We start from the raw sequence: 71,885 nt of genomic DNA, 5'->3' as shown, positions 1-71,885 counted from the left end.
TTCCTCCTCATCAATATCTCTCCTCTTTTTCTGTCCATTTCCATGAAAAAGTCCTAATTATTGATGCCAATACTGTGAGCAGCCACAAGTTATTTCCAGCTTTTCAAAAGCCAGATGCTTTTTTTTTAACCTCAAAATACATTCATGCACCCCCCCCAAATATTGACTATTGTTATCATGATCCAGGAATCCTGTCCAGTGGCTTGGATAGAATAGTAGTTAACATAGATAACTCCCTTTCAAAAGCAAGTCCCGGGCATGTTCAAGTGACAAAACAACAAAATCACTGTCTCTAGCATGTAGGAAGAACTTTAAATTTTAAGACTAGCCCAGATTTCCTGCTGTCAAAGCGTGCATTCCTGTGGCACTGGCACATAGTCATCTGTCACTTGGAGGATGTGCCTGGACAAATGGGCAGTCTTCTCTGAGATCCAAGCTCTGTCAAAACTAATCACTGAATAGTTTGGGTTGGACCGTCAAACATCAACCTTGGGGTATATGAAGAGCCTGGTGGCAGGATGCTGTTTAGACACCACGCGCCTAGAAAAGCCGGTGCTGAGGAACAGAAGTTAGGCTCTTAACTTCCTGATGGGCTGTGTGGATGAGGACCTGTGCTCCCCAGTATGTGCGTCGAGGCTCTGTCCAGTGTGCTTCAGTCAACTGGAGAGCATCTAATAGATCGAGGAGAATAAAAGAAATGAAAAAAACGGCTTCCAATTAGAAGAATAAAACCTTCCCCTCTGTTTCAACTCTGCCATCTCCTTACCACAGTCAAACTGGTAGAGAATTGCCAGGGAATGATAATGTGGCCACATTTAAAACACCGCCCCCCCCCCCCCATGAAACTGTCTCCAGAAGGAGGAAGAGAAGGGAGAGAAGCAGAGGGAGAGGCGAACTAACCAATGAACTTCAACGCCAAATGATGGAAAAACTGATCCATTAGGAAACAGAAGCCTGGCCGTGCAGAGCATCACATATCCCTAGTACTCAGAGGGTAGGGCAGGAAGGCCAGGTTTGAGTCCAACCTGAGCTACAGATACATAGCAAGTTTAAGGCTAGCCTGAAATACATTGCTAGATTCTGTCTCAAAAATATAAATGAAGGGGGAGGGGAGGCGCTAGAGAAATGACTCAGCAGCTAAGAGCACTTCCTGCTCTTGCAGAGGTCCCAGGTTTGATTCCCAACACCCACTCAGGCACCCACAACTGTCTGAAACTCCAGTAGCAGGGGATCTGATAGGCCCTTCAAAGGCAAAACTATTTGTGTGTGTTTGTCTGTGTATTTGTATGTGTGTGTGCTGTATATATGTGTGTGTACGTATGTATATGTATGTCTGCATATCTGTATGTAATGTGTGTGCATATGTATGTATGTGTGTGTCTCTATGTGTATGTCTGTGTTTCTGTATGTATGTCAGCAAGTATCTGTGTGTGTCTGTGTGTGCATGTGTGTGTCTATGTGTATCTGTGTATGTCTGTGTGTAAGAATGTATGTGGATATCTGTGTATATGTACATGTGTGTTTCTTTTATCAAATACAGGAGCAATTTTACTATAATTCCATCAGGTGATCTACTTACAGCATTTGAGCAGATAGAGGAGGGACAAGAAATGATAGTGTGACCACATTTAAAAGAGATGCCTTTCAGGGCCTGAGCACAGGTCTTTGCACATGCTTGACGTCTGCTTTACCAGCCCACACGGGAGGCAGTCCCTTGTTTATTGTGACGTGCAGGAGAGCGTTTTCTATCGGCTCATCTGTCATTTCCGACTGAAATGAAGCACAGGATCAAGTTCGGCTTTATAAATATCTGTGAGATAGTCAAGGAAACCATCTCTGCCTCTTCTGTTATCGTTGCTACGGTGCTCTCACAGAGGGAAAGGTAGGCAAAAAAAAAGAAGAGTATAATTATTGCCCGTATCCACTGAACAAAAGGAGGCGATTATAGAGCAGAGGTATGAGGGATCTGACAAGATGACTCACACATGCAGTCACTGAAATAGCTCAGCTTTCAGACACCGTGTGATGGAGCTGCAAAAAAAACAAGGAAATAGGATCACTAGTAACTTGTCACTGGGGTTATTCGAAAGAGTCCCTGAAGGTACCCCTACACCCCCAGTGTCAGAAAATGCCAACTTGAGTCAAACATGGCTCTCAGCACATGAGGGTCAAGACAAGCAAATTACACACTGACAGACTGCAACATGCAACACCAGTTGCTCTCACATTCACTGGGTGGGGGAAGGGGCTCCTTCTCTGTGGCCACTTACCTGCCCACAGTCTCTGGGGGCCATACCTCTGGCCGAGGCTGAACAGGCCTCTCTGGTTCCCCTTCCTTCTCCTGTGTTTGCTGGCAGTTTAGGGACCTTCCCTCTTTCAGGTACCATATCTCAGTTGCAGGTTATTTTTGGCTTCACATCTCAGCTCTAAAGTGGAAGTACGAGTTCAGCCCAGTCTTTGCTCCACCCTCACAGAAGTCCTTGTCCTTTTAGCTCCAAGGCTCTGCTGCAGAAGGCCTCAGGGTTGCAAACAAGGAGAGAACTGTCGTGTCACGGAGCCTTGGAGCTCAAGGAAGCTAACCAAGTTCCCTTCTCTGGGACCCCACCAGGGTACCCACTTCCCAGGAATGTCCACTTCCTTATATGTGGAGTGGAGAACAGGACACTTGACCTAGCAAGATGGGCTTCTTCCTTAATGAAGCCTCCGGGCTCCCAGACCTGCATCCCAGTGGAGACTGAGTGCCTGTCATCAGATTCCACCCTGCACCATTTTTTCTGTGAAGTAGAGTTTCCTTTTTTGAGGGCATCTAGACAGGTGTCTCCTTTCTCTCTCTGTATTCCTTACTCCACTGAGAAATTATTTCTCTCCAGATCCTGAGTGAAGACGCCAGACTTCCTGCCCCTCTGCTGATGCTCCCTATTACCTGTGTGACCTCCAGCACACACATGAACCTCAGCGCCAGTTTGCTCATCTACAGGGTTATCACAAAGTTTCAAAAAGAGTCGACTGAGCAGAGACTAGTACATGGTAAGAACTGACACAAAAGCTAGCAAGGTGGCTCAAAGGGTACAAGAGTGTGCCATGCACAGCTGCCAACTTGAGTTCAATTCTCAGAACCCACAATGGAAGGAGAAAACAGACTCTGAGATTTATACTCTGACCACCATTTGTCTTATGTGGCATGTCATGGAGCAACCCCAGGACCAGACATAGACAGGCGCTCTCTCTCTCTTGCTCTCTCTCTCTCGCTCTCTCTCTCTCTCCCTCTCCCTCCTCCTCCTCCCTCCTCCCTCTCTTACTCTCCCTCCTCCCTCCTCCCTCTCTTACTCTCCCTCCTCCCTCCTCCCTCTCCCTCTCTCGCTCTCTCCCTCTCCTGTCCCCCTCCCCCTCCTTCTTTCCTGTTTCTTGGTTTTTCACACATGTGCATATACCCTCTGTCATGTGCATGTACACACACACACACACACACACACTCCAGCAGCCTTTAAACCCTCAATGTCTGGTCCAGCCAGGGGCCTCGTGGACTTTGCTCCATCGCTTTAGCAACTGTCCATTTGAGTTGTTGACAGCTATGCCACCTGACTGACTGCCAGACAGCTTTCGTCTTAATGCTCTTTGTGCTACCTGCGCTGAATGCAAAGCACACAGCTGAATACGCACTAATGGATCACCAAAGCACAGGAGAAAAGAGACAGGAACCACGGCCAACATATCAGAGGGATAAGAGAGAACCTGGCCAGGGGATGTTTGTGGCATGGTCAGCAAACAGGGTCTTGGTGGCTCTTGTATAATAAAGGAACAAGGAAGGCAATTCAGCTAGTAACTTTAGCTGCCACAACAGTGACTGAAAGTCACATAGCTTGACATCCACAGCCTTCTCTCTCAATTCTGGAGCTGGGAAGCCTCCATAATCCTCCCTGCCTCTTCTGCTGCTGGAGGCTCCAGAGTTCCTAGGCTTGTGACATCATCACTCCAGTCTCTGTCACAGGTATTTCCTTAGTGAACTCATCATCTGCTAAGCTCATAGGACACCTGTCCCTGGAGATGCCCAGAATCCTGGGTGATCTCACTTTGAGATCTGTAACGTCATTGCATCTGCAAAGAACTTTCTCCAAATAAGATCATGCTCACAGCATCTGGGGCTTGAGGTCTGAGCACATCTCTCTATGTGCTCAGGTCACTATGGAGCCCACTAAAACATTTCCAAAAGCAGGTGCCTTTGTCTCTGAAGGCACCTAATAGATACTATGGTTCATATATGTCTAACTAATGTTGGATAATTCTATCACCCTGAAGTTTACAACATGGACCGCGGGATTTCTCAGACATGTTCTTCAGCATCCTTCTCCTGCTCAGAATATAATCTTTACTTCCTTGTACTTCCTGTTTCTACAAGCTACTGGCATCCCTAGCTCATGATCCTGTATCACCCCAGTCTCTTTTCCCATTATTCCTCTCTCTTCCCCCATGAATACCTCCATGACCACACTAACCCAGCTAGATAACCCAGGACCATCTCCCTACCCAGACTCTTTAACCAAATCTTAGCTGCAGAACCACCTTTACCATAACTTAACTGGAGGTGCAGGGAATGAGATGGAGATGCCTTTGGAGGGTAATTACGCTGTGAACCATAGTAGAGAACATGGGTTTTGCTCTAAGAGGAATCAATGGGGGGTGGGGGGGGGCAGTGAAATCAACAGCGTCCAGTTGACCAAAGCTGCAGTCACACTAGACAGCAGAGGAAAAGCCTACGTCGTGGCTGTAGGATTACACAGATGCTACACAGAGGCATCCTGCACAGCATTGTTAGATGTATGGGTACAGAAGATAACTGAATAACGTGGTTCTCCTTTTGTATTCTGACTTCATCTTCTTCAGTTTATCCCTTGAGGTTTATATTAAGGCCTCCCTTTGGTTACTGTTGTTAGGTGAACAGCTGGACAAGATAGTCTGCTGATTATTTTGGTCAGGATTGCAGTGACTGCGGTGAACAGGCCAGGTGTCACTTCTGACTTGTGTACTGCTACACAGGGCATGTTTCCACAACACCTACCACAGCATAGCCTAGCAGAGAAAAAAAAAAACAAGGACCAATCAGAGCAAGAAAGGGATAAACAGCGATGCACAAGATCAAGCCAGTCCACATTCCAGGTCCAAGTAGTGGGAGGAGCTCAGCAGCCCCCACTCTTAGCTGAAGAGCTCTTGACAGTTGATGTTTGCTGCCAGAAAGAGATTTGTTTTGCTGTAAAGGTGTGGCTCCTGGTAGGTCATCCCAGCTCCAGAGGATGGCCCCATACCCATGCATATACGGGCAGCACAAATCGATAGGGTGTGTGTGTGTGTGTGTGTGTGTGTGTGTGTGTGTGAGAGAGAGAGAGAGAGAGAGAGAGAGAGAGAGAGAGAGAGAGAGAACACATCTGGGCACTGTGGCTCATGCTCTTAATTCCAGTATTCAGAAGGCTGAGACAGTTCAAGGCCAGTCAAATTTACATAGAAAGTGTCAGACCAGCCAGGACTACAATTCGGGACCTGTCTCAGAAAAAAAATAAAAGTTGTGAAGTTGGGAGGGGGGTTTGATGGTTGAAGGTGGACCTAGAAGAAGTTAGGCAAAAGAGTGGGGGAGGGGGCATATATGCATGTATGAAGTTCAAAAAATAAAATATTATATAAAACATTATAAATCCAAGGATGGACTGTGTTGGTTCTGGGAGAAGTTTTATTAGCATGAGTGTATAAAATTGTTCACACAGAACACAGACATATAAAGAATGAATTAATTAACAAAGCTTTGGAGAGTTGTCACCAATGTTGGTGAAGGTCATTCATTCTAGTATCTCTGACCTTGCTCAAAATTGCTCAGAACTACCCAGCATCCCCTTCAGCCAATGCTCCAGGCTTGCCTCTTCCTGCCCCAGTCTTCACTGGTTTTCTAATCCCACTCCTTCCTGCTTCTGCTCTCTTCCTACCTCAACGATAATTGCTCAGGTGACCTATGGTAATAACAGTCCTGACTTTGCTGCCTGCTCTGACTTGGCTGTAGCTCTGTGCTCATATCTGTGGAACCTCAGCCTTCCTGTCCTTGTCTGTCTGCTTAGTCAAGCAAGGCTAGGCCACAGGTTTCACTTCCAAGTACAGCACCAGAGAGATATCTGGTGAGACATTAGATTGCTGATATTAAATAACTTTAAAATGACAATGACTTAGACATGGTAGCTTGTGTATGTAATCCCAGCATTTGGTAGGTTAAAGCAGAAGGATGGCTGAGACTAGACCAGGCTACATAGTGAGGTTAGGCCAGCCTGTGTTACACAGTAAAAAAAAAAAACATAGATAGATAGATAGATAGATAGATAGATAGATAGATAGATATAGACTTAACAGAGGGAGAAAGGAGAGGAGGAAGAGGAAATTGAAGAAGAAAAAAATAGCTGGGAGTGTGCCTCCCCCCATAATTCCAATAATATGGAGGCTGAGGCAGGAGGGTGGTTGAGGTCAGACCAGATTATATAAAAAGGGTGTGGGCTACAGGCATGAAAAACTCTCTCAAGAAAGAGAGGAGCCTGGCATGGTAGCACATGCCTTTACTCCCAGCATGCACTTGGGAGGCAGAGGCAAGAGGATCTATGTGAGTTTGAGGTCAGCCAGGGCTCTGTTATACAGAGAAACCCTGCCTTAAAAAAGGAAAGGAAGAAAGAAAGAAGCCTAGGAGGGAGGGGGAGAGGGAGGGAGGGAGGGAGGGGGGAGGGAGAAAGAAAGAAGCCTAGGAGGGAGAGAGGGAGGGAGAGAGGAAGGGAAGGAGGGAGGGAGGGAGGGAGAGAGGAAGGGAGGGGGGAGGGAGAAAGAAAGAAGCCTAGGAAGGAGAGAGGGAGGGAGGGAGAGAGGGAGGGGGGAGGGAGGGAGAGAGAAAGAAGCCTAGGAGGGAGGGAGAGAGGGAGGGAGGGAGGGAGGGAGGGAGGGAGGGAGGGAGGGAAAGAAGAAGGAAGGAAGGAGGGAAGGAAGGAAGGAAGGAAGGAAGGAAGGAAGGAAGGAAGGGAAATGCTGGATGGTGGTGGCTCACAGCTTTAATCTCAGCATTCCTGTGGATCTCTGAGTCCAAGGCCAGCCTGGTCTACAGAGCAAGTTCCAGGACAGCCAAGATGACACAGAGAAACTCTGTCTCGAAAAACAAAAACACAACAAAAAGCTAGTGGAGGAAGGAATTGGTGTATACTGCAGAATAGAAGACCCAAACGCTGAAACACAACTTCAAATTATCTGGAGGTAGAGAAAAATAATCCATAAAAAGAACCAGAAGGTTGGGGTACACAACCCAATGCTTGCCTAGCAAGAGCCTGTGTGGGTTCTACCCCAGCACCAAACAGAAAAATCGTGGAAGCAAAAGGCCCCATAAAGGCAAAGAAACACACTAGAAATCCCAGTCTTCCCGCCTTCTAGGCAACTTTCCTTTCCTGATTCTATTATTTAGAACCTCATTCTCTCAAAATTTCAGATTGGCCCAGACCACCTTCCCAGGAGGCCTTGGTGTAGACATGTATTTTTCACAACCTACTTTGATAAGGGTTCAACCTCCTCTCTAGCCCACCACCGACCAGAGGTAGTGGAAAAGAAAGTCTATTACGATACAGGGCGAAGAACCTGTTTAGAAATAGTTCTTTGGAGGTGACTCTAATCTCCGTTGTTCTCAGTCCAGTCCACTAGCAAATCACACCAAACACGAACCAGCAGCTGCAGTCCAACCCACTCAGTAGACACCATACACAACTTCACAAGGGCAGTCCAATTCAATAGAAATTACAAGGTTCGCCAATCAGCCAGAGTCCACAGAAGCAGCAAGCGGCCACAGGAATCTAATGAATCCTTTGGTGAGTTTTTCTCTGTGACGTCACCACAAGTGACGTTCAGCAACGCAGTGCATGCCGGTCAGGAACAAAGACTAGCAAGCAAATCAAGGAGCAAAGCGAACCGATGTTCCAGCTTCCACTGTCTGTGGGATCATATTTATATTTTTTTCTAAACATCATGCACCCTCTCACCCGTGTCTGCTCAGGAAAACAGTCTTTCACCTGTCTGCCCCAGCAAAACATTATAACCTGAGTCCAAAGAAACCAGAAGTTTCCACTTGGCCTTTGAGTGTTCTGACTATCTGTTGTCTCTCTACCTACATTTTCTTCCCCAACAACGCCCGCTGCTTGTCAGCCATCCCTCATTCTTGTGGTATTTGGAACTTTCTCTGTGTGATTGTTTACGTGGGGCTGGGTCACTCCAACTTCCAGTAGTGGGATACCCCCGGCCAGGCCTGTTGGAACAACAAAGCCACCTGCACAGCAGGATTGGCTCAGAGACAAACACATGACATATGTTTAATATATCGGAGTCGATGAAATGTAATCTGGAACAATCCAATCCTATATTGGGAGGGCACAATGCTTTCTTCCCAGAGTTGCTGAAAGAAAAGTTCCAGGTCTGGAGCTTGGACCTTCGCGGTGTAAAGGGCGTGTGCAGCTGGAGCTTGGGCCTTCCAGGTATAAAGGATGAGTGCAGGACACGCAGGGAGACGAGTAGGTCTGTCTGTGGTTGATGTACAGTGTCCGCTACAGATCCACCCTTGATCGCTTGCTCGGCAAACCTTTAGCTGGGTCTTTACATATTTCTCCTCTGCAGCTGTCATGATGTGGAACTCTGACAGCAGAGGGCACTGGGGAGACATTGCCGAAGAAAAGGTTCTGCTTTCTGGTTCTGGTATGTTCCAAGCCAGCGTAGCTTCTTAAGTGCCCAGATCTTGCAACACCCACGGCTCTTCTGGATCCTGGCTCTTTCTGTTTCATCAGATTAACGGACACCTCTCCCCTACCCCCCTCCCCGCCCCGTACCTACAGAAAGACACTTCTCCATGAAAAACTTGGGAATGCCAGGGACTGTACCAACAACTTCTGTCAGTCATAAAACATAGCTGTGCTCTATACAACACTATCAAGATTTCAATCCAGGTTGGGGGACTGAAGTGGCAGATTCTTTTCTTCCTCCTGTACTCTGTCTCAGCCCTAAGTGTCTCAGCCTCCACACACACCAGGCACACACGTGATGCACAGGCACACACACAAAACACTCAAGCACATAAAATAAAATTTTAAAAAAATGTAAGGATGAGAGTGGTGGCACATGCCTTTAATCCCAGCCCTTGGGAAGTTAAAGCAGGTATGAGTTCAAGGCCAGCCTGGTCCTACTTGGAGAGTTCCAGGCCAGCCAATGCTACACAGTGAGACACACACACCCCATCTCATAACACAAACAAAAAATGCAAAATGTACATGTACATATCTCTTGGTTAATAATTTTGTGCATTCAGCTTTATAACTGTGGTTGATGAGCAATTTGCATCTTTTGTAAGATAAATAAAGCTTAGTGGGGAGCAAGGATATTGCTCAGAATTAGGTAGAACACATGCCCAGCATATGGGCAGTGTTCAGTTCAATCCCCAGCACTACAAGAAAGCACACACACATACACGATGGGTCAGATCACAAACACACTGTTTATGCAGTTAAAGAGCCAAACTCTTGAGAAACAGTATCTTTCCCAAATGGAGATATACAAAAGATAATCTTTTTGTCTAAAAAAAAATTTTTTTTTAACATTTGTTTGTTTGTTTTGTTTTTTTTATTTTTATTTTATTTTTTTGGTTTTTCGAGACAGGGTTTCTCTGTGTAGCCTTGGCTGTCCTGGAATTCACTCAGTAGACCAGGCTGGCCTCGAACTCAGAAATCCGCCTGCCTCTGCCTCCCAAGTGCTGTTTGTTTTATTTTTGAGGCAGGGTTTCTCTGTTAGCTCTGCCTGTCCTGAAACTTACCCTGAATTGCAGGCTGGCCTGGAACTTAGAGATCTGTCTGTCTCTACCTCTGGAGTGTTGGAGACTAAAGGCATGAGCCACCACACCCCTGCTGAGATTTTAAGATATTTACCACATCAAATCAACTATAACAATGTTTCTTCACAGAACTGGTTTTGCAAAACAAATGCATCCAGAGGCTAGACTTGTTGGTAAATATCTTTAATCCCAGCCGAGGCAGGTGGATCTCTGTGGGTTTAAGGCCAGCCTGGTCTACATATTGAATTCCAGGACAGCCAAGGCGACATAGAGAGATCATGTCTAATTCACCCCTGAAACCCCCAACGCCCACCACACACAAAATAAACAACAGAAAAAAGCATCTAATAACTGAGAAGACCTGAAGCGGAAATATGTAACTTGGTGAGCTGTGAAAAATAAAATTGAAGGTTTAAGGGAAGAAACTAAACCAAGAAATAAAGCTTAAACATATTAACATATTAGAAACTGTGTTGTGGGGATGGGTTGTAGACAATCACCTGGAGGGAAATCTGTAGCAGTGGGCAGCTATCATTACATTTTTATAAAAGTCTTGCATCCAGATGAATATCTGCTTCTTCTTTTTCTTTTCTTTCTTTTTTGGGGGCAGGGGGCTTGGCTCTCAGGAGGAAAAAAAAATCATCAGTCATTTTCTAGAAGGTATTAATTGGTTTTCCCACACACACTTATTTTGATACGTATTGAATGTTTGCCTACATGTATGCACATGACTCAGAGGCCAAAAGGAGTCATTGAATCGCCCTGGGACTGGAGAACAGATGATTGTGACCTACCGTATGGGTGCTGGGAACCAAAATACCAAATCCTCGGCAAGAGCAGCCAGCGCTGTCACTGCTGAGCCATCCCCCAGCCCCAAACTGCTTGTTTTCTTTTTTCCTATGATTTGATATTCACTGACATAGCATTCCCTCCCATTTTCTCCATCTCCTATGTCACACGTGTGCATTGTTTTGAATATACAAAAGTCCATTCTGCGTGTATACTCGTACACACGTGACATTAAAATGGCTGCTGACTAAGCAGCAGCGGGTGTACATCTGTCACCCCTCACGTCATTATTTTGGAACCAGTTAACTTTTCTGGCTTCTTCACACAAACGCAAGGTAAGTGCATTAAAAACTTGAAGGGATGTCAATGCAGGTAATAAACACACTGAAGTTTCATCCCTGCCGTTTGCTAACCCCTCCAACACCCGACCACACCCTCACCTCCAATCCCGCCCCCGACCGGAGGCTGGATTTACTGCCCGTTTTATGTAGCAGTTTCCTGTTATGGGGATTTCTGGTTGGGCTCTTGATTGAGGTTTTAGGATTTCAGCGCTCAGGATTTGAATTTCTCAGGACTGTGACTTCCTGGAGTTCGGGCTTCAGGGATGGTCTGGGAGGATTTCAATATTCAGGATTACAGCATTTGAGGTTGGATTATTGGGGAATTTCCATCATCACTTGGTAATCCTTTATTCTAATCACCCATGGAAGTAAAGAATTTTTTTTAATAAAGTTTTTGTTTTGTTTTGTTTTGTTTTGTTTGTTTGTTCGTTGGTTGGTTGGTTGGTTTTTCAAGATAGGGTTTCTCTGTGTAGTCCTGGCTGTCCTGAAACTCATTCTGTAGACCAGGCTGGCCACGAATTCAGAAATCCACCTGCCTCTACCTCACAGGTGCTGGGTTTAAAGGCGTTGGCCACCACTGCCCGGCATAAAGAAGTTTTTTAGGCTTTTATTTTTCTGATCAAATGATCATATAGCTTTTCTGTCCCACTGGAAGTAAGACCAGGCCATGACTGGAATGTCTGAGTTTGGATCAAAAGCTACCTCTAGCCAGAACTGGAGGTTCTTACTATGATCTCTGCACTGGGGAGACTGAGGCAGGAGAATTAAGAGTTTGAATCTACATAACAAGGTTCTATCTCAAGGGTTCTGTTGAACATTTTTAATTTGACTTATTTGTGTGTGTGTGTGTGTGTGTATGTCAACATGTGTGACATGTGGAGTCAGAGGAGGACTTTCAGGATGGTTTTCTTCTATCATGTGGCAGGACTTGGGGATGAACTCAGAACATCAGGCTTAGTATCAGGTACCTTCCCTACTGAGCCATCTCTCCCAATGTCAAAAAATTAAAACTCTCTCTCACACACAAGGTCTTGCAATTACACAATCTTTTTTCTTTGCTTGACTAATTTTAGTTGCATTTTTCTATCTCTGGCAAATTGTGGCACTAGTACAAGCCACAAAAGAGAAACAACCAAGGAAACAGAAAATGCTTACCGAATGCCTGGTTAGGAGGCAATATGAAACCACACATATTCATCACAGCAAAGAGTTCAACTTAATGGCCAACTCAAATTATTTGACTTCAGTCTCACCCGGCAATATGTTAGGGCCCAAATAACAAAAGTTACAGGGAGACAAAAATCTTAGTTCATCGTGGCAGCCTGAAGAACTATGCAGCAATTCAGTGTTCAAATGGTGGTGCATGTCTTTCATCTCTGTGCTTGAGTTCTAGGTCAGCCTGGTCTACACAGCAAGTTCCAGACCCAGCCAGAGCTACATAATGAGAGCCTGTCTCAAAAGAAAGAAAGAAAGAAAGAAAGAAAGAAAGAAAGAAAGAAAGAAAGAAAGAAAGAATCGAAGAAACAAAGAAAGGAAGACAGAAAGACAGATAATGGACTTAACTCCCTTTTCAGTTGTGAGTACCTTGTCATAGAGATGTTGGGAACAAGGAGTGACAGTCACTGCCCAGAATACTATGGAAGAGATTATTGAATAATTGCACTGGGTGTGAATTAAAACTAAAAGACCCCATAAAGTTCCTCCGAAATCTAAGATACTAGAAAGCCCCAGCTAAAAAGAAAACCAGACAGAGGCAATGCTGTGCATTGTGTCACCAGGAACTCTGGGTACTGCCAGATGTCATTAGATGCAAAGAACATGGACCAAGTCACCAGATGGTGAAGTTTAAATACACACTTCTTTCTCCATTGAGAACACAATGTATTTTGTGAAAGCAGCAAAGCAATTACTGTAAATAAAATTATTCCGAAAAGAAGCCTATCAGATGCTTGGCTTTCATTCCACTAAAGCACATTTACCTGACTCAGAATGACATCGCTTAAACAAGTCAGCAAAGGAAAAGCGCTCTAAGACGTCACTTACCCAAAGGATGGAGCTTAGAGCTGGGAGGCAGCCAACCCCGATTCTAATCCTGTTTTTATGGTAACCTTGAGGCAGTCGAGGAGGGTGGAGGGGAGAAGAAAGCAAAAGAACTTGATTTTGCTGAGCCCTGGTTTGTCCAGCTACAAGGATAAACAAAGCCACGGTCACACCTCCTTTCCTTCAGCGTGTGAAAGTTCAGCAGGAAATGCCCAGGGAAATAGGAAACAATGCACTAGCTGATGGAGGGCAGATACTCCCAGTCAGAAGCTTCTCATGGAGAAGTTCCCGAGCAAGGCTCACGCTGAGAACCGGATCATTAGCCAACATTTTCCAGCACCCTCTGAGGTGTTTCTAAGGATGTCCGATCACCAACTAATAGTTCTAGCATTATTGTAAAGCGGTGGGTTTGATGGCCTGGTATCCATGTAGTCAGGGGCCATGTAAAGTGGAAAACCTCTAGACCAAACAGTTCATCAAATCTGATCATTCCACCTTTGCTAGCGATGACAGTCTAGCTATAGAGGCCTCGAACGTTTGTGCTGTGCGGCCATCCTCGGAGTTTAATTACTTGCTTTGTCATTCTGTGTGCTGTTGTCCTATTTACTTCCTGCATGCAGACCACATCCTGAGGAGGAGAACATTTTGAAACGTGACTCTTACAGGTGTCTCCATCTCAGGATCATTTAGTGCTGGCCTGTTTATTCCTCAAAGGGTGAGTGAACAAAGACAGGAGTTGGTTAGTTGACGGGTGTGTGTGTGTGTGTGTGTGTGTGTGTGTGTGTGTGTGTGTGTGTGTGAGAGAGAGAGAGAGAGAGAGAGAGAGAGAGAGAGAGAGAGAGAGAGAGAGATGGGCCTTCAGAGTTTACCTCCCTAAATCAATTTCCATCAGTTTTTAACTTCCAGCTCAGATAGACTTAGCCATGTCTCACCCCAAACCTTATGCTTGGAAATGAGGATAATTATCTGTATCCCATAGCCAAGCAAAAGAGCCTGGACTTGTTCACAGATGCTCTGTCAGACCTGGGGCAATAGAAAGGTCGCCAGAGACATTTAAAGGTTGTTCCTCCTAACGGAGGATTAATTATTTTACAGGCAGTTACAAATGCCCTACAATAGGAAACACTTCAGAGATGAGACAGTGGAGGGGCGCTGTCAGTCATAAGGACATCTGAAGGCATAGACTCTGTATGGAGCGTGAAGAGAACTTTCAAAGTACAGGTCTCCAGACTGCAGAGAGAGAGAGAGAGAGAGAGAGAGAGAGAGAGAGAGAGAGAGAGAGAGAGAGAGACTATCTGTACATATATATGCATATATGCCTATGTATGTCTATGTGTGTGTGTGTGTATACATGTGTCTGTGTATATCTGTGTGTGTGTATACATGTGTCTGTGTATATCTGTGTGTGTGTGTGTGCGCGCGTTGGGAGTTCGGGGCAGAGGTTATATCAATAAAGTGCCCTACCATTAGCCCTTTACTGCAACAGGAAACAGATCAGTCCAAGGTCTCACTATGAGCTCAGGCTGACCTAGAACATGTCATGACTGGCTTCCAGCCCTTGGTTGTCCTGCCTCTGCCTCCAGAGGGCTGGGCTTGCAGGCAGGCATCATGTAAGTTATGTTTTAATTGTCTCAAGTTCTAGTCTTGTAAAATGAAAAGCACTCAGGTAGTAGTGTCTGTACTATTGTGAATGTCTGTATTGTTCTTCCCCATACACTTAAAGTGGCTAATACAGTCCATTTTCTGATGCAAATATTTAATCATAAGTGTCAGAAATTATACATTCAACTTAAAAACAATTGAAAAACATACACAGCAAAATGTCAAGAGTTGTTGTTTCAGGATAGTGGGAAAACAGAGTTAATTTTCTTTGTGCACCACCCCCCCACCACCAAGTTTTCTACACTAGATTATTTATGTATTTATGTATTTATTTATACATAGATTTATTGTATAGCTCAAACTAGCCCTGAACTCCAGGCAGATCTCATAGCTCAGCCTTTTAAGTGCAGGGGTTATAGGCATGTGTCAGCATGTTTGGTTTAACAATACACATTTTTTAAATTAAAAATTAACTTTAAACATTTCCCTCCAAATTCCAGTTTCCTTAGATTTCTCTCATCATGTGCCTACTTGCTACTTCCTCAGGGTTTTCCAGGATTACTCAGCTAATCTCTAGAGGACTCTTTTTCATGGGACAACATATCTGTCTAATTTTCCAGTAAAATTTCAGAGTTAGGAAACCACAGTGCCGAGGACTCCAATGGAGTCTAGTCTCAGGATCCTTCTTGTAAAAGGCACTCCCTCTGCCCAGGCTCCCTCTGCCTGTGGTCTACTGTTCGCCTAGCTTCTCCAAATTTCCTTTCGTGGCCCCCTTGATGGTGTAAGACATAGTGGTGTCAGAGAGTGAATGTGGTTTTATTTCTTAGATTATAATTGCCATCAGCTCAGTGTCCAGTGTTCTCAAGATCTGTCCCCTAATTATGAACATTTGTGAGAAGTAGACCTCTGAGTTTTTAAAAATTTATGTTAAGAAGGTTTAAAAGACATAGTAATGCATGCCTGTAATCCCAGCACTTGGGAGGTTGTTGTAGGACCATGAGGTGTACAAGAGTAGCCCTGGCTACATAGTGGATCTGAGGGCAGCCTGTGCTACCTTAGATGCTGTGTCCAAAGAGAAAAGGAGGAGGAAGGAAGGAAGGAAGGAAGGAAGGAAGGAAGGAAGGAAGGAAGGAAGGAAGAAAGGAAGAAAGGAAGAAAGGAAAGGGAGAGAGGGAGCAGAAGGGAGGGGGAAAGGAAGCAAGCAAGAAAGATTAAATTTAGGAGGAAGGTAAGAAAGATTCTAGAAATGAATATCACTCCAGAGAGTAGGTCTCACTTGCAGCTGTACACAAACAAGTTAGCGGCAGGACAGACTGCGTTTCCTCTCACTTACGTGTTGTATAGCAACTCCAGACAACAGGGCCTAGACCCAAGCACAATCTCCTCCAATGCTGCACATCCCTGTCCTCAAATCCAACACTTGGCTTCAGAAAACAAACTAGGCCTTCGTGCTAGGTAGAGGCCTCGAGCTTGCAAGCTGGAGACAGCTGGGTCAGTGCTAGGCAAAGCTGAGAAGGCACTTTCCAGTTGGCAAATCCTGGGCTTTCCTGGGCTTTTGCAAGTCAGACTTTAGAAGTTAGACTTGTTGGAAACATATCAGCTTCTAACTGATCAGCTCAAGCCGTCAACATAAGAAGGCAGGCTTCACAGCCTGAGCTGACTGCATGCTCTCTGTTTAACATTTAGGTTATCTCCAACATTCTGTTTTTACCAGCAAGAAACGTGCTTTTTCCATCGTGGGTGTTGTAAGATTTTGTTACTTGTTCCCCGTTTTGCTTCATTTCTAGTCAGAGATTATGGCCTATACACGTTTCCATTTGTTTTTATTTTTGAGACAAGTCCCCGTGTACTGCAGGCTGCTCTCAAATTCCACAGCTAAGGACAATTAAAACTTCTGATCTACCTGTCTCCACCTCCTGAGTTCTAGGATTACAGGCTTGAGTGGGTTCTGGAAAACAAACACTATTCAAGGAATTTATGCCCAAGTATGTTCCGGCCCTAACCGATTTCATTGTTATTTTGCTTGGGGTTTTTGTTTGTTACTGTGGTTTGTTTTATTTTGTTTTGTTTTGTTTTTGAGACAGGTAGAGGCAAAAGAATTAGGAGTTCAAGGTTACCTCAGCTATGTAAAGAATTTGAAGCCAGATATAAGACGTATCTAAAAATAAAAACATAGAGACTAATTAAGTAATTGATCAATCAAGTAATTAAAATAAAATCTCTTAATTACACCTCATCTGTTTGTCAGCTTTTTCTCAGGTTAAATTTCTGTGAAAGTCTGGTTACAAAAGCTACCTTCTATGCTCTGTGGATTAATTGGTCTAGTTTTTGTTATTGTAATAAAATACCTGAGACGAGATTGCTGTTGCTCTTGTTCCTTCAGCTCAGTTTAGGAGACTGAAAAAAATTCAAGTAGCACGCTGCTGGCTTTGAGGGCTTCATAGGAGAGACCACCATGGAACAAGGGGCTTGTGTTTGCGATCACTCATAACTCAGTCTCCCACAGAGCTCAGGAGTTCTTGAGAATGCCTTATCCTCTTTCAGCAGTGACCTCCCCCCCCCCCCCCCAGTGACCCCAGACTTCTGACTTGCCCCTACTTCTTTTCTGTTCTCACTCCATCATCATCCAGCCTGGTCTTGAACTGGTGAGTCTCCTGCCTCAGCTTCCTGAATGCATGAGCCTGTTCCTGACCCTAGACCTTTAAGATTCCATACCATCACCCAACACTACTTCTCTGGGGCCAGGTGCTAATACATGAAGGTTCAGGGGGACAAATCACATCCAAACCATAGGAGTAGCAAGCATTGTTTTGGTGTAGCCGGAAACCTGCATGTTCAGGTATATCACAAGATGGCTTTCAAATGTCTAGTGACTTTACCTGCTGTGGCATCATAGTTTGCTGTCCATTGGAAGAGTCTGAGTCCATTTGGCTACGAAGTGCAACTGACAGCAAGCCAGGAGATTGGTACCAGAGGAAGCTGATGGTACCTTGTTTCGAGCCACTCTGCCCGACACTTGAGGGCCAAAATGGCGAGGACTGCTCTATCAGTGTTGGAACCCGCACTGCCAAAAGCCTTGGGGGCTAAGTTGTTAGAGCCCGCACTGCCCCAAGCTGCTCTGGTCCACGGGTCAGGGTTCAGCAAGAGAGAGAGTGAGGACAGACTCGAAGAATGGAGACCAGACAGAGTGTGATTCAATCCCATTTATTCTTTAGTCTCTCTTCTCTCCAGGTCCCTAGTTCCCAGTCCCAAGTTCCAAGTCCCTAGTTCCTAGCACCAAGTCTCAGGTCCTAATCCTAGTTTCAGCTATAATAAGTCTCAAGTCCTAATTCCAGTTTCAGCTGTAATAAGTCTCAAGTCCTTCTCCGATCTAAGTCTCTTTCCCAGTTCCAAGTTCTTCCAAGTCTCAAGTACTAATTCCAAGTTCCAAATACCTGTCTTTTATCTGCCTCTCGCCTTTTATATGTCTCACTTCTAAATCACGCTTTTAAGTCTTGTCTCTAAATCATACCTTTAAATCACGCCTTTAAGTCTCACACACCCAAGGGAAGATCCTGGGCATCTAAAACAAGATGTTATCAGAGTGTGCTCAGCTGTTGTAGGCTGTTGTAAACAAGTCTCTTGTCAGGGTATATGGCTCAAGATGGCTACAAGGATGATAGCCGCCTTCTGTCAGCTCCCCACAGTACCTATTACAAAGAGGCTCCCATTTCTGTAGCTATGTCACAGGCTGATTATGTCCAGGTATCAGATTCAAACTGAAGAGAGAGGAAAGAACATTAAGGTAATACACGGACATTTTTTTGAGTCCTAACTTAAAAACTTTATTAGATGTGAGAAAATTATTTAAACACAGAATAAAGACTTGCTAATATTAAGAGATTTTTTTTTCATTCGTTTTTCTTTTTTATGTTTCTTTACTGTGAAGTGTGTCATGCCTCACGTATAGGAGCCAGAGGACAGCTTTCAGGAGTTGGTTCTTCCTTGTTGGTTCTTGTATTGGGAAGAACTGAGCTTCAGAACAGGCAGCCAGCCTGGTTCTGACTGTCCAGCCCAGGCTCTTGGAAGCCTCACTGGGGACTCACGAAACTGGGAGCTCTTTGTCCTCAGAACAAAGGATGAATGAGAGGATCCTCCTCTGGAGACACTGATAAGTGACAATTCACACTTCTCCACTGAATTAACAGCAATGCCAGCTGATGGGCAGCTGCCTGTTCACTGGCAGACTTCCTCATTGTCCCTTCAGCTCTGTCCTTCCTGCATGGACCGGATTCCACTCCACTTTCTCTGCTGTAGCTGCCCTGTAGATGCTGTAGCCTCCCTCCCTACACTAAACCAAAGGTTCTTCCTGGTCTTCATCATTTTGGAGTTCTCTCTGTTGGTGACTTTCTGAATACTCCACTTTCTTGTTTAGTTTTCTGTCTTCTTAGGTGATCAAATCATTTGAGCCCGTATTTCCCCATGGTCTCCTTTGTCTTATTGTCATTTTACCCAAGTGCTCAGCCTACACAAGAAATTACTCCACCCAATTATTCACTGTTCACTTCCTGAGCACTTGGTCCTGCCTTGAGATCACCCAGGTGGCTGGTGTCCTGGGGCTAATATTTTTTCCTTGGAAGACACAGAGACTAAAGAGCAACCACAATAAATGAATCATGAGACACATGACGTTTAAACAATATAAAATGGGTAAAATTTTGCATATATATAATCTCGGTTGTCTATTCCATTATTGAGACTATAGTTGAGACTTCCCTGAGACAGCACACCGAAGACTATGGCTACCACTTCATATTTACTTGTGATGACTTCAGTGCTGGGCTCTCATACAGTTGGGGGTATAAAAATTGTTTGAATTAAACCTCAAAATAGTCCCAGACTTTAACTTACAAATAAATATAGTTTTAAAATTTCTAATTGTGTGTGTGTGTGTGTGTGTGTTCTGGTGTCCTTGGAGGCCAGAAAAAGGTGACAGATCCCCTGGTGCTGGCATTACAGCCAGTTGTTGGCTACCTGACATGAGTGCCAGGAACCAAATTCAGGTCCTTTGAAAGAACACTACTTAATCTTGTCGACTGTGCAGTCTCCCAAACCCCCTTCAAGCCATTTTTAAGTGTTAATGATGTTTCATGACTTACTTAAAACCTCTCTAACCTCAATTCAGATGCACAGTCTGGAGCACTTTTTTAGCCAGTCTGCACCTTCATGTCCTTAGAACATCCTTATCCCATGAACTGTATCCAAGGTAGGCAAGACAGATGCATTGACTGGTTCTGTGTCTCAAGGAGCGGAAGGTCTCTTTATTCCAAAGGTGTATTGTATAGGCCCAGATGTGACTCTGGACCTCATGGCATAGACTCATATACTGAAACCCCCTCTTATTTTTACTCTTGATTATAACATAATCACAACATTTCCTCCTCCCCTTTCCTCCCTCCAACCCCCGCCCCATACCCCTCCTTGCTCTTTCAAATTCAGGGCCTCTTCTTTCATTAGTTGTTGTTACATGCATATATGTTGAGATGGTTTGTATATGCTTGGCCCAGGGAGTGGCACTATCAGGAGGTGTAACCTTGTTGGAGTAGATGTGTCATTGTGGGTGTGGACTTTAAGACCTTCATTCTAGCTGCCTGGAAATGAGTCTTCTAGCTGCCTTTGGAACATCTCAAAAAACACAGATCACTAGATTTTATCTAGTGTAATAATAAAGTTTTAATAATTATATTTTCCATCTTGGGTATTTTAATGACTTTAGGTTATTAAAACAAGTTTTAAAAGAGGGAACCTGAAGGCAATGTCTCAGTGGTTGAGTGCTTGCTGTTCTTGTAGAGGACCCAAGTTTAGTTCCTAGCATGCATGTTGGGTAGCTCACACTCACTGGTATGCCATAGTGAATGAATTTTGAGAGCTAGAAGATGGAATAAGAATTGTTTCACTGGGCTGGAGAGATGGCTCAGTGGTTAAGAACACTGACTGCTCTTCCAGAGGTCCTGAGTTTAATTCCCAGTAATCACATGGTGGCTCATGACCATCTGTAATGGGATCTGATGCTCTCTTCTGGTGTGTCTGAAGACAGCTACAGTATACTCACATATAAAATAAATAAATCTCTAAAAAAAAAAAAATAATAATTATTCCACTATATTGCACGTATCCACCTGCTGTGGCATTCTTCCAAGAACAGCATGCTCCCGGGCAGAGCACTGATGTGTTTATTTGTTTAGGCCTTTTGAGAGATATATAGTGTTCACGTGTGATTTATTGTGTAGAACAGGCTAGCCCCAACCTTGTGGCCATCCTTCTGCCTCTGCCTCCCAAGTACTGGGATCCTACATACATGCCATATGGCTGGCTCTTCTTGGTGTTTTTAAAAGTGTTGGTGCCTTGAGCTGGAGAAGTGGCTCAGCAGTTAAGAACCTTTGCTGCTTGATCATGAGGTCAGTCATCAGTTCAAATCCCAGGCCCCATGTCAGATGGCTCACAGTCGTCACCTGTAACTCCAGCTCCAAGAGATTGCATGCTCTCTTCTGGCCTCCCAGAGCATCCATGTATATGTGTGATTACACTTACAGACACACAAGTAAAATATAAATATACCATTTTTTAAAGGTAACTAACTGCTTTGGTTTGTGGCTCACTTACCCTACTGAGTGGAAGTTTGTCACTTTACTGAACTGTTACTGCCTTAGGAATATTTACCAAGTCTTTTCTGATGTGAAGAGTTTCAAATACTTAAATGCTTCTTAATATCCCAGTGGCTTTCACTGTAGTTTTCTTATTTGTATTTGTTTGTTTGTTTGTTTATCGATCAGTTGGTTGGTCCTGGAGATTGAACCAAGGCTTTCTATAGGCCAGGCAACTGATCTACTACCAAGCAATCTCCTCAGCATCTAGCTATTAAAATTCAAATAGAGCATCTCTTTCTCTTGGTCAGGAAGTTAAAAGGAGTTCAGTTACAAGTTAGTATTTGTTCTGTTTTGTTCTACTTTGTTAACCATTCAAATTTGGAGCCCATGGAAATGCCTTTGAATACAACCCAAGTCATGGCACTGGCCCTTGTCACTGGATCTCACCACAATGCTAACTAGGCTGGGGAGAGATCTTGTGCTTAGGAAACAGTCAGCAAGCTACAGTCAGAAACAGATTCCTCCTTTTAAAACTTTGTCTGGAAAATAGGAAAAAATGGCTGCTAAAATAATAAAAATTGGAATGGAAACAACCAGAAAACCAACCCAGTTGTGACTGTGCTTTTTCTTAATTACCATGGTCACAGTGGAGTATAAAATGTCTGTGCTTTCTAACCGGCACACTTGCTGGGGACCACCGACAGCATGGCTTCCTGCTTGCACTCAGAATGGAAGGAACGGCAGGGTTTCTCCAAGGTCACATGGCCCCTGGGTTTTATGCACAAATCTTAGCTTAAGGCTCAGAGATGTTGAAATCAACATGATAAGAAAATTCATTTTAGCTAGATATGGTGGGACATACCTGCAATGTCCATAACTTGGAGGTGGAGGCAGGGGGATTGCAGTTTAAGGCCAGCATTGCCTGCTGTACACTGTATTCACCAGAACGTGAGACATTGTCTCAGAACAAACCAACCACACAATCCCATAAGCCCTCATCTTTCCTGCACATATTTCTCACTATACGTTTATCTGGGAACTCTTGCAGATCCCCATCCTTCTTGTTTTCTGCTGTTGCTTTTGGAGACAGGGTTGTGTTATATAACTCTGACTGTTCTGGAACTCATTATGTAGACCAGGCTGGCCTCAAACTCATAGAGTTTGCCTCGGCCTCTGGAGCACACAACCGCTCTTGTTTTTTATAGAGAGATTGGTCATTTTCTCTTGAGGTATTCCTACAATGTTTTTCCAACTGCAAAAGAAAAGATTTCCATTGAATACATTTCCACTGAATAAAGCCCTCTGATATTTTCTTATCCAATTTTGAGACATACATTTCATCAGGAAATATCTAGGCTTGTAACTAACTTTAAAAGATAAAGACTTCTTCAATTTTTTGAGACGTGTTCTATTTTAATACTAGGCTGGCCTAAAACTTGAGGTTCTCGTGCCTCAGTCTCCTTAATGCTAGTAATATGAGTGTATGTCTGACCAAGCCAGCTCAGCAAGTCAACAGGATATTGAGGGAGGGAGTGAGGATTAAAGAAAGAAAAGACAATTAGACTTAGACAACACTATAACATGACTCCAGACAATGCTGAGGCTGAAGTGGGTTTATTTTTTTTTTCCAGTCTGCTTTTATAACATTCTAAGTGCATGCAAAGAATAGGATGAGTTTTAGGTCAGAGACAAAATAGTTAAGAAACAAACAAAGCACAGACCAAGTCGTCAAGGAACAAACAAGTCAATAAGCAAAGTTGCATGGTCACTGTGTCCAGGGGTTTATCAGGATGACCAAGACACAAGGATTACAATACATTCCTCAGCTGTATTAATCTGGAGCATTGTCCTAGCCCAATGTCAAATTCTTATCTGAGCCTACTCCTTTGTCCTAGCCCAACGTAAATATTCTTGCCATTATCCTTGAATCAGCATCAAGAGCTCTCCACATGTGCCACCACACTAGACTCAAATAAAGACCTTTTTAAACTACCATGACCCATTTTTAAAGAACCAGAGACAGTAGAATGGCTCAGCAAGAACTTGCCATGTAGCAAGTGGGGCAGATGCCATGTAGCAGGGTTGGGAGGACCAGAACACTAGTAGAGAAATGAATTCCCTACACTTCCCCAAACAGGATGCCAGTCAGCACTGTTGAGTTTCACCCTGAATGTAGAAGTCTAGGAAGATGGACTGAGGACAGATGCAGCATACAACTTGAATCCACCATGAACCCTGGGCATTGCTCTCAGAAACAGAGGGAGGAAAGCAGCTCAGCCAGAGTGGTATCAGTGGATGCCTGCAGTAGGGCGGGGCCAAGCAGGTACATCAGGATCAGCTTGGCGACAGGGTCTCTGGTATTTGTAAATTAAATTCTAGAAAAAGGTTAATACTTTGTTGCTTAATTCAACAGGGTCTCTGGGTTTCCTTGTTTGTCTCACATAGCCCAGGCTTGGTGTTGGAGAAGGCTACAAACCCAGAAGGCTACTCATGGGCCAAGCAGAGCTGCACACACCTGTAGTCCCAGGACTCAGAGGTTGGAGGACTACAAATTTGAGGCCAACCTGGTCTCCATAGTGAGACCAGGTTCTTTCTTTGTCTCCAAATGGTTTGTGTGCTAGGAGCATGGTCTTCAGTGTGGCAGCGGTGACGGGATGGGACCTGTAAATGGTGGTATTTACTGGAAAGTCATTAGGTTGTGTAGCTCCAGCCTCACAGACGGATTGATGGAATTTCTCAAGTCGGCCTCCTCTCTCATTATAGAAGAGTTCTCTGACTTGTTGACGTCATCTCCGAGTTGTAACAAGATACGGACAGGATGGGGCCCTCACAGATACTGAAGTCATATATGTATATGTGTGTATATGTGTATATATATATGTGTATATATATAGTACACAGTATATGTAGAGAGTACTATATATATAGTACACAGTAATATATATATATATTATATAGTACACAGTAATATATATATATATATATATATATATATATCCATTAGGCCTGTGAATCAAATAGACCCTTTTTCCTTATTAAGCACCTCATCTCAGGTATTGTGTTACAGCAACATGACCAACAAAGAGGACCAAGAAAGGGACAGCCTACCTAATAAGACAAAAAAAGCTTTTGACAGTAGCTACTGGTTCTAGCTTAAAAAGCACAAATAGAACTGATCTCCTCCCTGTTCTACCACACTCTCTCCTTCGTTATGCCACAATAAAGAACTCCTTCTCCACTAGCGTGAACCAGATAATGCCACAAACAGCCAGGACTTTCCTCTAGACCCCACCCCCAACCCCACGCAGCCTCACTCAGTGTGAACTTGCACACTCACAGAGGTAATGAGATACCCCCAACTCACAGGCCTGTCGGAAGAGACCTAGAAGGGGCACTAGACGAAGGCAACACTGTCAATGGAGGCCACATGGGAAACATGAGGACAAAGTCCTACTGTGTGCAGCCAGAGTGGTATCAATGGATGCCTGCAGTAGGGCAGGGTCAAGCAGCTAATGGCCCTTACTGCTCCAGGGTCAAGAGAGACAAGTGGCAAAGTGGACTTAAGTTCCACTTTCTCTTGACAGATCGGTATCAGGTTAAGGCAGGTTTAGATGTGTGTGGAAAAACAGTTCTCACTGGCAGCAGCTCCCACACATTCAGTGAACCTGGAAGCTGCACTTAGGTAAACTTTGGCTTGGGAAGGTAAACTGCTATTTGGCCTCCTGCTTCATGGTTGAGCCCCAGGCCCTTTTAGTCACTTTTCTTAGTTGTTGTAACTCACATATCAGCTAATCCATCTGGAAACTGGATCCACATGTCAACAAACTAGAAAACCCAGGCCACAAAAACAAGTCAAGATGATTGACAGCTGTCTGTGTTCTTGTGCTCAGACAGGTGGGTTCTCAGTGGTTTCCAAAGACTTGAAGTTTACGCTCTACCTGTCTGCTGCCTTCACCCTGTGTAAAAAGGGAAAGGACCAAGACTGAGAGAGACTGAAGAAAAGTGAGAAAACTCCCTAGATAGGGAAAGAGTAGGCCAGGCAGTGGTGGTGCATGCCTTTAATCCCAGCACTTGGGAGGCAGAGGCAGGTGGATTTCTGAGTTCAAGGCCAGCCTGGTCTACAGAGTGAGTTCCAGGACAGCCAGGACTACACAGAGAAACCCTGTCTCGAAAAACCAAAAAAAGAAAGAAAGAATAAGGCCAGACCAAGTTTCTCTCATGTGGTGTGGCTATAATCTCACCCTCAAGAAGCTGAGGCAGTAAAAGAACCAGAAGTTTAAGGTCATTCTCAGCTACATAGTGAGTTCAAGGCAAGTTTGGGCTACACATGAGACCCTATGTAAATAAATAGAGTTACCAAGACTCTATTTTACCTAACATCAGATAAGACGTAAAACAACAGCAGCTGAGTGGAGATGCACATTTAATCTCAAGTACCCTGCACTTATAAACATAGGCATGCAGAGAACGTCAGGTAACAGTAGCAGCTTACAGACTTCCATCGGTGACTTAAAGGAAGGTTGGTCTCATAAGAGTTAAACTCTTAAGTATATCTAGATTATAACCATAAAAATATACATTCCCAGTAAATTACAACCATCTTTTATACAATGAAATATGAGGAATTTGGTGATAGCTATTCTTGGATGTCAATTTGATTACATTTGGAATTAAGTAAAATCCCCAAATTGAGGGCACACCTGTTGGGGGGATTTCTGCTTAACTGGAAGTGGGAAGATCTACTTCTAATCCAGATTTTTGGGTTAGGAAGACACACCTTTAATCCAGATATTTATTTAATCTAGATCTAATCTAGAAGCCTATATAAGAACATGGAAGAATGCTCCTTGCCTGCTTGCCCTCTCCTTGTTAATACGCCCATTCCTTCACTGGCATTATAACCTACTTCATCAGGATTCCAGTGTGCACTGAAGGCCACCTGAGACGTCCAGTCTCTTTATCCCTAGGCCTTCCCTCTCCATATTCCCCCCTCATCCTTGTTTGTTTTGCTATTTTTTTTTTCCAGGACAGGGTCTCACTATGTAGCTGTCCTGGAACTCACTATGTAGGCAAGGCTGGTTTCAAACTCCCAGAGATCTGGCAATCTCTGCCTTCAGAGTGCTGGGATTAAAGGTGTGTGCCACGGTGCCTAGCTGGATACCATTTTTTTTTTTTAAGATTTTATTTACTTAATGCATGAGTGCTCTGCTGCATATATGCCTGCCTGAAGAGGGCATCAGATCCCCTATAGATGGCTGTGAGCCACCATGTGGTTGCTGGGAACTGAACTTACGATCTCTGGAAGAGCAGCCACTGAACCATCTCACCAGCCGGCTGGATACCATTGTTAATGTTACATGTATATTGAGAAAAAAAATTGAAAGGACTTAATCATTTAATGATGTTTATCTCTTACTTATGAAATGTTTGATTTAAAAATAATTATCCTCAGGTGGAGAGATGGCTCAGTGGTTAAGAGCACTAACTGCTCTTCCAGAGGTCCTGAGTTCAATTCCCAGCAACAGCATGTTGGCTCACAACCATCTGTAATGGGATCTGATGTCCTCTTCTGTTGTGTCTGAAGAGATTGACAGTGTACTCACATACATACAATAAATAAATCTTTAAAAAATTAATAATTATCCTCTACTGTGTTTATTTGGCCCTAATATTTCTGTAATGAGTACAAGTAAGTGGACTGTGTAAAAACAACATATATTCAGGGTTTCAAAATAACCTAGGAAAGCAGGATTCAGACAGATATATTTCCAGCCACACACAGCTTACAAGTGAGGGATGACAGTAGCATCCTTCTGCTAAGTAAGGAGAATGCAGTGCATTTGGAAATTAGTATTGCATAGACAACTGCCCCCAAGAAACATAGAATTTACTGAAACAGCTTTCTGAGTCTTTAATGTGGAGTTCCCAAGGAATCCTGCCCTACCCATAAAAGGGGCTTCAAGACTTAAAAAGCTCTTGAATTTGGTCCTTGAGAAATTCATGATGTTGGCCTGTGCTGAAACACACAGAACATTATTACATAACTGAGCAGCCGGGAGAAGGATCAGGATTAAAAATAAAACAGAAAACACAGCAAAGCCAGGCAGGGATGTTTAATGAGAAAAAGGTGACTCAAAGGCAAACAGTATTTGTGCTGGAGAAAAAAATGTCGGCCCACAGGCTCATCAAATAACAAGGACATTCTAGCTCCAAGTCAAAAGGCATTGTTTATCCAAGGAACGTTTATACCAGAAACATTGTAAACAATACTCATGAATACTCATACAAAATACATGTCTTAAAAGCCAACCCCCCTACTGCATCCTCTGACTAACTTATCATCCTGCCTCTCAGCCTGCCTTCTGACTGCAGCCAACAATCTAGATTCTTGAATGCTGTATGCTTCACTCAGCTGTCACGCTGAGTGGACTTATGTGCATAGCACTGTGAGGGACTACATGTGTGTGGAGGTCACGGGACAACTTGTAGGAGTCAGTCTGTGCTTCTATCAGGGGTTCTGAGATTGAACTCTAGAGACTCTGCCTGAACTGTGAGCTCTTTTCCCCACAAGCACCCTGCTGACCCTAAATAAGACGTGGCCTGTGCGATGTCACTTTTAGCTGTCGATTAGTTGCACACACAATCACCTCTGCCTCCCACATCCTACTGCTTGAAGGGACCGTCATAAATTCTTTATGTGTACGACTGCTTTGCCTGCATGTATGTATGTGCACCAGTGTCTGGTTCCTTCAGAGGTCAGAAGAGGCCATCAGATCGCCTGTAACTAGGTAGGCATGGTTGTGAGCCATGCGGTGCTGGAAACTGAACACAGGTCCTCTGTAAGGCAGCCCCAGGATCCAAATTTTTAAGAAATAACATTTATTACACAGTAATTTTCACCATAAGGAAAAGCAGGTAAATGGCCAGTCTGCCCTCCTTCTGACCCATTTCCATCAATCCCAGTTCTCTGTGTGGCTTCTTGCTCAGTCTTGTTATGGAAACAAACAGGAGGCTAATGCTTTGTTTTCCTTTTAGTAATTGTCTGCATAGTGTTTACAAGCTTGAGGATCTTCCTGGTCAAGTCATCAATTGGGCTAGTAGTGTCCTTTAAAAAATTAAATTTGTACCAACTAAAACAGCTCAAACCCAAGGGCACCTGGAGGTTTGCTGAAATGGGTAAAACAAACTCCAATTCTCTGATCTTAATTCAGAATGTTTCACCAGGCCAGAGGATATGGACATTTGTATTCACAAACTTTCCTTTGGAAGTTGGCCCACCTCTATTTACTTTTATTTTTGGATTTTTGAGACATGGTCTCATCTAGGCCAGCTGGCCTTAAACTCACTAGAGGATGACCCTGGTCCTCCTGCCTCCACTTCCCAAGTACCAGGATTACAGGTGTTCTTTGTCCTTCCTTCCTTCCTTCCTTCCTTCCTTCCTTCCTTCCTTCCTTCCTTCTTTCCTTCCTTCCTTTGGACTAAGGAAGTTCTTCATGCTAGGAAATTAACAATACTGTAAGTAGCACTACATGAGACCTCCATTTTAGTCTCAAGGTAACTTCAGCTCATCAAATCCGTAACATCAAATCAAGAGCATCTTAGAAAGTGTTCCAGTGTGTGCTGAGCCACTAAGGACCCAGTAACCCAGCTGAGTGTCTCAACTCTTTTTAATACCCTTAGGCAGGAGCCAAGATCTTAGGCAGTTGATTGCTGCCAAGCTTATCTCCAAACACTGGCCCCAGTGCTAACAAAGACTCTTCAACCCAGGCTCCTTCAGAATCCCAAGAAGAAGCGAGTCCCATTTCCAAGTACTTTCCTCTGAGGACTAGCTATTAGACTCTTGCAGCACCAGAATCAACCAAATATCTGCCGACACAAGCACACTGGTCGTTCACTCACCCATGCAATGACTCCCACTTGCTGTCAATCAGAAGGCTTCCTAGGCACTGGGAAAGCTAAGATGAGGCAAGCCGTACAGTCTTGCCCTTGCAAAGGTCTCAGTTTGGATTTTGCTTGCAAAACTGTATTATTTTAAATTATTACTAATGCACAATTAAAGTAAACACTAACTCATAGCTAAAACAAAGACTAGAGTCACCTGCTAAGTTCCACAGAAGTGGGAGGGGCAACAAGAGTCCAGAAAAGCAGGAAAAAAGGACCTGCTACAAACCTGGTCACAGGACTGTCCAACTCATCGTCCAAACCTGAGCGCCATTACCACTTAATCTGTACAATTAGTAAGTATTTTATAATCTAAAAACGTAGCCACTGTCCTGGAACTTTGGAGGCAGAAGTAAGTGGATCTCTGAGTTTGAGGCCAGCCCGGTCTACAGAGCAAGTTCTAGGACAGCCAAGGCTACACAGAGAAATATTGCCTCAGAAAAAAACAAAATAAGTAAATAAATACATAAAATTAAAAATGCGCATTTCCTGTTGGGTGTGGTGGTATACAGTTTTAATCCCTGTACTAAGGAAGCAGAGGTTCTAGAAGTTCAAGACAGCCTAGTCTCTCTGGCAAGTCCTAGAGTAGCCAAGTGAGACAAAGTTAAGACCCTGTCTCACAAAAGCAAAGAACAAACAAAATACACAACCTCTTGATGGCTGCTCAGTGCCATACTGTTAGTATAATGTTTACTAATCCGGAGTTCTGCCAACACAATGTTATTCATGACCACAGGGATATTGAGTGACTGAGGCTGTGGGCTCAGTTAGCTGGGGTTAGTAAGAAAGTGAGAGCTTCCACACTACCCGGAAATGAAGTTAAATGAGGCTCAACTGTGATGAGCAGCTGCTTAATCTGAAGCTCAGGTTTTTTTCATCACTATGGGTACATTTTGGGTTAGAAAGGCTAGCATTAGGGTTATATAGCTCTTAACAATCACTTAGACTTAAAGTTCATTTTCTTTAAAACACATTTCCCTAAAAACACATTTTGCAGCTCCATGGAGCATCTCAGCCCTGGCTGCCAGCATGGTACAGTGTGATCCTAAATTCTTTCCCCTTTGGGTCCCCAAGGATGAGACATGGGAAGGTGACTGCCTTTCCCTGACACCTGACTCCTCCTGGGATCTCAACGTCCCAGTGATGGCACAGCAGTCCTGTCTGGCATCCCAGTCCCGCTGAAGCTCTGCAGCTGTTCTGTGAACGCCTTTCTCCTTAAGTAAAAAGTTAGTTTCCAGGACTGGGAAGCTGGCTTAGAGGCTAAGAACTCTTACAGATGTTCCTGCATCCATGCCAGGTGGCTCACAACCACCTGGGACTCCAGTTCCATGGGATCTGACACCCTCCGGTCTCTGTGGATATTTGCACATAGATCAACAAAGGCACACACACACACACACACACACACACACACACACACACGTATGTTAGCTCTTACTGTTTCTAAAAAAGAACCCAGACCACACATCTTTTAAACCAATAAACTAAAAGTAAATCAGTATCAGCAACATAAAATCATTTTAGTATCTTTTTCGCCATGATTGAATATACAAAGATAATGGAAGTAATGTATTCTTCTGCTGTAAAGATGGATGGAATATATCAAAGTCCACTCGCTGGATTTTCTTTAAATAATCCTCTAGAGAAACCTGGAGAAAGAGAACAGCGGTCACTAGATCATAAAATTATTACATTTCCTAAAAAGAGAAAGGACAGCCTGGCATGATGCTCACACCTGCAATCGCAGCACTCAGAAAATTGGAGAAGGTGAATTTCCATGAGTTTGAGGCCAGCCTGTGCTAAATGATGAAACAGAGGCTAACCTGAGCTACATAGTAAGTAAAACATTGTTTCAAAAAAAAAAAAAAAAGTACAAATATTAAAGCTATTTTGGTTTCCTGAGGTGATATTACAAAATGAGAAAAACATGTTTTCTTTCCCAGACAGGAAAATGTATGTAGCACCAGGGGCCTAGAACTCATTAAGAAGACCAGGCTGGCATTGAATTTACAGAGATCCTCCTGCCTCTGCCCCTTGAGTGCCAGGATTGAAGCTGTGCACCATCATATCCGGCCAAGTTGAAAGTATTTTAAAGACTGTAGCTGGAGCCACAGGCAGTTATGAGCAGTTATGAGGTGCTGGGAACTGGACTCAGGTCCTCTAGAAGAGCAGTGGTGTTCTTACCCACTGCAACACTCTACCACAAAACGAGAATTTTCAAAGAGAGAAAATAAAGACAACTCCCCAGAAACATATACCACAGTAAGGCTATAACTAGTAGGAGGGTGTGACACAGAAGAGCTAGTGCCGTGAACACTGGGCCTCTGTTGATCATATATATAATATTTTGCCCAAGGCCTAAGCATTGGAGAAGCTGCGCTTCTGCTTCTGAGGCATTAGAGAAGATGTCCAGCTAGCCAATAGGTTGGTAATGGAATGACCAGAGTCTGGGAGAGCCTGAGTTTGATACCAAAGACCAAAAAATAAGTAACTGTTTTTCTTTTTGTAATAGTCTTATTAAGTATCAGCAGGTATCCCAGACTGGCCTCAAATACCCAATCACCTTCCCTTAGCTTCCGGAGCAGTGGAATTACAGTGTGTGTCATCACAAACAGAAAAACTAGTCAAGAAAAATGAAACATCTCCAAATGTGGCGTGCCGTGAAGCTCAAGCTGACTATTCCTGTCTAAGGATGTATTTACCTATGGGCCCCACAGCACCTGCGGTGGCAAGAAGGGCATCGGATCCCTGCAGCTGGATTCATGGCTCATTATGAGCTGCCTGACAGGGAGGCTGGAAATTAAACTCAGGTCCTCTGCAAGAGCGCAAGTGCTCCTAACCACTGAACGTCTCTCCAGCCCCTCAAGTTGACCTTTTAAAAAATTATTTTCTGATGTTCAATAGGTCTGTTTGTTTTTGCTAAAAAACCAAGATTTTCAGACAAAAATAGTAATCACAGGTCCCTATAAAAGCCGCCCTACCCATCACCTATCACACAAGGGTTAAGGAAAAATGGGAATTGCATAGTATTCTTTAATTTTTGGTTGTCTGTTGTTTTGGCTAATTGATAAACTATCCTACCTCTACGCCCAGGCACTGGCACTCCTCGAAGGTGTGCAGGACCACACTCAGTCCATGGAGGCTGGCTTGGCTAGTCAGGCCTCCACCAACTGAGTTACATGCCTGCCCTTAGGAGCCACTCTGTAACGCCAAAAATCACTTAAGCCTGCACTCCATAATGCTGAGGCCCCAAGCCCTTCTCAGACTACATCCACAGTGCCCACTGGAGTTCTGCAGCATAGACCTGGGCCATGTCAAACAAGAATATCTCCTTCTAGATGGTTTTCATGGTGTATTATGCAGTGTGTGGAGATCAGGGGAGTCTGTTCTCTTCTTACACTGTGAGCTCCAGATCAACATGGCACCACAAACACCTTCACTCCCTGGTACCTCCCTGACCCCACAGCTAAGTGTTTTATGGAGTCCCTTCTTTCCTACCTCTGCATGCCTTCTGGGGGTTGAACTCAGACTGACAGGCTTATATAAGAAACCTTTCCTGGCTGAGCCATCTCACAGGAAGGGGATTTGAGCCCAGGAAGCTACCTTTTAAACAGTGTTTCCAGGTTATTTCAATGCAGACAGCTCAGCAATGACCTGTGAGCTGACGCTACATGGTCAGGTTACCATGGAGACACTCCAACCAGGTAGCTTCTTCTACAATTCTCATTTTACTGAGTATAATGGAGGAACACAGGGGTTAAAGAAATTAAGGCCCCATGGCTAGAAAGAGGCAGAGAGGAAAAAGGACAAGGTAGCAGCTGCAGAGCCTGTGCTGACGACAGCACAGAAAACACATGTGCTGTCATAGACTCATCCAGCCACTATGAGGTAGAGAAACAAAACAAAACAAGTACTCTGGGGACTTGGGAGACATGAGAAACGTCCCCAGTCTACTCACTAGTCACCCAGCCTTCTCCACTGAAGCACTCACCGTCTGAAGAAAAGCAGGAAATGCTTCCACAGGGACGCTGCTGTGGAAGGACCTCGCCTTAAAGGAAGAAGGAAAGAAACTGGTCAGGATGCTCAGAAACAGCCTCCCTCTGATGGTGACCACAAAGCAGCAGTGGCAGTTTAAAGACTTGACAAAGGCCTCTCACAAAAGCAGGAAAACAGCTCAATCCTGCTGCCCAAGTCTAGCTTCAAAGCCTCATGGATTTAGCAAAACCAGCTCTGTCCTACCAAAGCCCTTTCTGCTTCTGGCTTAGCCGTGACATTGCTCAACTCCCTCACCACACCTCACGCTAAGTCTGCGGTAAGTGAAGACTCACCTGTTTCTAGCTGAGTCTCCTGCTCAGATGCACAGGTGACCCTCTCTAGGGGGCCTGCCTCTGTCTGACTCATTCCTGTCTTTATTCCATTATTTCACTGTCATCCTGATTAGATCCCTGGTGACCAGGCCTCAACTATTCTTCCTGCAATGCAAATGTCTTTGTATTATTAATCCCAATTTCGGTTCAGCCTGACTCCTGGCTCTTCCACCGTCTGAACCATCTGGTCCACTCTGGCTGATGCCATCCTGCATTTGCCAGACCTACCGTTTCCAGGCCTTCGTCTACAACTGTCTCTACATTGTCTGTTACACTAGGAAGAGCATGTCCTGACTGCACACTGTGGTTTACACCCGACAGCATACTCAGATCGCTCTGCGTCCGTCCATGGTTCTCTACGCCATGGTCACCTTTGTCTCAGCTTCTGCACAGCACAAGAATGCTGGTACTTGCTTTAGTCCTCTCTGCTGTCAGGATGGGGCCTCCCAGCTCTCCTGTTCTTCCCATTAAATGGCACTGTCTCCCAGCTGATGAATGGGCGTGGCCCCACACCTCTGTGCCCCACACTCATCAGAGGCACTGTCTCCTTGAGCAACAGCATCTGGACTCACAGCTTGACAGTGACCTCTCACTCGGTGACTCTGACTCTGACTCTGACCTCCCAAAGTCACAATCCTGCATTTTCCAGTAGCCCATCTTCCTAAATGTCACCCACCTCAGATGGCATTATAACCAGACAACGATGAGCACCAAGCAAAGCACACACCGTCTGGTACTGCCTGGCAGTAGTGTGGGCCACGTGTGGACACACTGCAGCCTCTGACTTGCTCTCTCACCATCTTGTCACAGTCAAGTGTCATTATCAAGTGTCATTGTGGTTGTTGGCATATACACACGCACATCTCTCCAAACACCTTTTCCTTGTTGGAAGTAAAGCTTACTTATAGGAGACCCTGGGTGTCATTAACGTGGGCACAAGCATGTCAAGCCCTCCCACCAGCACCTCAGACCCACGGGAATGACAAAGCTTCTTTCCCTGAATCAGGCTCAGAGAAATGACAAAACTTTGCCCTATTGTGTTCGAATGTTGACACAATATACAGACTTTTAAGGGCCAAGACTGCTCACCTACAGACACCCCTAGCTGTCCCCTCCTCCTGGTGCTACAAGCAATAAACACCGAGTTTCCAGGTGACCAGTAGTTGCTCTATCAGAGCGAGAACAGACCACCTGACTCTGTATGTGTCTCTACTGTTTCTTCAGTGTCTGTCATTTCTTAGTTCCTAGGAGGCCCCAGTCAGGTGTCCAGGACTAAGCTGTGTGTGGCCAGATGTGATGAGACAGACACTCATCTGCCACTCCCAATCTTTCTTGTTGCAAATACTTCCAGGGCCAGGCATGGTAGCACACAGCCATCAATCACCTCAGCACGTCAGGGACTGAAGAAAGAGGATCACAAACCCAAGGCCAGTGTAGCCTTCAAGGAAAGTTCCTAATGACACTAAATAGCAAATCCCTGTCTCAAAAAACCAAAAGCAACTGAAACAAACAAACCCCACTCTGCGAGCTTTCTACTGCAGTACTAATGTCACAGCTCTACTTACTGGTGACAAAAACTAACTTCTATTGCACTTACTGTGCAGCAGGCATCATTATTAACTCTTTATATGATAGTTCATTTATCTAAAACTCTGAGCTAGGAGGTAAGATGATGCTCTTGTCTATGTGGCCTCTGTGGCCTGGTGGAGTTCTAATCACAATTAATAAGCGGCAGGACTGGATTACAGCAGGCTTTTGCTTTAGAGTGTACACCAGCACTGTCTGTGTTCTTGTGCCTCTTGGAAGCCTCCAAAGCACCATGTGGTTCTTCAAGCCACTGCTCTAACCCTATTTTCCAGGAGTGCATTTTATGCAACCAATAAACCTGTAGTTTTCAATCTTGGCTACTTAAAATGACTTGGAGACTCTGAATGCTAGTTCAGTGGTAGCTTTCCTAGCACATGGAAGACCCTGAGGTCAATCCCCAACACCTACAACAAATACAATTTTATTTATTTATTTATTTTTATTTATGTGAGTACATTGTCGCTTCAGACACACAGTAGAAGAGGGCATCGAATCCCATTACAGATGGTTGTGAGCCACCATGTGGTTGCTGGGAATTGAACTCAGAAGAACTCTGGGAATTGAACTCTGGAAGAGCAGTCTGTGCTCTTAACCACAGAGCCATGTCTCTAGTCCTAGTCCAAAAATACAATTTTTAAATTATTATTTCCTTTTTAATTTTTTTTTTTTTTTTTTTTTTTTTTTTTACTTTTTTGAGACAGGGTTTTTCTGTGTAGCCCTGGCTGTCCTGGAACTCACTCTGTAGACCAGGCTGGCCTCGAACTCAGAAATCCGCCTGCCTCTGCCTCCCAAGTGCTGCCTTTTTAAATTTTTTAAAGTTTCTTTCTTTCTCTCTCTTTCTTTCTTTCTTTCTTTCTCTCTTTCTTTCTTTCTCCCTTTCTTTCTTTCTCTCTCTCTCTCTCTCTCTTTCTTTCTTTCTCCCTTCCTTTCTTTCTTTCTTTCTTTCTTTCTTTCTTTCTTTCTTTTCTGAGACAGGGTTGTTCTGGAACTCCCTCTGTAGACCAGGTTGCCCTCAGAGATCCACCTGCCTCTAGGATTAAAGCTATGCACCATTATGCCCAACCACAAGTAAATTAATCAAACACTTGGAAACTCTAGTTCTCAGTTTAGGTTACTCTATCCAAGGAAAGAGGCCTGGAACTGGGGGGAGGAAGACCAATCTCTGAATCAGAGGCTAGCCTGATCTACACAGTAAGTTCCAGACTATTCAGGGCTATACCATGGAGCCCTGTTTCAAAAAAGATTTGTTCTTTCACAATTTCATACACAGGTGTGTGTGTGAACGACAGACAGACAGACACACACACACACACACACACACACACACACACACACACACACACACACACAGTATACTCATGTCATAGTCTTCTTCTTCCCATTACCTTCTCCTACCAAACCCCTCCTGAGGAGAAAACTCTTAAAGAACAAAAATGGATTCAGTGAACACAAGTTTAGGAACCATTGGAGATTCAGATCGAAAAATAATTTCCACGGTGGAAAGGCCAAAAAGAGTAAGAGTGAGGGTAAAGTGACTTCAGTTTGGGACAGTTGGGACCTCTTCCCAGTTATTGTTGCACTGAAGTGGTTAGGACACATTGATCTGAGCAGGAGGAACAGGCCGGGGAGCATGTGCTCCCACTGAGGCAACAGTGAGAGCAGAGTGTGCAGTCAGCAGGGCAGAACTAGAAATCTGGGGCAGCCATAAACCCAGCCAGCAGCGGCTAGCAACAAGCCAGACATAAAGGTAACAGCAACTGAGAGTGCTGGCTGTGAATGGGGCTCTAGGAGGAAGGAGAGACAGGCAGTGTGGACAGCAGACACATTCTGTGGATGAGCAGAGGAGCCCACATGAGAAAACTCAGGCTTCCCACTCACAGAAGGGTGTGTCCATCAGCTAAGGGTGGAAGGGGTTTGGAATAAAGACCGTCAAGGTAAGAATCCATAGTACACTACAGAAATGCTATTGTATCTGTAAGTCCATAGTAGGCCACAGAAACAGCCCAATCTAGTGGCAGTCACTTCCTAAGTGACTGGGAAAAGGGTTACTTACATGCTTCAGGTGCAAGTGTGCCTGGCTGGCAATGTCATATACTACATCTCTCACATTTTTATCCTGGTTCCTCCGTAGAAAGTCCTCCTGTGAAACACTATGCTGGGAAGAAAATATAATGTTAGGAACCTATAAGCACATTCAAAATCAATACTGCTTAAAAAGCAGACAGACAGACAGCATATACAGGACAAAGACTAATTTTTAAATTGTGTGTGTATAAGTGTGTGAGGGGCAATCTTCCTTGTCAACTTGATTGGCTATATAGCCAACTAAGAGACATGCTCATAGGTAGATCTCTAAGGGTATTTTCTGGAAGGATTAACTAAGGGGCAAAGATGTCTCCCAGATGTTTGAATGAAACATAGTGCTGATTTTGCCTGTCACCTTTGCTCCTTGCTGGCGTATCCATCTGCCACTGCTGCTGGTGAGTGTTACCATGCTGCTACCATTGCTGCCATGCTTCACTGACACTGGAGGCCAGCTTTTCTGGACTTTAAATGTACACTAAAGACCTGCAGCTCTCCAGGAACACCCCCCACCCCCCAAGGCCTTCAGTGCCAGGCTGGGATGGCTGAGGCAACTAGCCATGGGGACTGACTAGGTCCTCAGTTTTTCCAGTGTGCAGGCAGCCGCTATTGGACATGAGGCAAGCCAATGTCATAACTCCTCTTTAGGATATATTTTCACTCTATTTGTTCCATTTCTCTAGAAAAACCCAAGCAGGACAGTGTGTGTGATATAGGAAATAGACAAGACAGCATAACAAAATACAAAAACACTAAAAGGAGGGCTGGAGAGCCGGCTCAACATGGAGGAGTACTTGCTGCTCTCGCAGAGGACTATTCGCAGCAGAGAACAAAGTGGCTCCAGCACCCACATCTGGTGTCTCAGAAACTCCCACCCAGAGGACCTGAGAGCATCCTTTGGCCTTCACAGGTACCCATGTGCATATACACATTCACACAGACACATCAATAAAATCTATCTTTTGAAAAGTTTAAAAGGACAGACAATGAGGAACCTCACTCAAAACCCAAAAGTTCTGATTACCCCCCCACTTCCCCTCCCCTTAACGGTTTCTCAAGACAGGGTTTCTCTGTGTAGACCTGGCTGTCCCGGAACTTGCTCTCTAGACCATGCTGACCGCAAATCCTGCCTGCCTCTGCCTCCCAAGTGCTGGAATTAAAGGCCTGCACCACCACTGCCTGGCTCTGATAAATATTTTTAAAATACATATTCTAGCTGGGTGAGGCAGCCAATGTTGGTAATGCCAGCACTTAAGAGGTGGAGGCAGGAGAATCAGAAGTTCAAGGGTTCAAGGTCATCCTCAGCTACGTAGAGATTCAAGAGTTGAAGTTCAGCCTGAACTACCAAAGACCTTTTCCTCCCCAAAACACAATCAACAAAAAATTATTACAACCAATAAAATAACAGGCAGGCCCAGGTGGGGTTACAATAACTACTTGAACAAATGGTGCACGCTATTCAGGCCTCTTACTACAGACACCTACATGCTTGATGTATAAGGTTCTCTCTCACTAATCAGGGCAAAGCAGGAAGTGGCATGCATACCTGTCAAACAGAGATATAAGAGATATAAGAAACAAAACAAAGAGCGTCCCTCCTCCTGGTGTCCTCGGGGAACCAGCTGCTAACAGCCTCACCTGCACACAGACATCCATGGGCAGGAACACTTGTCTCCTGCTACTGTGATAGAGTGTTGCTCTCAAGCATGTGACAATGCCCTGTGCCTTTCCAATGTGGCTTGCAGCATGATCTGCATGGAGGTTCTTCACACCTACAATCACAGAAACCAAACAGGGTTGCTCTATTGTCCGGGAAGCATGACAAGCCAAGACATACAGCACAAGACATCATCTAAACACAGCAAAAGTATTCTTCCGGTTTGACATCTGGAAAGCAGGATTTCTGACGGAAACTGGCTGTCAGGGATCTTCCTGCTGGCAGGCATCTGGAAACCTCTTCTTGTTAACTCCAACTTCAGCACACCAAGAACACACTAAGAACAAAATCAGCCTTTGTGGGAAATGCCACAAATGTTTGATTTCTTCTAAGCAATTTCCTACAACCTTCCTGTTAGGGTGCATCAGGACAGGCCTGGGACATTCAACAGGGACTGTTCTGAGGTGTGACATCAAGACAGGTCAACCTCCTCAAATGAGTGAGATACTACTGTCCTTGGCCTCAGTAATCGCCTTCTGACAGTAAGATACCACCAGCCTGGAGCAAGACAACAGGAAAGAGCCCATTCAATACTCTTAAAGGGGAGGAGAGGGAAATCTCCTAAAATTTGGAGGTGTATTTTTATTCTATTTTCCCCATGGGGAGAATTCCTGACAGGGAGGAACTGAAGGAGGGACTGAAGGAGGGACTGTAGGAAAGGAAAAGCCGTGGCACCACCAGCTCTGACCCAGAGCACTATCAGGAGGCACTAAGTACTTCTGAGAGCACAGAATGCAGAGCGCACTCTCTCTGACTATGAGATCCGAGCTGGCTGGCAGCACGCCTTTCGGTCCAGCACTCAGGAGGCAGAGGTAGGTGGATTCCAGTGAGTTCAAGACTACATTGGTCTACATACTGAGTTGGCTGGCCATGGTCATAGCATGAGACCATGTCTCAAAAATAACTAAGTAAAAGTTGTAGCATGAGAGTGTGTGCTTGTCATCACAGCATTTAGGGAGGCTGAGGCAGAAGGATTGCCTCTAGTTTGAGGCCAGTCTAGGCTGCACAGTGAAACACTGTCTCAAGGGGGAATGTTACTGTGGGGACAACACAGAGAGACATTGAAAGTGCAATCTGAGATCGGAAGCAGACAAGCAGCTCACCCAGCACCTCCAGTGTCAGGTACAGCAGGGAACTCTGTGTGTTCTCGGCATAATTTTCAAGTTCCTGGATACTGCGGTATGCTTTGTCATCCAGATTTTTTTCCTGAAGTCAAAGGAAATACAAATGAAGTTTACTAAATTATTATTTTATAATACAAAGTACTATTTTTTATATAATTTACTTTCATTTTATATTCACTGGAGTTTTGCCTGCATGGATGTCTGTGCGAGAGTCTCAGAAGCCCTAGAACTGTAGTCAGACAAGTGTGAGCCGCCATGTGGATGGGAGGAATTGAACTCAGGTCCTCTGGAAGAGCAGCCAGTGCTCTTAACCACTGAGCCATCTCTCCAGCCCAAAAAGTACCTTTTGGTTTTTTTTTGTTTTTTTTTTGTTTTTTTTTGTTTTTTTTGCCTAAAATAAATAAGAATATCACTTAACAGATTTGTTTAGTGAACAATAAAGATTAAAATATAGCTAGGTGGGCTGGAGAGATAGCCCAGTGGTTAAGAACACATACTGCTCTTCTAGAGGAGTTGACTTCAATTCCCAGCACCCACATCAGGCAGTTCACAAATACCTGTAACTGTAAGTCCAGGGGATCTGACACTCTTCTGGCTTCCAAGAAGCACCTGTATACATGTGGCACAACCCCTCCCCCGCAAAAAAATACATAAATTAAAAAAAAAAGTTAACAAATATATACATATATATAGCATGCATTTATATATATATGTGTGTATATAGAGAGACATATATGTGTGTATATGTATGTGTATACACACACACACACACACACACACACACACACACACACACACATATATATATATATATATATATATATATATATATAGAGAGAGAGAGAGAGAGAGAGAGAGAGAGAGAGAGAGAGGAGAGAGAGAGAGAGCACACTAGCTAGACAGGGGACTGGATGACGTCTCGGTGGTTAAGAGTACTTGCTGCTCTTATAGAGGCCCCAGGTTCTGTTCTTAACATGTCAGGGAATCCAATGCCCTCTGACCTCCTCAGGCACACTTGCACATGCTGTACAAAGCATTCATACATATAAGATAATAATTTAAGTATATTATTTAAGTATATTTTTCACTCTACATAAATTTTTAAAAATTCTATATAAATGTCAGGCCAAACAGGGCTACATGAGACCCTGTCTCAAAAAGCAAAAATATTTGCCCCATCAAAGTCTTACATATTGGTGCTCACAAATCAAATCACCTCACAAAATAAGGTTCAAGAATAGTATAAATGCACAAACCCCACAGGCAAGGGGTTTCACTTTCTTAGGTTCTTACTGGTCATGTGTGTATCTTCTCTGCCGACATGTCTAGGTGGGTGTTCTATTGCTGAATTGAGAGTTCTTGATATATCTCACGTATTAAGCCCCTATCAGACAAGTAACTGACAGTGTTTCCTATTCTCTCTGGGTTTTCAACCTTTTGAACTTTTAATTTTAAGGAATTTTAATATCTCTTTTTTCTTATATGTGTCATTGATATCATACTTAAGAAACTATCATTCAACTTAAAATCACGAAGATTTATACTTTATACTTTTATACTTTACATCAAAACTCCAGAGTGTTTGGTTTCTGCATAGGCCATCAAACCATACTGCTGACCCTCATAAGTCAGTATGAGGCAGCGGTCCTCATATGATTATAATAACTCAGTCTAGTTAGTTAGTTTTAGTATATTTGACACAGGGTCTCAGGTAAACCAAGCTGCCTGCTATGAATGTGCCTAAGTATGTCCTTGAACCCTCGTCCTCACATGCCAAGGGCTGGAGTTGTGGACCTGCACCATGACACCTAGTCAGATTCCTTCTTTTGCAAGTGTATACCCCCTGGTCCCAGCATCAATTGTTGAAAACAATACTTTTCCGACAATTCGGAAAATTGTTCAGATAGTCAATTGACTATAAATATATGTTTTGTATCTGCCCCACCCCACCCCACCCGACCCCCAAACTGAGACAGGATTTCTCTGTAATAGCCTTGGTTGTTCTGGAACTTAACTCTATAAACCAGGCTGGCTTTGAACTCCCAGAGATCGACCTGCCTCTGCCTCCTGAGTGCTGGGATTAAAAGTGTGCATCACCACCGCTTGCTTGCTTATAATTTTTTTGGTAATTGATTTTTTGTTGTGTCTGCATATGTGAGTGCAGGTATGGCTGTTCCAGGTTGACATGTAGAGGTCATAGGACAACTCTGGAAAGTCAGTTCTGACTTGCCACCTTGTGGGATCAAGGGGTCAAGCTCAGGTCATGAGGCTTCTGCAGCAAGTACTTTTACTTGCTGAGCCACCTTGCCTGGCCCTGGCCTGTGTGTCTGTACCACCGATCTGTATGTCCATCCTTTGCCAATACCGTACAGTTTGATCACTACAGCTCAACAGCTATGTTCTGCAGAGACAGCTTACTAACTGAAGGAGGAGGAGACAAGGACCAAGGAGGGGACACTTAGAGAAGGACTACATGGAGACTGGAGACTGAGCAAGCTGGACAGGATGGAATATACCCGTGACCCCGCTCCAGAGGTGGGGCGGGGTGATCTGACAGTAAGATCACCCTTACTTTCAGAACAGGCTGGCTACATGAGACCTGATTTTAACAAGTAAATAAATAAATAGGTAACCTGAGTCCCTTACTTTTACCCAGCCTCCCTTTGACACTAAGTGCTGGGGCTGAGCATAAAGGCACGCTTGTCACTCCAGCACTCAGGACACTGCTGCAAGCTCAGGGCTAACTGACCACTGGTGAGTTCTACCAGTCAGGGATCTACAGAAAGGTTCTGTCTCAAACATTCTAGGACTAGAGAGATGACTTGGTGGTTAAGAGCACTTGCTCTTTCAGATGACCCAGGTTCAATTCTCAGCATAATGTCTATCTAAAATGACTAACAACCATCTAACTCTAGTTCCAGAAGATTCAACCCCTTCTTCTGGATTCCCTGGACAATGTGTACACATGATGCATAGGTATACATGTAGACTAAACACCTACACACATAAATTTGTTTGTTTGTTTGTTTATTTTTGTTTTTGGAGACAGGGTTTCTCTGTGTATCTTTAGCTATCCTGGAACTTACTCTGTAGACCAGATTGGCCTTGAACTAAAAAATCCCATAAATTTTTAAAATCTCAAAAAATTAATGATAAAAATTTAAGAGCCAGGGATGTGGCCTAGTGGGCAGCATTCATAAACCCATGTTTGATTTCCCAGAACAACGTGAAACTAGGCATAGTGGCACAGACCTGTAATCTATACACTCAAGAAGCAAAAGCAAGATCACAGGTTCAAGGTCATCCTGCACTACATAGTGAGTTCAAGGACACCCTGGCATACCTGAGACCCTGTCTGGGGGGAAAAAAAATCAAGGAATAAGTAAATAAAACGTACATTTTCCTGACCATGATGTGTGATTAAACATTGGGCTAAGGAGGACACTGACCCAGAATGCATTAACTAGACTACAAAAATGGTGCCAGGGCACAGAGCAAGAAGCAGCTCAGATGGGCCAGACTTCAGTTCTAAGAATTTACCAGCAATGTCTACCAATTCTTTATTTCTTAGACACACATCTAAGCACCAGGGCACATAAATATATGTGTAAGATACTCTGGCACTTGATGACATCAAGGAAGGAGTCATGTTAAGGCATGGTGATCATGCTTGAAGAAGTGAGTCATGTTAAGGCACGGTGATCATACAGAGTGTGGTACTGTGACTATGCTCTTCAAACAGCACTCTTCTGGTTGCCTTCTTATTCACTCATCTAGTTTTTCTGGTGCTAGGGATTAAACCTAGCATTGCAAAAGCTCTACCACTGAGCCACATCCCTAGCCCAGAAAGTCTTTTTAAGATACATACGTGGCCAGGTGGTGGTATCACACACCTTTAATCCCAGTACTTCTGAAGCAGAAGCAGATGGATCTCTGAGTTCAAGGCCAGCCTGGTCTACAGAGTGAGTTCCAGGACAGCAGGTATACCTGTGTTTGCTGATCAAATGATGTGACTAGGGTTTGTTTGTTTGTTTATTTTAAAAGCCAATGAAGTTAATGAAAAGAGTTAGAATATACATGAAATAAAATCAGTTATCTGGGCATGGTGGCTTATGCCTGTAATTACAGACCTTGGAACACAGACACACACAGACACACAGACACACACAAACACACGCTCAGTGCTGGCCTCCTGTCGGGGTACTGGTCCCTACCTGACTCCAACAAGAGGGAGAGGAAGTGGCAGGTAAGGATGTGGGGATGGACTATGGAAAAATACCTTTGTTCTCTAAGTTTCCTTCCTCCAAAACATTAATACAAAACTTTTCCTCCATGAATAATTAACCTCAGCATTAGGAAGGGAAGAGAATGTAAGACTTGGATAACTCCGGAGGACTTACTCTTTCATCAATGATTCTCATGAGCCATCTTTTAGTCAGGTTATGTTTCTTGACGGCCTAAAAAACAAGAATGTTAGGCATTTTTAGAAGGTTCTAGAAATGTCTTCTCTCGATATGAACAAAGTACACTGCAAAGGTAGGTTAGGAACACTCGTTACAACCCATCAGATAGGCATCGGTGCTGAAGAGACATCAGGTCATTTCCTGTAAGGTGACTCTGTAAGGCTCCACACACTTTCTTCCTGCGGTACTGGCACACCCTTAATAGTCTACTTCCTTTGAACTTTAGGCTCCTTTTATACTGTTGGGTGGTGACAGTGCATACCTTTGTTTGATCCCAGCACTTGGGAGGCAGAAACAGGCAGATCTCTGAGTTCAAAGCCAGTCTGGTCTACAAAGCAAGGTCCAGAACAGCAAGGGCCACCTATAAAAACCTTGTCCCAAAAAACCAATATATAGATAAAATACAATATTTCTCTCATAGATAGACAGATAGGAAGATGATAGATAGTTAGCTGGATAGATGGATGGATGGATAGATAGATAGATAGATGGATGGAAGATAGATAGACAAAAACAGACAGACAGACAAGCCAACAAAAATGGGTGGACAAGTGTCCTTCTAGAAGTGGCACTTTGAGGACACATTTCCTATTAACACTCCAGCCAAGAATCTATAACATATATCTAATGAGAAATTATTAGACAAACACAAGATGAATGTCCAGAGAGAAAAAGACAAGTTAGGACTGATAATACTTCTTTAAAAAATGTTGGCAAGGGCTGGGCTGTATGTCCATTGGTAGGGTGCTTGCCTGGTCCATTTGCTGGTGCAAAGCCCTAGCTTCAGCCCTCCTTACCACAGAAAACAAAAAAGCCTAAGTCTCTGGGGGGTATGAAGAGGCACATCTGCAACTTCAGCACTTGAGATTTGCTGAGGCAAAAAGATTGCTACAAGTTCTAGGCCAGCCAGGGGATACATGGTGAACTCCAAGCCACTTTGTTACAGTGAGACATGGAGTGGGGTGGGGGAGTAAATTTACTGAATTTACAGGCTGTTCTAGCTATGAGAGACTTGTCTCTATTTTTGTGGGGGGAGGGGGCCTTGGCACACAGCCTGGGCTGTAACGTCTAGTCTTCCTACCTCCCCCTCCCAAGCATTTGGATTAGAGTAAGTATTGCTATACTCGGCTGCAAAACATCCTCATTCTCAGGAAATCCTAAAATACTTAGATTATGGAAATGATATAACACACAGATGATTTAGAAAAATTATTTGTGTGAATATATACATTTACATATATGCACACATACATACAAACACACATATGTGTGTACATATGAACACATTAAGAAGGAGGGAAAAGGAGAGACAAAGTTCAGAATACAAGAGAAGAGAGGCACTTGTAAGTGATTAACCCAGACTGGGGCTAGAGCTCGTGCACGGCTCTAGTTTGCTTTCTGTTGCTGTAATAATAAAATACTCTGACCAAAAGACACTTAGGGAGGAAAGGTTTAGTTGGCTTCCAGATCACAGTCCACCTATAAGACAAGTCAAGGCACTACCACAAGCTGGAACTTGAAGCAGAAACCACAGTATAATGAAGCAGTATAATGCTTGTTGGTTTGCTCACTGGCTTCTGCTCAACTGGCTTTCTTGTACAGCTCAGGACCACTTGCCTAGGGATGGGACTGCCCACAGTGAGCTGGCCGTCTTAAATCAATTGTCAATCAAGACAATGCCCCACAGAGACACCCACAGTTCAATCTTAAGGAGGCAATTCAGTTGAGTTTGCAAGGGGTAAACTCAAGTTCAGGACTTGATTCTGAAGCCTTTCCCAGCTACTTTTTTTTTTTCTTTCCTAAACAGGGTTTCTCTGTATAGCCTTGGCTGTCCTGGAACTCTGTAGACCAGGCTGGCCTCGAACTTGGAAATCTGCCTGCCTTTGCCTCCCAAGTGCTGGGGACACAGGCATGTGCCATTACCACCCAGCTCTACCTGCTGCTCTTAAAGAGCAGTGACACACATTCTCTAGATATGCTGAGAGAAAATCTCCTTGCACAAAAGATTAACGAGAACTGGCAAAAAAGAACTGCTGAGCAGAGAGAATGGAAATGTTCCTACCATGGTATCAAACTTGCAGCTTCCATTCTGCAGACAGTTGTGTAGAAAGTGCATAAGCAGTTTATAATATATAGGCAAAATTCCTCTTTTTTCACTTAACAACGACAACAACACAGGAGAGCAAGATATCTCAAAGATGACCACCCCTGTCAAGCAAGCCCAACTACCTGAGTTCAATGCACAGCAGAGAGCTGACTTGTCCTCTGAGTACCATGCTGATGTATTCTGTGGCATCCCATACCTGGCCTTCCCCTTCCCTCTGCCCCCTATACAAGAATACTAAATAAAATCTAATTAAATTACATTTAATTCCATTTAAAGAAGCACCACAGAGTGTGGTGAAGTAGCTCAACCAGTGAAGCACTTACCATCTGAGCATAAGGACCTGAGTCCCCCAGAGCCTGTGAGAAAAGCTACGGCCAGTGGGATATGTTTGTAACCCCAGCATTAGGAAGGCAAGGACTAGCTGACCCTGGGACGCACTGGCCAGTCAGGTTAGCTTATTTAGTGAGCTTAGTAGGAGATCTTGTCTCAAAAGAGCAAGCAAGCAACAACAAAAGTAGCTGGTGCCTACAGAATGATACTCAAGACAGTCTCGGGCCACATGCATGTCCACATATGACATGAATAGCCCCACACAAAAATACCGAGCTCAGAAGATAGGTGACTGGGTAAAAGACTTGCTTTGATAGTGTAAGGGTCTGAGTTTGAATCTCTAGCACCAATGTAGAGCCAGGCATGGAGGTCACATCTATAACCCCAGTGCTGGGTAGTTAGGGTAGAGTAAGATGGAGATACAAGAAAATCCTGGGGACTCACTGGCTAAACGGTTAATTCTAGATTCAGTGAGAAATTTGAACTCAAAAAAATAAGATGGAGAACAACAGAGAAAAATACCTACAGTCAATCACTAGTCTTTTGACCCACCCTAAGTGGCATGCACGTACACCACACACACACACACACACACACACACGCACATGCATACATGCGAGTATGCACGCGTGCATGTGTGCAACACCCCCCACTCATGGTTAAACTGGGGAGCAAGCTGAACACCGGCACTCACTGCTGCCTGCGTCCTGACTATGGATCCAATGTGACCAACTACCTCCTGCTCCTAAAGCTGTACTTGCCCTGCCAAGGTGACCTGAACCCCTGGAACCATAAGCCAAAACAAACCCCTCCTTCCTTAAGTTGCTTTTGCTGCAGTAGGGCAAGTCACTAATACACCTGACAAAACAGCTCAGAACACTAAAGGAGCCCAAGACTATTCAGGGAAGACGACGCTACTACCATCAGCATTCCCTGAATCACATCCAACAAGTAGGCTCGAATACAACTGTTATATATTAAAAGTAGTATACACACGTGTACATAAGCATATATGAGTGTGTGTGTGTGTGTGTGTGTGTGTGTGTGTGTGTATAATTTTTTTTTCCTTTTACCTTCCAGAGTTCAAAGGCCACAGGCTGGTGTGGTGGGTTGTCACAGTAAATATCTTCCACCGCCTTTTTCCAGAACTGCATGCGCATCAATCCAATTGTTTTCTCAGAGACTGAGTCCTTAACCTGTAAGCAGAGTTTCAAACCTCTAGGTTGGAGACTTATCTCAGTGGTAGAGTGCTTGTCTGTCTATGTATGGAAACCCCAGCATAGAAATAAACAAAGACAACTTATTGTTTGAAAACCAAGTTATTATGAGGGGACATCTGAGTTCCTCTAACTGTCCTAAACCATTACTATGGTGGTCAATACATGACTTCATTTTCCAGAGCCAACACAAAGTATAAACTGACTGAATGCACACTTCCCTTGATGCTACTAATACCTTTTATCAGCATAATATACAGGCCAGGTGTCATAGCTCATGCGTATAATCCCAGTATTCAGGATAATCAACCGATGTGAGCTCAAGGCCAGCCTGGGCTATGTAGTAAGTTCCAGGCCAGCCTGGGCTACAGAATAAGACTATGTCTAAGTTAATTGTGGAGGTCACAGGGGAGCTCTGGAGTCAGCTCGCTCCTTCCAGCCGTATGTCGTTTGCAGGGATCGGCCTCAGGTTGCCAGGCTGAGACATCTCACCGCTTTAAAGGTTGTTTCTTGAGGCTGGAGAGATGCTTCAGGCTGCTCTTCCTGAGCACCCCCCACCACAGCACCCACCCCCAGTTCAATTCTCAGCACCCACACGGTGCTCACAGCCATCTGTAACCACAGTTCCAGGAGATCCGATATCCTCTTGTCTGCCCAGGCACCAGCTGCACACATGGTATACAGAGGCACACACAGGCAAGCACTTATACACATAAAATAAAATTAATGATAACAATAAAAGCTGTTTCTCCTTGAGCTGGGTAACAGGACTACTTGTGACCTTAGCACGTGACAGGTGGACACAAGAGGACCAAACACCCTCAGCTGTATAACAAGTTTAAAGTCCATCTGGGTTACATGAGAGCCTATCTCAAAATCAAAGCAAGCCATGTCCTTCAGCAATCGGGTCACTCCGCTCCAAATCTGCTTTATGTCCTGTGAGACCCATTATGGTATTTGGACTGCTGCAATACTTGTTTATGTAAAGTATGCGTTTTCTTTGTTCACATAGTCAGAAGCATTTTTTGTAACAGACACAGTGACAGACTCAGCTGCAGGAGCGTCACGAAATCAGCTCTGAACTGCTCCTGTACTGTGGATCCCAAATCTGCAACTTGATTTTTTTTTTTTTGGGTGACTAATTTCAATTATTCAGCATCAATTGTATGAGGGTAATCAGCTCTACGTCTCTCCGTCAGAACCAGTGAACCAACAGATGGATGAGAAGGATGGCTCAGCAGTCAAAAGCACTTGGTTCCTGCAGAGGTGTTTGGTTCCAAGCACCCACGTGGTGGCTCACAACCATTTGTAACTCCAGTTCCAGTAGCTCCAACCCCCTTTTCCGACCTCCATGGGTACCAGGCACACATTCAGTGTATGTACACACATGCAGGCAAAACACTCATACACACAAAGTTTTTAAAATAAATATTTTTTAAAAAAAATGATAAACCAAGGAAGATTTTCCTACTCTCACAGTGATAACTAACTGCCTGGAGGTTGGCATGGTACACGACTTTATTCCTAGCAGTTGGAAGGCAATGGCAGGTGGATCTCTGTGAGTTGTAGGGTAGCCTGGTCTACACAGTGAGTTCTAAGAAAGCCAGGGATACATAGTGCGATCCTGTATCAGAAAACAAAATAACAAACAAACAAGACTGTAGGGGTAGTTCTGATGCTACAGTGCTGTTCGCCAATTGGTTCTTGATCTGTCTGTAAAGAAGCCATGAGCCAATTGCTGGATGGAAGGGATAGGTGGGACTTGCCTCCTGGAGGCAAGCAGACAGACAGGGAGGACAGGATAGTTTGCACTGCTTCTGATAGAGAAAAGTTAACCAGCCATGTGAGATCTCAAAACGGAGTGGGTACATAAGCTGCTCCTACAGGCGGGTGGTCAGGGGTGTTTAGCAGGGGCTAGATGTAACTGAGCAACTAAAGTTTAGGGCAGGTGGGAGGTGCGGAGCTAAGATTATTGATAAGGGCATGCTAGCCTTGGGAGTTTACTAATGCCACGCAATTATGCCAAGAAGGCAAGCTGAAAATGAACAACGTGTGTGTGTGTGTGTGTGTGTGTGTGTGTGTGTGTGTGTCTGTATCCTGGTAGCTCCACCTGTTCCTAGAGCTTTGGCGGGTGCCTCAGTGTCCCTGGGAAATTGCAGGCAGGAGGACAGAAGGTGGTAGCCAAGGCTCCTGTGGAAAGGTGAGCTACGGGGAGGTGCACACTGCTTGGCACTAGCAGAGGCAGTAGCTCAGTCTATACAAATTCAGCTCACTCCTTCGTGGATAACGAACGCACTGTGGTTTTCGTACATGTGCCACTGTGTTCGAGATGCCACACTTCCAGTATCTGACCTATCTGCTGCTGTCAGAGAAGACCAACCATTTGACTAAAATTTCTCCATTTCCACCCCATTCCAAACTTGTCCTCTATCCTCCTGTGCTCTGTCCACTCAAGGAGAAAGAGGGCTCTGTTCTTCCTCTGTAATTCTGAGACAAAAGCAGCCAGGGTCTGCAAGACTCTCTTGCTCTCTACAGTCCATTAAACTGCACAGTAAGTCTTCAATACACACACAAAGTATGAAACTGTTAGAGAAAGCAGTAAGAGTCTCATTAGTTTATTCAATTAACAGACAATGCTAAATGCAAATCTGAAACACACTCAGAAAAACTTAAAAATCCAGAATATCATTTCTAGAAACATTAAATTCACCAACCAGTTTTATTTCTTGATACTAATTAAGCCTGAGTAGCTAGCATGAGAAAGAAACCACTAGCAATGACTTTTAAGTATGTCTAACATGGATTACTCTATTTCTTTACCGGTCAGTATCAAGCACACCCTACAACCATCTTGTCATAATATTTTAATATTTTAATACCAGCCTGAGCCAGTTCCACATTGAAGGCCCGCAGTGCAGAAACAGACTTTTGACACTCTGCAGGAAACAGTAAGGAACACAAGTAACTTTCATAATCCCGTTTCCTATAATAAACAGAAACAAAGAAAAAAAAAAGGTAGTTAGTCTCCACTTTCCAAGCTGCACACAAAATACTGACAAAACCCAACCAGAAACAATGAAGCTTTGGATCACAACAGGCCTCAGTTCTTAACTATTTCTCTACCAAGAAACAGTATCTGCTTATCACCCCAAACACATTAAAAAGGAAATCTTTATTATTTTATTTTTATTTACAAAGCACTTGTAAAGCTTCAGAACATTTTGCTTTTAGAAAGAACTGAAATGAGCTATAAAAGAAGAAAGCAGAGCTAGGTATGTTGACACATGCTACAATCCCAGCATTTCAGAAGTGAAGGTAGCAGTATCAGGAGTTTACGGCTAGCCTAGGCCTCATGAAACTGTCTCAAAATAACAACAAAAAACACTGTGGAGGCAGGTATAAATAAAAATAGTTTAAGTATGTTTTTTTATTACATATACATAGAAAGACACAGAAATAAGATATATAAACCAGCAAGGTGGTGGCACATGCCTTTAATTCCAGCACTCAAGAGGCAGAGGTAGACTACAGAGTGAGTTCTAGGACAGCTAGGACTGTTGCACAAAGAAACCCTATCTCAAACAAACAAACAAACAAACAAAAACAATGTGTGTATGTATTTCTGCATTTGCTAAAAGAGTCTAGAAGCACAAATAATCCCCACACCCCCAGCATCAACAAATAATACCAATTACCTAAATATAGACATTGGTTCCTAAGACCTCCAGGCATTCTTGAAAGAATGATGTCCCAAGCTGGGGCCAGAGAAAATATAAAACAAGCTAACAACATCTTAAACATAAAGCAAAGACTCAAAGAATGGAAAGACTGATTGTCAAAAGAACACCAGAAACAAGTTTGGCAAAAGCCTACAGAAATTTGAGTATCCACAGAATGGGTATGGTGTATACTGGGGAGGCTACAGCCAGAGACTGCAAGTCCACAGTTTCACGATTTCAAGGCCAGCTTTCTTAAACACTCGAGAAGTTGTCTAGGACTATAATGGCTGTCATATAGCTCAGTGGGACAGAGCTTGTCTAACATCACCAGGCTCTGAGTTCAGCCTCCAGCAGCCTAAGAAAACAGCAACCAGACATGGCAGGGTGACAGCCAATGCTTGTAAACTCAGTGCTTGCTCGGGGTGGGGGCAATCCAAACACAGAAGCAACTGCATTTCTCAGATTTACTTCCCTAGTCAAGTCCAAGGTGATTTAGTTATTTTAGTGAAGCTTAGAAGCCCTTGAAAGCAGGCATTTTAAAACCAGATACTGAGGCTGGAGGGATGGTTGAGTACTTTAAGAGCACTAGCCATTCTCCCAGAGGGCCCGGGTTCGATTTCCACCTTCACATTGGCTCACAGCTGTTCTAGGGAATCTGATCTGTGGTACTAAGCATGCACACAGTACATACATACAGGCAAAACACTCATACACGTGAAATAAAAATAACACATAGCAAAAACAACAAAACAAAAAAAGATGGTGGCTCTTGGGAGGCAGAGACCAGCAAAGTTCCAGGCCATCCTGGTCTAGGGGGCCAACCATAGCTACATAAAAACCCTGTCTGAAAACAAACAAAACCGTATCAGATAGCTGCTGTTAGCAAGGAAGGGTGAAATGCAGGGGTGGTGTGGGTGGAAGTAATTAAGCCATAGATTATTCATAGGGTTCAGTTCCAAGGCAGGCCCAACCCATCCCCACACTCCCACATATGTCTAAGGAAGAACTTTGCTGGTACCAGGTGAACAAAACACAAGTTATGAGGTTGTCCTTGTAAATCTCGGGCAAATCCCTTGAAACTATTAAACTTCATTTAAAAATTGTATTTATTTTTAGGTGTATGAGTGTTTTGCTTACACGTATGTTTATGTACCATGTGCCTACTTAGTGCCCAAGAAGGCCAGAAGAGAGCATTATATCTCATGTGGTCCTGGGAATCAAACCTGGTCCTCCAGCACAGCCTGTGCACTTAATCTACGGTAACCCATCTCTCCAATTCCTAAACGCTCTAACTCTTAAAATCTCTTGATGGAAATCACAACTTGTAAGGAGTGTTGAATAAGTCTCTTTAGACTTTATTTTTGTAAGCAAAACTTTAGTTTTGTGAGACGGGTTTACCGTAGCACACTAGGCAAGCACCCTACTGACAGACCTAAAATTCCGCAGCCCACGTGAGTTACTTTTAATCGTGCAGAGCACACAGAGCTCAAAGCCAGTTAACGGTGTTAAACTCACTGTCCGTGCAATGTATGCAAAGGTTGTAGGGTCCCTTAAAATTAGGGTTCAGGCAGAGTGATGTGTTGAGCCAGGATTCCACGGCCACGTGAACAGGCCTGCGGCCTCCTCCGGCCACCCGCGCGGAACCCAGCAGAACGCAGGGCCGGAAGGACACAGTCCCAGGCTCGGGGTTCAGCTCTCCTCGTTCCACAGGCTCTGGGTCCTCGGGGATGTCCCCGGGGCAGGGCCGCTCACCTCAGCAGCTCCAGGCAGTAGAGGTGGGAACCGGGGATGGCCGGCCCGCTGGCCGCCGCCACGCTGCGCCGAGCTGCCGAGGGCCCCGGCAGGCGCCGCACAGGTTCCCAAGCATCCCGAGGCGGCCGGCGACGGAACAGGCTAGCTAAACCGAATGGCCTTGGGCCGGGGACTGAACCCAGCATGGAGGTCGCCATGACACCCGCTTCGCGTGCCCTCCGACCCTGAGGCCACGCCCCCAGCAAGAGGCCACGCCCCAGCAGATCTCTGCAGCTCAGCAGAGAAAGGAGGACACTCAGACCAGAGCAGAGCCAGGTGTCGCTGTGGTCCCGCACATTGGTGACTGTCGGTCCTCTCCAGCGTCCACCCTCACAGGACTCCAGAATGCCAAAGGGGATGGGTGCCTGCTTTTCAAAGAAGAAGCGGCTGACATTACATCCCGTCACTCCAGAAACCCCCATCCTCCTTTGGTCCTCTACAAGAGCACTGTTGACCTAAGTGTTTGTAACCATACTGCAGGAAACTTCCTGTACGTTAATGCCCACTATTCACCCACACACATTCCCAGAGACCTCCCAGCATAGCCCTGAATGGGTACCACTGACTAGCCATAGCCACTCTACCTTCAAGAAAAAAACAAAAACAAAAACAAAAAAACAAAAAAAAAAGCAAAGATGCTTGAGAGATGCAGCAGGTTACGCCTCCTTTATCAACCATTTAGGATAGAGGGGGAGAAGAGGGAGGGGGAAAGCAGAAAGAGAGAGACAGAATTTAATTTCTTTTTTTCTTTCTTTCTTTCTTTCTTTCTTGCTTGCTTTCTTGCTTTCTTTTTTAAAATAGTTGGTAACAATATATCATTTGCCGTTGGTTGTCTCTCGCAACACTCTAAAAGCCCAAGGAGTCATTTGTTTCCTGCTTTAACCCCATTTACAGTCCCTTGGTCATTATAAAAGCTGACTTGCCTCTGTCATCTGTAGCACTAGCACTAAGGAGGCTGAGACAGGAAGTGTCGAGTGTTCAAAGCCAGCCTACACTAGCTACACAGTGAGGCTGAAGCAAGACAAAAAGAGAAAGTTGTGAACCTGGGAAAGAAAAATAGACTCTCAGCCAGCAATCAAGCCAAAGCCTTTTGCCTGCGGAGAATTTAGATTTCCAGTATAAGGTTAGAGAGATGGGTCCATGAGTAAAATAGTACCAGATGAGGTGGAGGAGCTCAAAAGTCAAAAAGGAGGCTCAGAGGCAGGAGACAAAAGAAGGCAACCGGAGGCAAGTATGTTGAAATACATTATGTACATGCCATAAAGAAACCCGTTTTTAATGTATAATTAATATGTGCTAATTTAAATATTTAAATACAATCATTTAAAATACAATAAAAATGAAATTACATTACAAATGATATGTTGTGCTGGGGCAGTGGTGGTGCACACCTTTAATCCCAGCACTTGGGAGGAAGAGGCAGGCAAATTTCTGAGTTTGAGGCCAGCCTGGTCAGAGTGAGTTCCAGGACAGCCAGGGCTACACAGAGAAACCCTGTCTCGAAAAACAAAACAAAACAAAACAAAAAAAACAAAAAATGATATGTTGTTACCAACTGTTATTAATTGAATATTCTACAGGTATAGTGACACGCACATATAGTGCCAGCATTTGAGAGTTAGGGGCAAAAAGATAAACAATTCAAAGGATAGCTGGAGAGATGGCTCAGTGGTTACTAACAATTGTTTGTACTCTAGTGAAGGAGAGAAAGAGAGGGCGTAGACTTAGCGGGGAAGTGGGAGTGATCTCCAAGGAGGTAGGGAAGAGGAAACCTTGACCAGAATATATAGGATGAAAAACCATTTTCAATTTAAAAAAAGAAAAAAAGAAAGCAGTCGTTACTTTTTCAGAGGACCCTAGCTAGGTGAGCGCCCAGCATCCACATCAGGGGGTTCACAACCACCTGTCTTTCCAGCTCCAAGGAGGAGTGTAGTGACCTTTTGTGAACGCTGGGATTTTGGTCCCAGATGTAAGGATATGGGGCTGATTGTACTGCCCACAGCAGCTGACTATGATTTGCCTCCTGCACTAGCAGAGGCAAGGTTTTGCCAGCTGCAGATAGTTTCCGTGATTGTGTGACGTTTGGAATTCTGGGAACTTTTCAGAGGCAAGGGGGGATGGTTCTTTGTTGTAGTAAATATTTAATCTCAATCACCTTACCTCACCTTAGATCATTCAGTTCCCAGATAAAAGACACAAAACTTCTATACTTTAAAGCACTAGAGCTTAGCAGATATCTACCTTCTGTGCTATTAGCATCTATTTCTCGGTCAATAACCCCAAGATAATACTTGCCATGTTCCGCCTAAGCCGCTTTTACTAGGACTGGCCAGCCCTTCTGGCCAGTTTTCATGATCCCTTTCCCCACAGTGTCTTCTCCTCCACCTTCTCTGTCTCCTCTTCTTGAGCTGTGCCTCAGACCTCAAGCCTGGGACCTGAAACCCCGCCCATCTCTTTTCTGCTCAGCTATAGGCCATAGGCATCTTTATTCAACCAATAGTTTTAAAATAAGGATCAAGGTTACATAGCTTCACTTGGTGTGTGTGAAGATCTCCTTGTTCCCAATGGCCACCAGACTTGGGGGGGGGGGCAGTATTTAGCATTACAATACACAGAAAAAGACCACACCTCAACAGTTGTCAGTGTAGGAAGGTTGGTTGTGGTTTATTGGTGGCTGAGGTCAAAGAAGAAATTAGATTCAGGAATCTCTCTCTCTCTCTCTCTCTCTCTCTCTCTCTCTCTCTCTCTCTCTCTCCCTCCCTCCCTCCCTCCCTCCTATTCTTCTTTCTCTCCTACCTAGTGTTAGAAGAAGAAAGTGTATGTGTGTGTGTGGGAGTGGGGTGGGGTGATAAAGGGTGGGAAAAAGAAGAATCCATAAAGTAGCAAAGACCAGCTACAGCTGACATCCAACTGGTACCCCTACATACGCATAGTTAAAAACTTTTTAATTGAAAAATTTAAAAACATGTACTCTCCCTCCATGAGCAGGACTGAGAGACCTTGGTTACCACAACAAGGTCAAGTGACGGGATCTAGGTGGAGTTACCCACCTTGGCTGCCCGGAACACAGAAGCGGAACTGCCCCTGGGCTTGCCTTGAGACATCTCCGGTCGTGACCTGGAATGGACTATGGACTATCCCACCCATCTGGAACCAGGAGGGGTTGTGGGTTGGGTCTTCCCCTTTAAATTGAGAGCCGAACATTAAAGCTTTGGGCCTTGATCAGAGAACTTTGTCTTGGCCTCATCTCTTCTCGCCCTCCTTCCCCCTTCATTCCCAGCCCCCCTTTCAGGTGAATCCAGTTGACTTGTGGCCGCGGGCGGCTACAAAAACAGTTCAAAGTCATCCTCAGTTATAGTTAGTTTGGAGGCCTAGGTGGGCTACCTGTATAAAAAAAAGAAAAAGAAGGAGGAAAAGGATGAACTCTAAATATGTGAAACTGTGTTCTTAGTCAAATTTTCTGACTTCGAAACATGTCTTTGAACACTGAGTACATTTTCATTTAGAGTATAATCAAAACAGAAACTTCATTGCCTGTACAAAAGAACTGTTAATGACCACAGAAGCACTTTTTATTAAGTTGGCTTTCAGCCAAATTGGTTTCCCACCATGGCGGGTTTGGTTTATTACTCTGTGGTAGTGACTGTAATTGACTGTAATTCGTGTTGTTGTACAAAACACAAGGGCACATTTCCCCAAACTTCAGCCCAATCTTCATTGCTCTTTGGTTGATTAATAACTACGTTGTAAAGAATTATGTCTTGTTGTTCCAAATATCATCCCACCGCTGATTTTTCCATAGCGTTTGTTAAGGGCTTATCACTCCTCAAACCAAGAACCAGGCTAACTTGTCACAAGAGCTCCATTCTGTACTTGCATTTTTAAAAATACTTAAGTATTGTATGCATACGAGTGCACTATTAGCATGTATGCCTGCTTGACAGAACAAGGCATCAGATCTCATTACAGATGGTTATGAGCTACCATGTGGTTGCTGGGAATTGAACTCAGGACCTCTGGAAGAAGAGTCAGTGCTCTTAACTGCTGAGCCATCTCTCCTGCCTGAGATTTAGGGATCTTTACTGAAATGTGTTAGGGAACCACCAGAGAAGTCAAAATAGGTGCTTGATGTAATTTGTCTTAGATTTGAAAAAGACAGCTCTGACTTTGTTTCGGGGCTAGCTTGGAAGTAGGGAGACCATATGAGAGCTCGTTGATAAAAATCAAACCAGAGGCACTGGTGACTTGGATAGACGTAACTGTGGAGATAGGGAAAACAGGGGACTTCAGTCATAGAAAGGTGGCACCCAGAACTCACTGCTGCACAGGAGCATTAGGAAAGGGTCCCACCTGCTTTCTAACGCAGAAGCTTCTTTTCACTATGTCGTCATCCTCCCCAGTCAGCAGCCTCGCCAGTCCAGGGATTCCTGTGATTAAAGAAGCAGAGCACAGTGTCCTCATCCACCAGTGGCTGGTGCCACTGAGTGCACGTCTCTCTGACTGCCCACAGTGAGACTTGAAAAGGAGTTCTCTATGGAGCTTCTGAGGAAGTTACTCCAGTAAAGGAAGTGCAAATATAAGACAAATATAAGCACATAGAAGTGCAAATATAAGACAAATATAAGCACATAGGAACTATTCCTTCCAAAATGCTTTAACATAAGACTAAAAGGGGGTTTCATGACATGGTTCAGCAGGGAAAGGCACTACCTTTCATAAGCCTGAGGACTTTGTTCAGTCTCCAGAACCCACATGGCAAAAGGAGACAGGACTCTGCCATATCCATCCCCGCCACACACACAATAAATTAATTAATTTAAAATAAAACTAATTAAAAGGCTAAGGGTATACCTCAATAGTAGTATCTGAACAGTGTAAGTATAGTAGTTCTGAGGAGGAAACATTTCCCCAGTGTAAGTATTACAACTCAGAGGAGAAAGGTACCCTGGCAGTCAGGAGCCAGGAATACCAGAGAGTCACACAGCACGACAAACCTCACACAAGAGATTTACCAGGACAGACACTGGAAGGCAGCTGCCTCTGCTCTGGCCAGAAGCAGCAAAGACCTAAGCAGAAGGCAGGTCCTTGGGGTTAGCTTTCCAGGGTAGCCTGGGATTTTGTGACCTTATCTTGGGCTTTATTTATTTATTTATTCCTGTAGGGTGAAGCCTGGCTACTTTTCTACCTCAAGGAGCTAGAAACTAGGAGTGTGTGTGTGTCTGTGCGCGCGCTACTGAGGCTTGAACCCAGGAGCTCATGAATGCTAAAAAGGCACATTCCTCCCTAGCTCTCCATTCCCAGACTTTGTCTTTTGGTTTCCTTTTTTCTTTCCCAGTGATTTATTTATTTTTGTTTTATGTGCATGTCTATATGAGGGTATCAAATCACTTGGGGCTGGATTACAGACAGTTGTAAGCTGCCATGTGGGCACTGGGAATTGAACTGGGGTCCTCTGGAAGAGCAGTCAGGGCTCTTAACTGCTGAGCCATCTCTCCTTACCCTCAGTCTTTGGTTTCTTTCTTTCTTTTTTTGAGACAGGGTTTCTCTGTATAGCCCTGGCTGTCCTGGAACTCACTCTGTAGACCAGGCTGGCCTCAAACTCAGAAATCTGCCTGCCTCTGCTTCCCAAGGCAGATCAGATCCCAGATCAAAGGCGTGCACCACCACCGCCCGGCTAGCCTTTGGTTTCTTAAGACAGGCTTTCACTCCATAACTCAGGCTAGCCTCAAACTCATGACAGCCACCTTTTCCCAGCCTGAGGTTGGGATCAGAGATGAGAGCCACCATGCTGGGCTTGGTTCTTTTATTTTTTAATAATTTTCTGAAATATATCATCCCTCCTTCCCTTTTCTCCCTCCAAACTCGCCCATGGACCCCCCCCCCTTCCCTTTGTTCTCTTTCAAATGCACTGGTGGCCTTTTTCTCTAAACATCGTTGCATATGTGCATGTGTATATTCGTAAGCTGTCATCTTTTTGAATGAGTACCTGTTCTTTCTTCCTTGTCTCTACAGTTGTGTTACTGGGACTACTTCTTCCTGCTTTGATCTGAGGCACGATCCTTTTCATAGGATAGGTGCAGAGGATAGGTGAACTGCATGTGTACTGTGTGTCCGGGTTACTGTGCCTGTCTGTCTGCTAATGCTCCTCCACCCACACTCCTTTTGGTGAGATGCTTGCTTAACAGTACTCAAGACCCCATCCGTCTGTCCATCCATCTGTCCGTATAAACAGACACCTCTGGTGAATGACAGCAAAGTACTTCCTGTTGCAATGCACGGTCACATTGCCAACAGCCACCAGTTATTAGATGTAGTTTCTGAGCTTTGAGCTGCTGCAGAACTGCCAAGTAAGCAGTGTTAAGTGGAATGCTTTAAATGACAATTTTGTGAGCATAGAAAATAAAATACATTTAAAGTGACCACCACCAAAACCTGCTCCCACTCCCTTGGCTGCTGAGGCCTTGCAGTATGTCCTCATGTAGAGCTGCCTGAGGCCCGGTGTTCTCCTGCCCTGTGCTTCTCCTGTCTGTATTTTCCCCTTTGATTGGCCTTGTTTTGTTTTGTAGTTGGCAGTGCCAGCTATTGGACCCAGAGCCTCTCACATACTTGGCAAGGACTCTACCTCTAAGAATGTCCCTATCTGATTTCAGGATCAGTTTTTTATTCAGTTTTAAAGGCATTTGTATTAGAATTAAATTCATATGTGATACAACTTTTTAAAATGTTGAGACTTTGACTGACATGGTGTACATTTTTAATCTTAGTACTTGGGAGGCAAAGGTAGGTGGATCTCTATGAGTTCAAGGCCAGCCTGGTCTACATAGTGAGTTCCAGGTTTGCCAGAGCTATTCAATCCTCATATTATTAAAAAGGAAAACATTTATATTTTTCTATACTCACACAATACATGTAACACCAGATATGTGAGTCTTTCATGTAAAATTATTATAACACAAAACACTGAGAATTGGTACAGATCCCACAGATTAGAGGGGATTAGTCTCTCAAGACTGACTCCATTTCAGATACCAGTAACAAGAAGTGAATCCTCAGACTACCTATGCTTTGTTCAACCTGGCTATAAAGCAAAAATTCCCTCTCTTCCCCGAGTACCATAATGGATGTAATAGCTCACGTAACCCTGAGATACACACATTTACTGGTTTATCACAATGGATATGGAACAGGACATAGATGAACACCCAGATGAAGAGTTACATTAGATAAGATTTGTGGGAGGCATGGAGCATCATGCACTCTCTAGGCAAACTGTTCTCTCGGCACCTGAGTATGTTCACTAAGCTAGATCTCTAGAAGGACTTCCTAGCAGGGGATTTTAATGAGGCTGGGTCATGAAGGCATGATGGGTCATTAACTCATTTGCTAGCTGCTAGGGGATGAGAGTAAAACTGGAAGCTCCAAACTTCTAAGTGACTGGTCCTTAACCAGAAGCTCTCCAGGGCCCCCTCAAGAGTCATGTTATCAGAACACAGGACACTCCTACAGCCTGTGAAATTTAAAAGGGTCGAGGACCTCCACATCAGGAACAAGAGTCTAACACAAATACAACAAATATATGACAGATGCTCTCAAGGACGCTGGAAGTTCTCTGCCAAATCCCTCTTTTTTAAAAATGTATTATATGTTTTCTGTATGGCTGTTCTGTCTGCATGTATGCCTGTACTTCTTGAGTACTGGGATGATAGCAGGGAGCCAGCACACACTGGGACTCCTAGGGGTTTTATTGTATTTTGAGATAGGGTCTCACTGGATGGCCCAGACTAACTTTGGGAACCGTTGATCCTCCTACCTCTGCTTCCTGAGTGCTGGAACTGCAGATATGCACCACCATACCCAGTCTTGCTCATTCATATATACATACACATACATACATACATACATACATACATACATGCCCAAGGAGCTGGGAGATGGGGTGTATTTTCTTGAGCTGAGGAGCATGAAGTTTTAAGGAATGTTTGAGGATATTTTGACACACGCTTTCTGGACAATATTCAGTGGCATGTGACCATCCTTAGCAGAATCCATGAATTACCACTGGGCCACACCCCTGGCTTCTGTGCTACTACCCCAGATTTTTCTTCTTCTTTTTTTTAAAGATTTATTTTTTATTTATATGAGTACACTGGCAGTTGTCTTCAGACACAGCAGAAGAGGGCATCAGATCCCATTACAGATGTTTGTGAGCCACCATGTGGTTGCTGGGAATTGAACTCAGGACCTCTGGAAGAGCATCAGTGCTCTTAACCGATGAGCCATCTCTCCAGCCCCCAGATTTTTATTCTTTAACCTGCCCTGTCCTAAGACACCTTCTTACCTTGCAGACATGTTCTTTCAGTGTGTACACTGTGTTCTTGACTTTGTCTCATCCTTGGTGATTGCTTCCTGGGTGTGAATGTGGGTTGGGTTTGTGTCCCTAGTCAGTTTGGTGCTTCAGAGTGCCATCTGTGACACTGGAGGATCAGAGGCCTGGCAGGGGGACCCTTTGCAATCTGGTAAGTGGGGACCCACAGGTTGTTCCTGAAGCTGACTGTTGCTAACTCACAACCACATTTGTTCATGGAGTCATCAAAGGAGCAGCACCCGGCTCTGGAGCGGGATGCCTGCATCGGACAGCTTGGGACTAAGTAGGAAAACCATAGCCAGTGAGGGAGGCTTCTGCTGATACTCAAGTGGTGACTAGGCAAAACCAGAGCCCACTGAAGCTTTTAGTCTGCCTTTAACTCCACGAACAGACTCAGAGGGCACAGTCACTTCAGAACAGCAAGGCAATATCAGGATGCTTTCTAAAGAGGAAGATGTGAAAATTATTGTTTTAGGCTGGTGAGATTGGACAGCAGATACGAGGTGTTTGCTGCCAAGACTAACCAGCTGAGTTCTATCCCTGGCATCCAAATGGCAAAGAAGATAGCCTCTGGTAATTGTCCTCTGAGTTCCACTAGGGCACTGTGGCATTTGTGTACACACACACACACACACAAAGATGTAAAAATGTTTTAGAGATCATTGTCTCTCTTTCCCATCCCCCACCCCCAAACTGATCAGTTTGATTGATGCCTGTATATAACCACACTCTCTTAATGACTCCAACTTCCTGCCCAAGGACACTCACTGAGTTGTTTTTCTGAGTGTGAGGGTGTCTCCTGTGTAACTATTTTACACACAAATGCCCTCTGGATTTTTCTGGCAAGCAGCAGCACTCGCTCAAGGCAGGGAAAGGATCATTGGAATTGGAAACGGGATCTGTGGTCTTGGAATGGCTTCTGGGGCAAAGCAAGTAACATTTCTTGGGCAATAAGCAGTCTGGGAGTTTCAAAATTCTACTTTAGCTGCTCTTCAATGCTGTTTCGTAACCAGAGGTCACACCTGTTTATCACCAAGGATGTTTCATCTGGCCAACAAAATATTGTGGTATTTCGATGTTCCCTCTTCCTGGAACATCCTATGTGCTGTGTCTTCAAGGAGACCTTTTAGCAATGATCCAAATCCCCAGCCTTTGACCAACCACCTGAGGGCGCTTTGAATCCCAAAGGAGCTACAGAGGGACAGTCCTGGCAAACAAAGACTGTTCATTGCTCTCTTGTTTATGAACACTGACAGAGGGCTTGTCTAAATCATGTCAAAGGAAAAGAAAGGAGAGGAGAGAAGAGGAAAGGGGAGGAAAGAGGAGGGGAAGAGAGGGGAGGGGAGAGGAAAGGAGACAAGAGGAGAGGAGACAGGAGAGAGGGAAAGAGGAAGGGAGGGAGAAAGAGAGGAAGGAAGGGAGGGAAGGAAGTAGGGAAAGATAGAAAGAGGGAGAAAATAAAACCAAAGCAGGACAATGTCACCACAAATGGTGTGACCCAAGGCCTAGATGAAAGCACAGAACTTACGGTCTGCCTTCCTGAGGTTTGTGGGTACAGGAAGAGAGCCTTGAGTTTGTCCTGGTCACCCTACCCTTTTGCCACTTCACAAACTTCTATTAATCCTCTTACCCTATTCAAATGCCTCATCCTTTCTGAATTTTTCTGGGCCATAGCCATGACCTAGAAAAATGAGTCAGGCCTTCATCTGTGATCATAAACATTACGTATGCTTTTGGTCACTTTACCCGTTTTTACTGTGATCTGTTTACATGGCCCTCTTCCCCAACTGCCAAAGGTAGACTGGCTCATTCTTCCTTTTACTGCTAGGACATGGCCAAATGCCCGGCATTGTACTGTTCTGAAAGACAAGTCTTTTTGGCACTGGAAACAAGGCACCTGGTTGTACGTTTATGCTCTGCCGCACAGATATGCCTGATGGATGGAGCAAACTGGGCTGCAGGGTTGGTGTGGGTTGTCCCTACCCAGAGGAAGGGGGAGCTTTTCTCAGCACCTGGCATGTACTTGCAGGGCTACATCTTTCCTGGAGAAAAAAGGATTACTCAATATATACCATGACACCAACTAGCCTTGCAATCCCACCAACCGACTGAGAAATCGGATCTGGAGGCTTCAAGAATGGCAGGCTATGAAGCAAATAAACATGGCTCAAGGCATCATGACTCCTAGGGAACCCGGTCCACTCGGAGCTGGGCCTGGAAGTGCACATGTGTAATTCCAGCACTAGGGAGGTAGCAGAAGGAGGAGCATCAGGTTAAAGTTAGCCTCAGCTACACAGCAAAGTTGAAGACAACCTGTGCTACATGAGACCAGGTCTCAAAGAATGAAGTTTCCACCACTCAATAGTCAAGCCTATAGTTATCCGAGGGCACTTCCTGTCAGTGATGAGTAACAGGGCCTTGAGAGCATGGTGTTTTTCCTATCATACTTACCCATAATTGCCACTTTAAAAAATGTAGAGTTATACAGTTATAGCCAAGGGTTAGTCATCTAATGATTCAACAAACACTTTTTGAAAATTTAGCACTGGTTAAATGTTTACTGTGGACCAGGCACCTACAAACGGTAATGAAAACTCCTGATTTTTAACACTTGTTTAGTGAAAGTATTTGCATTTTTCTCTCTTTTCCTTTCTTTTTTGAGACAGGGGATATGTAACTCAGACTGGCTTTACTCACCACATAGCTGAGGGCGGCCTTACGCTTCTCTTCCTCTACCTCCCAAGTGGTGGGATTTTAGGCATTCACCACCATGCCTGATTTACAGGTTTTTTATTTTGATTTGTTATTCCACTGATTTGATATAATTTATTTGTGTGTGTGTGTGTGTGTGTGTGCATACACACATCAATCCTATGAAAGAGTGTGTGTGTGCATACACACATCAATCCTATGAAAGTCAGAAGACAACAGGCAAAGGTTCCTTCTCTCTATTTACCATGTGGGGCCTGGGGAATCGAACCTAAAGCATGAGGCCTAGAGACAAGCCACTTCATCGGCCTTTCATATCTAGAGAGTGTCTACCGTTCCATTCTAACAGAAACTGCAATCGTACCTTTATCCATTTTGTTCTTCGGTTTCCAGGGGTCCCTTAGCCATTCTGGAGGGGTGGCCACTCAATGTTTCATAGACTTGACACATAAAATTATACACGTGAGCCCGGCAGTGGTGGCGCACGCCTTTAATCCCAGCACTTGGGAGGCAGAGGCAGGCAGATCTCTGTGAGTTTGAGGCCAGCCTGGTGTGCAGAGCAAGCTCCTGGACAGCCAGGGAAGACAGAGAAACCCTGTCTCAAAAAACTGAAAAAAAAAAATCTGTATTTTGGTTTATATTGCATATACATATACATATTATACACATGCACTGAAGATGATACCAGGCTATTCCTGTGATAATGTCATACTCCATTGTGGAAAAGGGCTGAGGCACAGGCTGTTCAGTGAACTAGGAACACTTTATTTCTATTACAGGCCCTAGGACGGTGCCTAGAGAATGAATCCTGCCTGTGAGCATCTCCCAACGCTAGTACACCTAGGAGTTACCTCATCATTTCTTTTGTCTTCTCTTCCTCTTTCATCTAATCCTGTCCCTTTGCGTTTCCTACCCCCTTTTGCTGTCTATTGTACCAAGGGAAGTTCAATAACATCTTAGTTTTTTAGGGCAGGGTCTCCCGTGACCCAGGCTAGCCTTGAGCTTGGTAAGTAAGCAAGGATGACACGTACTTCTGATTCTCCCTCCTCCTCCACTTGGGAGTAGTGGGATTATAGGCATGTGCTATGAGCCCCAATTAATTCATTTTTCGTTTTATCTCAGTGTCTGGGGCATACAACCTTCTTCCTTGATATATTGTGCACCACCAGACTCCTGTTTCTCCTCTGGCTTTATAATATAGAACTCCTTCAGTTTCTTACAGGAAAGTTAATGAATAACACATAAATGAGTACAGAATAGAAGAGGGAAAAAGAACCTTTACTTTTATATTTAATTTGTTTTTTAAAATTGAAACAATTAAACAGTGGCCCAAAGCACTGGCTGCCCTTGTAGAGGACCCCAGGTTTCGTTCCCATTATCTACATGGTGACTCACAACTGCCTCCAGTTTTAGTTCCAGGGACTCTGATGCCCTCTTTTGGCCTGTGCAGGCATCAGTAATCAACATGGTGTGCATACACATACAAAGGCAAAACTCAAACACATTAGAAAAAAAAACATTTAAACTTTTTTTAAAGTTTTAAAATAAACATGTCAAAAAATCTTCACATGGAATTCTCCACTATGCTTGACTGTTTACACATTCTCACTTTTAAAAAATGGTTTTGATTTGAGATCACACATAATTCAAAGTGGCCTCAAACTCTCTATACAGTCAAGGATAACCTTGAACTCTCAATATTCTTGCATCCACCTCCCAAGAGCTTGGATCATGGATTTTTGCCACCATACCAAGCTTCAAGTTTCCAATTTTTAAATTCTGGGTTCTAAATTAGTCCATACTATTTGGAGACCTTGTTTTGAAGAGCCAGAGAGATTCCTCAGAGTGTAAGGGCACTTGCTGCTAAGTCTGACTACACAAATTGGATCCCATATAAAGATGGTATGCCATTAATATCTGCAATGAAGAGAACAGTAAAAGTGGTTCCCCTGTTTCAAAATACTAGCATCTAAAACTTGATCTTGCAAAGTCAACTGTTTGAGAAGAAAGTGGTGGCTGCTGATGACCTATGTTTAGATCCCTAGAACCCAGGTCAAAAACCCAAGTGTGATGGTAGTTCACATTGATAATCCCAGCAACCTGAAGACAGAACAGGAAAATCTCTGGGAAACATGTGACCAGCTAGCATGGAGTATGCCCTGCAGCAGCAGAAGCAAGCAAGTCTCTGCCTTTCATTTATACTGTGGCACATGCACGCGCACACACACACACACACACACACACACACACACACACACACACAGAGGAGGGAAAGGAAAGGCTTCTTGGATGTTTTGTGTGGATATTTGGAATGTGAGGCTCACTGGGCCCTGTGGCTCACAGTTGCCGTGTTTTGTTGGTTGGTTTGCCTGTACACGTGAGAGGAAACGGCAGGTGTTAGATGTGCCTTACTCTGGCTTTAACTGAAATGGAGTATCTGTAACTTACCAAATTGGAGTATCTGTAACTTACCAAATTGAATTTTGTCTTTCATCGCTTGCTCTCACTGGACTATGAGCTGAAGTGCATGGAAGGACTCTTTGCTAGCCTATAGACGGCCAAAACGCTTGCAGTAAGTTGAAAGAGAACATTTGAGTATAGCAGGTATAAGGAGAAAAGAATTAAGCTCCTTTATTTATAAATGGAGGATTTTTAAAAATATATATTTATTTTTATTTATTTATTTGTGTGGTTATGTATATCGATGTATGTCTGTAGTGAATGAGTGTATGGGTATCTACGGATGACAGAATAGAGATGGTTCTGGTAGACTGTCAGTTTTGAGCTACCCAGTGTAGGTTCAGGATTTGAACTCAAGACCTATGAAAGACCAGCAAAGATGCTTAATCTCCTCTTGAGTCCTAGAAGGTTCCCCTCCCCCCAAGGAGTTTTTTTTTTTTCTTCATTTGTTTTGTTTAAAAAAAACAACAAACTACCAAAAGCATCAAAAGAAGAGCCCAAGTCATAGAAACACAAGTGTACAATCTTGAGAGAAGCCCGAGAAACGCAAAGTAAAATAACAGTAACATTGTAATTCTGCCCATCTTTGTGGTTGAAGAGTGATGGCTTCCAGGGTGGTGAGGAATAGTTAGACATTTAGCCTTGACCTAAAAATCTCATGTTTGGGAACCTAATCTGTTAAAAAAACAACCTCCACACCACCTAGGCTTTAGATTTTCATAGGAAAGGCATGGAAGAGCCCACTTGGTTTTAAACAAATTAACAATATGCTTTTGAAAAAAAATTTTTTTTTAATTTATAAAGTTAAATTTCTGCTTTTGAATGTATAAATTCCTGCTCTCCACAGAATTATTGATTACACATTACAGAAGCTGAAGGCGTCACCAGAGTGGGGCTTATGAGTCATCTTCGATGATACCAAATTCAGGTTTTTGTGTCACAATGAACTGAGGAAGGCACAGAGAAGCCTTATTGGAAGTGTAGTTATTGCAAGTAAGCACACAAAATGTGAGTTCCAGAGTGGAGGCGGGCTCAAGCAAGCACATGACTCAAACACCCTCCTGAGTTTTAACTACAAAACAGAAATGAGGTTTCCTTGATCATTCCTCAACTGGTGTAGATGCCTGACATCTTTAGCTCAAATACTGTCATAGTTGCTTCTGTGCACTGTCCCATGCTCCTCTGGTAAATGTAGTGCCTAAGACGCAGTTCATCAAGTGGTTTGCCACATCCCCAGGCCGTCAAATTCTCTTACCTAGAGTGCATATGTGTCTCCAGGACAGTCTTCTGCTGGGTTCTCTTTCTCAGCTGTGGTCAGATTTGTTTTGTTTTGTTTTGTTTATTGGAGAGGGGTTGCGAAATCCAATTGATAATCATGGGTAGTTGTAAGGGGCAGGGTTTGAGGCTGCTGAATCCTGGAATTAACCTTCCTATGACTCATTGTAGGCAAGTCTGACCCTGCCTTCCCGCCTCAGGAGTGTAGTTAAGTAAAAGCATTTACCTAACACACTCATGGTCCTGACTCTGATTCCCAGCACCATAAAAGTGAAGGAACAAATGCCTGGATATGTTCAACACTTACTCCCTGTCAAATAGAGGCAGGTTGGAAGAACCTGATTTGCTAAAATTCTGCATTAAAATGTAGGGTCATGGGAGGCTGGAGAGATGGCTCAGCAGGTAAAAGCATTTGCTGCTCTTGCAGAGGATCTGGGTTTGTTTCCAGTACCCACGTGGCAGCTCACACCCGTGTGTAACTCCAAGTCCAAGGGGTCTGACACTACTTTCTGGCTTCCACAGCATCACACACATCACATGCACAGTCAACCACACGTGCAGGCAAAACACCTATAAGGATAAAATAAATACGTCTTTTAAAAACCCTTAGGTGAAGAATTTTAAATGGAATCAGGTACACAGTAAGATCCAGTTTATCAAGGGCTGCACAGGCAAGACCCTATTTCAAACAAAATAAAACTTGGCATGGTGGTTTATACCTATACACCAACCTTTGAAGGCTAAGGCAGGAGGATGCTTTTACTTTCAGGCCAGAGTGGGCTACATAGTAAGATACTGTCCCAGGAAATGGGGGTGGGGAGTGGGGACAGACAGACAGAGAGACAGACACACAGAGAGAGAGAGAGACAAAGAAAGAGAGACAGAGAGACACAGGAACACAGAGAGACAGACAGACACAGAGACAGAGAAAGACAGAAAGACAGACAAAAACAAAGAGACAGAGACAAACAGAATTCAGAGCTTCATTCAATGCTACTTATGCCCTAAACCAGGCTCAGACCTACACAAAACTTGAACCCCATGTGCTAAGTTTAAAAAGTGAAAGTTCAGTGCAGCCCAACAGTTCACACCCCCAATCCCAAGGTAATCAGAGTTGTTAGGTTTAAAACCAGGGATCTGTAGCGCTAAGATATCCCCAATATTTCAATTAAAAAGACATGTCAAGATGAAAAGTGGAGAGAAAATGTACTCACTACAGCCATAGCAGAAAGAGATAAAATGACCCTAAGTCTGACTTCAAGTACTGACAAAAGCTATAGGTTTAAACAGAGGGTAAGGGGTGTGCACAACTAAGGTGTGGCCCCAGCCTAGTCCTGGGAGAGCTGTGGAGACTTCTTGATTGCTTAAGGGAATAAGGTGGTTCTCCCAAGATCACAATTTTTGTTGCAGGGTGTGGCCCCCAACCAGGATAATTACCCTGAGCTGCTCTGCTCTGGAAAGTTCTGCAGTTCTGAGAATCTAAAATGGCTAGAAGAAAGATTAAAGAAAACAATATCTCTATGCCTTCAGCCAAAGAAAAGGAAGCCTGGGGGCGGGGGGTGGGGGGGAATGAAGGCAAAGATGGCAGGCTTTCAATAATGATGTAGGTCAAAATAAGAAGAGAATGTTTTTTAGCAAACATGGTTTCTAAGTACATGTCATATCAGCACAAGGGGAGCTGATGCAGGAGGATTACTGTAAGTCCAAGACCAGCCCGGGATATAAAGTGAGTTTCAGGTCGACCTGGGCTAGTGTGAGACCTTGCTTAAACAAACAAAAGGGAGTCTTGTACAGAGACATACATATATGTATTCCTAGCTCTTGAGAGGTGGGTCAGGAAGATCAGGAGTTCAGGCTACCAAACAAATTCAAAGACAGCCTAAGCTGTACACGAGATTGTGTCTCAGGAAAATAAATTTTAAAAAGTGAACAGTCAAAAGGGCCTGATAGAAGGGTATGCACCCACAGGCCATTCAGGGTCACAAAAAAAATTCTGATTTTTCTCCCCTTAAAGCTGAGTTTTCTGTCAAGTTCATAGAACTGAGAGTAACAAAAGAAGAGGGAGCCTTAACTGAGAAAACGCCTCCATCAGAGTGGACTGCAGACTAGTCTGTGGGGTATTTTCTTTATTAATGATTGGGGTGGGCGGGGTCAAGTAACTATGGGCAGTGTTATCCCTGGGCACGAGGTTCTGGGTGGTACAGAGAATCAAACTGTGCATACTGTGGAGAGCAAGCTAGCTTTGCATCAGGTCCTGCCTCAAGATTCCTGCCTGAGTTCCCTCAGGGATGGACTGGGAACTGTAAGCCAGGTGTGGCATCCAACGCCTCTACTCCCAGTGCTCTGAACATGTAAACAGGAGGGGCCTGGAGCTCACTGGCCCTACCAGCCCAGCCTTACCTTGCCTGGCCAAGGTGGCTCAGCAGTTAATAGCACTTGCGGCTCCTGCAGGAGAGAGACCCAGGTTCAGTTCCTAGAACCCACACGGTGCTTCACAAGCCTTCAGAACTCCAGTTCCAGGAGATCTGGCACTTTCTTCTGACCTCTTCGGGCACAAGGCGCACACATGATGCACACACGTAGATGTAGGCAAAATAATTATGCATGTAAAATAAATCTTAAAAAAAAAACAAAGCCATATGTGGTGGGTCAGGCCTTTAATTCCATCACTAGGAAGGCAGAGACAGGTATATCTATGTGAGTTTCGGGATAGCTAGGGATATGTAGTATACCCTGTCTCAAAAAATGAAATAAAATAAAATAAAGGAAGGAAGCAGCCCCTTTATCTTAGACTACAATCATATGTCAAAATTTGCATCTTTATTTTGCGATTAAAAATTATAATGGCTTATTATATAAATTCTTAAGTACAGTCAGGAAGAAAGTGACAGTCAGAATGAATATGCTTTAACATGCATGTGGCCCTAGACCCGATCCCCAGCACCTTTCAAAAGACAAAGAAGCCTACCACACACAGTACCCCTTTTTGGTAGAGGGGCAATGAAACTGACTCAGGGCCTCAACTACTGAGCTACACCCTAGCCTGATCTATGCACCTCACAGGGACCTGTGTTTGTCAATTCCCTTTATTATCTAACTGCTTCTCTGTCCTCTTTTGTGATCTCTGCTGAAATTACATCTCCTCTGGCTCTTCTACTTAACCTTCATCAGCCCACTTTCTGTCTCTGCTGGCAAGGGCGGGTGAGGTCACAGAGAGGTTTCTAGTCTCTTAAGATGACCCCAGCTCCTAAGCCTTTCTCTGTTGCCGATTTGGGGACCCCTGCAGCACCACCCTCCCTCTCTCCTATGTCCCACTGACCCAGGAGCTCCTAAGACAGGATGGTTCATGACCCATGACCTATGTT

General features: G+C 44.2%; 1 protein-coding gene and 1 long non-coding RNA gene across 4 annotated transcripts in view; both read right to left on the bottom strand.

Annotated features, from left to right (window-relative positions):
• The window catches only part of LOC143438544 (uncharacterized), a 4,600-nt gene extending 1,348 nt beyond the window's left edge, over positions 1–3,252 (bottom strand). Inside the window, exons 1-3 of one of the 2 annotated variants that reach the window (XR_013107304.1) lie at positions 2,271–3,252; positions 901–2,031; positions 1–671 (exon numbers count right to left, since the gene is read on the bottom strand). The exon at positions 1–671 is cut by the window's left edge and continues 1,348 nt beyond it. This is a non-coding gene — a long non-coding RNA (uncharacterized LOC143438544). The remainder of the gene's footprint in view (positions 672–900; positions 2,032–2,270) is intronic. The other variant, XR_013107303.1, reaches the window with a different exon arrangement.
• A 27,456-nt stretch (positions 3,253–30,708) lies between these two features.
• Positions 30,709–53,918, bottom strand: Ndufaf6 (NADH:ubiquinone oxidoreductase complex assembly factor 6). Of its 2 annotated transcripts, none has more exons than XM_076924202.1 (9): positions 53,673–53,918; positions 51,085–51,184; positions 48,058–48,180; positions 44,485–44,541; positions 40,064–40,166; positions 38,882–39,015; positions 37,215–37,316; positions 33,199–33,255; positions 30,709–30,856 (listed from the first exon to the last, which is right to left on the bottom strand). In XM_076924202.1, exons 1-9 carry the CDS (start codon positions 53,867–53,869, stop codon positions 30,728–30,730), a joined length of 1,002 nt encoding a protein of 333 aa, XP_076780317.1. In that variant the 5' UTR covers positions 53,870–53,918; the 3' UTR covers positions 30,709–30,727. The 2 variants fall into 2 exon arrangements, with proteins under 2 accessions (XP_076780317.1, XP_076780318.1); XM_076924203.1 differs by having other exon boundaries at positions 51,081–51,184; positions 53,673–53,817.
• Positions 53,919–71,885: the final 17,967 nt, after the last annotated feature.

Source organism: Arvicanthis niloticus, chromosome 25 (genome assembly GCF_011762505.2).
Source record: "Arvicanthis niloticus isolate mArvNil1 chromosome 25, mArvNil1.pat.X, whole genome shotgun sequence".
NCBI lineage: Eukaryota > Metazoa > Chordata > Mammalia > Rodentia > Muridae > Arvicanthis > Arvicanthis niloticus.
Note: the sequence above shows the minus strand (reverse complement) of the source record. Positions and strands in the feature narration are given on the sequence as shown.

What these genes read in the sequence shown, in the direction of transcription:
- Ndufaf6 (XM_076924202.1), bottom strand. Translation starts at nt 53,869, where the DNA reads ATGGCGACCTCCATGCTGGGTTCAGTCCCCGGCCCAAGGCCATTCGGT. An exon ending in TCAATGTGGAACTGGCTCAG is followed by an intron (nt 48,181 to 51,084) that starts GCTGGTATTAAA and finishes CTCTGCTTACAG; the next exon opens with GTTAAGGACTCAGTCTCTGA. An exon ending in TGGCCTTTGAACTCTGGAAG is followed by an intron (nt 44,542 to 48,057) that starts GTAAAAGGAAAA and finishes CTTGTTTTTTAG; the next exon opens with GCCGTCAAGAAACATAACCT.